We start from the raw sequence: 67,597 nt of genomic DNA, 5'->3' as shown, positions 1-67,597 counted from the left end.
ATGAGTAATTTAAATTTAAATTTAATAAAAGACAAACCGTTTGGGCTAGTCATATGAGAGATACATAGTTGGACTCAGTTGTTTAGATAAAACTACATATGATGTCAACAAGAGTAATTTGAAAGATGATTTAGAATATCGACCTGTCATCTGTGTAGCACTAATTTTGATGAATAACACTTACTAATAAAAGTTATAGTAACTAAGACCAAACTCTTCTGGGCAGCTTTATGAGAGTTGAGAATTTGAATTTATTGGTCAGGTCAATTTGATGGATGATAATGATTTGAACAATAGGGTTCAAAATGCTCAAGGTATTATGTGTCTTTTATTTTTCTTGTAAGGATACTCTTTCAACTATTTATAGGCTTTAAATGAATTCCAGTTATCGCTGTTAGGTAGAGTCTGCTGGTCACATTTACCAGAGTTTTCAGGTCCTGTCCAGATGAATTTGTATAATTAAAAAATGATAAACCACCCTTCTCATTGTGAATCAGTAGCGTGTGAAGTGCAGTAAAAGTCAAGGGAGTGACTCTCCAGCTGAATTTTTGTTTGTTTTGTTTGAACAGAGTGATAAATTAGCCTGCACCACCCAGAGTAAATTTCAAATCTGTGCATATTTGCAATGTTTATCAAAGTATGTGTACAGTGAACCCATAAACATTGCAAGCAACACAAAAGAATGTGTAATACTTAGAGATTTCACGTAACAAAATTTATAGTGATGGCTCTAAATCTCCTGGTGTATAATTTTCAGCAATTTCAACTATTAAAACAAATCAATTATTCTTCATAACACTGTTTGCATTGTTGTCAGCAGTCAGATCTGTTAAAAACATGCACTACAGAAATTTGTAATTATCAGTGAATTGAAAAGCTTGAGAATCCTTTCAAAATTATCTTGAAGGTCTTTTGTCCTACAGATTTCCATTCAACAAATATTAAGAAGCCATTAATAATGGTGAAATGGGTTGGATCCCTGCACATGGAGGTACTACAGGAAATTAAGATCCTGCCCTTATAAAACAGTTGAAGCTTTTACTACTCTGACCATATTGAGTATTAATTTTTTGTCTGATCTTTAGCCATTTCTAACACCCATTGTCTTGATCAATAGCAAACTTTATAGAAAATAAGTCTGATAACCATGTAAAATAGTTTAAACCCACTGTTGGATTATGGTGTTCATGTAAATTACGCATTTAAGTTGTTTTTTTTTTTTTTTTTTTTCAAGTAGGTCACATTCACTTAACGCCAATATTTGAGTAATCCGCATGACTCAGTATTCCAACAACAAAAGTCTGTGGCAAGTGACACCAGCTGTTTATGGTCAAAGTAATGTCTTCCTTTTAGTTTTCCTTTTAAATTTAATTTTGATATGCTGGACATGGACATGGTGTCTTTTTGAAGGTGGTTGCATATATGTTATTGTAAAATATTAAAAAATGAAAGATGATGATAACAGAACCACAAAGGGTTAAATGAACTTTAGGATCCACAACATTATCAGCTGTCCAGTCAGTAAATTTTTAAGGAGTTGTAATAGATTGAGTAAGATTAATATATTTATGAAAAACAAAGATGTCAGTGGTCTGGTTAAAATTTTCAAGTTTTTTGTAACAGAAAATGTGTTTACCATAACTTTAATTTCGGTGAAGCTAGGTTGTATTGTATTGAAACCACCTTTAGTAATTGCATAAGAAGATTACCAAATGACCACAGATGTACTTGTATGTTAAAACTTCACTTGCACCCATTGTTACCATGCAAACCTAGAACCCTGTGTTGAAAATGACAGTCTTATCTAGCATTCAAATATCAGTAGTACATGCTATTAACAACAATATGTCCAGAAAGAAAGTAAAAGGTTCATACCATTTGTTGTTCCTGGGTGTCCTTAAGAGTATGGGCATTGCTAGGTTTTATAATCAACCTTAGGAAATACTTTTTTAATATCTTTAGTTGTAATGATGATTTGATGTGTGGAAAAATGGTGAAATGGGTCCCCATGTTGAAAAATCATGTAGAGAAAAAAGGGCAATAAGTTTTGTTAGCAAAATAAATAGGTGGCCAAAGCTTCATAGCTAGGAACTAACATGTAAAAGCAAGCAGTATACATATGGTTTCAGTCACCCTTTGTGCTCCCTTGAATAAATTTTTTGAAGTCTCCTTCCAACATATCAAATTAATCTGTTAAGTAGGTCTTGACGTGCAAAATTACAGTAAAAAAAGGAAACATGCTGTAGTAGGAGGAAACCAAATGGTAGATCAATTTTTCTTTTCAGAACTTCTTTTGTAAAGTGCTGCCCACTTTTGTTAATGAAATCATGTTCAAATTTAATGAAGCTTCCATTTTCATGCTATGTCCAAAACAAAAAGTATGAGTAATTTTTTCATCTTCATTATTCATATAAAAAATAAATGCTGAACTTCCATTGTTTCAGTGATTTACGTGACAGTTTTACATAAAAGATCAAGTACCCAATTAATGAAGTATTTTTAAGAAATGTTTATGTTTGCCCTTGAAAATCTCATTTGTTGGTGTTTTGAGTTTTTTTTTTTTTTAACAAGTGTCCCATTATTGAAATATTTGCTGTTTACGAGAGTATGGGTTATCTCACTTTGTTTCCGGGATGACAAAATTTGTAGTTACTGTTTGTTTTGGTACTACATTTATGAAGCATTAATAAATGTCTTTGATCCAGATGTTGGATTTGAAAATTTTCTTGTAACAAAATTGAAAAATGTAACGGTCCACATTTTTTCCGTGAAAAATTTCATTGTATAATAGAATTGATTTTTTATTTCTTGGGTTATAATAATAACAATTATAATACAGTAATCATGGTTGTATAGAAAGTTGTAGGATTAAAGTTTATATAAAACATTTTGAATTATGCTAAATCTATTAGTGAATTTGGGAAGGTGATGAGGGGGAGATTACATTTTTGTTATGTGTATGAATAAGTCTTTTGTATGATGGAATTGGTTGACAAACTCTTGTTATGGAGAAATGGGTAATTTTTAATGAATCTGGAAGTATCATAGAATTGGAAGATAATCCATTTACAGAATGTGCTAATTTCTGTTAGTAAATCTTTTTAGTGAGTTCAAGTGCAGTGCAAAAAATTTATGATTTTGTTTATGTTGAGCACCTCCACTTTTGTGAAGATTGTCAAGATTGAGTACAGCTGAAATGTTTTGGATATGCAACCCGCAGCAATTGAGAAAGTGTTAGCTGAAAGTAATTTTGGACACAATAGTTTGCAGAAGGAAAATCCTATCCCAAGTGACAAGTAAGTGAACGAGTTTAAGTCCAGATATAGCTATCATTTTTTTTTTAGGTAGTTGTAGTATTTCGTGAACAATTTTATCATTGATTTGTAAATGTCCCGTTTTGTCTTTTTGTTTAGTTGTGTGTTCACTTTTTTGACCTCTTGCTTTTTAAACTGATGAATCAAATACTACAAGTAAATGCAGGTGACAATATGTTTAATGGGAGAAGTAGAATCTCAACCTTGAGAAATGTATATGGTTCTTGGGGTGATGCGATTGGTACCCTTTTTTTTTTTATCAGTTTAGGATGTTGAAGCATGTTCCTGTATTTCTTCTAGGGTCTCATGTCTTTATTGTCTTTTTGATAATTATCATCATTGTAAAAGTAAAGGGGTTTCGAAGTTCAGAGGTACTAAATACTACTTAATGAAATTTGCCTCTCAAGTTGACCTAATGATCACAGGTTGTGAATTGGCATGCCTGTTAATATGAACAACAAGTGTGTCCACCAAGTGGAGAAAGGAGACTGTTTTAGGTACTTTACTGGCACTTGAAGTCCTCAGTTGGAAGTAATGTTCCATAGAAATACAACTTTATTTTATAACTTTAGCCTAAGGGAATGTGCTGAACTAGAGGTTTGCAGTTTGAAGTGATACCTACTTATATCATGGCCAAATTTGGCTCATGGAACTTTTAATATTTTTATGCATAAACTGAAAACTTGGGAAAACTAGGCAGGGTAAAGATAAGACTGGTTTTGTAATGAAAATATTTTGAAATGGACTTTTTGGTATGATGAGTAATGAAAGTATCCTGGGATGCATGTACTGTGCATTTTAATGACTTTTACATTGTAATATGGTGAATTTGTTCTGTCTCCTTATGTCAAGTAGTTTACAGCAATCCATGTACATTATGTTTGTGACCTGTGATGTGATTAAGTATTTTTTGTTACAAAATATTTTTCTTTGCTCTCCAAAATAATAAAATGGAGTAGAAACTAGCAATTATTGTTTCACAGAACACATTGCTTTTCAAACATCAGTCTTGATATTCACATCACCTACAACATATCATAAATAGGAATTCTTTTGGAAGACTGGCCATTTTCTCTCTCTCTCTCTCTCTCTCTCTCTCTCTCATATGTATGCATAGATACACAGTTTCAAGGCTAAATGTATAGGGCGAAAGCCAGTATTTCCATCAAGTATTGTCAAATATTGTCAATATGACGAATCTGTTAGTGCGTTGAGAGTTTTGTTCTTATGTTGTGTTAATTGAGAAAAGACTGAAAACTTAGGGCTGAACTTTAGATAATGGTAAAGGCTTTTGTACCCTTTTTTTGGCACTGGCAAGATTTACAATTAAGGGGTTATTATTAACAAGTGTAAAATACTTGAGAGAGTGTCAGGGATAGCAATTAAATTGTTGGTGTGTTTTTTGCCATACCATACATTTCTTTTTGGAATATGTTTATGCACAGCTCTGAAGTATTGGTGGTTATTAATACAATTTGTCTGATTTTTGAAAAATCACAAAAAATGATAACAGGTAAATGCTCACTGAAAAGAAAGCTCAAGACTAAGTAATGTCATAATTTAACTCTGCTTTGTTGTAATTTGTAAGTAAAATACTTTAAGTCCCTTCTAAGTATTATGTCCATGATAAGTGATAAGTTATTGTAAAGTATTGCTGAAAATATTTTCTTTCATTTTTTTTTAGCACAAATTATTAAATGCCTTGCATGTATAAGCATTCAGTTAATTACATCATAAGAAAATTGTTTAATGGAATTATTTTTTTTTTTTTGAATGCTGCTACTTAGGTTATTTTATTCTTTCATGTCAATTGCACCTTTTATAAAGTACGAATATACTCTCTTTTAACATTTAAGGTATTAGAAAACTAGAGTACAGTATTTACCTTCAAAAGATGCATGGAGTATTCTTTTTGCTTTTTTCATTTCCAATAAATGGTTTACAGACAGGACTACAGGTCACTGTCAGTTTTGTTTATAAGAAGCTTGTGCAGTTTTTATGGTTTGTATTGCTTTACAGGGATTGTATTGATCGACTGACTTCTATATAATAGGCTTTTGTTAAAAGATAACATTAGCTAGTATACAACAGCTTGGATTCATCATATTCACAAATATCTCAGAGTGGTCGTTATGAAGCACAGCCCATCCCCTTTTGAAATGGAGAGTTTGTATAGTTTTTGATGTGCAACAGAGGAAGGGTATTTGAATGAGTTGAACAGGGTCTAAGGCATTAGTCATAGCTCCATTTCCTCATGTTAGTGTTTAAGATTTTAGATATCATTTAAGAACTGTGTAGTGAACTTTATAGTTTAGCTACTGCAGATTAGCTTGAGCTAAGTTGTTGACTAAATTACATTTTAAAAAATGGAATATTTGGTTATTAGGCTCACTTAATTGCATACAGATCTTGTTTAAAATTCCACATTATTTTTTGCTGTTTTTCATGTTGAAGCAAGTTTCCTTAATGCTTTTAAGCAACCAAAACTATCAGACCTCTAAGCATGTGAGGTTTAAGTAACCAAAACTGAACTAAGCTTGCAAGGTTTTGTTTAAAAAAAAAAAAATTGAGAGGGATACTATGTACCGTAATTGTGACTCCCAACTTTTACTGGTATCCTTGCAGCTATTTTAATTTATTTATGTATATGTGTAGCAAATGATTTATTTTATGAAATTATTTTTGTTACCTACTATGTTTTCACAAGGAACAAAGTTATGTAAGTGATTTAGTTACTTTATTGCAAATTTTATCTGACCAGTAAGGTAAGACAGAAATAAGAAAATTGCCGTGACTGCATGAAATAGATAAATTTTCCATACAGGTTTTTTGTAGACAAGTTACTTTCTTCGACCTTGAACACCCAGCAAACAGCAGTGTTGTTAACCAGGAATAATAGGTACATCCCACAATGCTATTGGAATAAGGTGGTGTTTAGTGAGGACTACATTATAAGCATTATTTGTTGACCATTCATTTGTGGTCATGGCACAAAATATGTGGAGTAGAGAAATGAAGTTGGTAAAGATTTAAGTTTGTAGTATTAATAGTGTTGGAGTTGTGGATGCATAAAGGGGTAGTTTGTAAAGTTTAAATGCCATTTGAAGTATTTCTGAGTAAAGCTACAAATTATAATTGACTGATTCAATTGGCCAGCCCTGTGAGGCTGTGATTTCTTGGCTTGGTTTAACTACTTACAATACATGATAGGATGGGTAAGTAGTGTGTCCTTCATTTCATTCCTTTTCTTAAAAATATGAGTCCAGTTGCATAACAGTACTGTCATCAGTCTTAGAATGGTGTTTATAACTTTCTGAATGTACCTCACTGTTATGGGTACTGGCATGGTTAGACTCCAGTGCTGAGAATAAACTTCTGTGATAATTCCTTTGTGCAAATAACAGAGGAGTGCAAAACATAGTGGAATTAGTTTACCAAGTATTAACTGTAGTTAAGGAACTAAAGGGAACCTATGATGACCCTTGCTCTGAATGGGTTGTGCTGCTTGGTTTTTATTGTATTGAGAGGCTGCAATAATACAAATGGCTTTTCTTGGTTTAAAGTACCCTTTTAACTCCGAGTTAGGCTGTTCTGTGTTTGAACCCATTACTGAAGGAGGACCTGGCCAATCATGGAAGTTAAGCACAGTATATTCACGTTAGAATTTGTGTTGATCGAATTTATCTGTAGTTCATGTACTTTCATGTTCACAGGTCAGATGTTTTACCAATGATATACCAGTTCTGTGGACCACTTACAATACAAAACAGTAGCTCTGCTCAAAATCTTCGAGCTGTATGAGATGGTATGAGTAATTGAGGATTCGGATTTCAATTGTCAGTGTTGCTTTGTTAGGCTATGGAATTTAGACAACCTGTGGTTGTTAGTTTGAGTCAAGAGTTAATCAGGCAGGTAATGAAGCACTTTTAACACATTTTTATGATAATACCATCATACTTATGGGACAAAATCAGCATTCTTTTTCTTTTTAATTGAAATAAAGGCACACTTTGAGACTTAAGATATAATTGGAGCTTTTATAATATTCAGTATTTTTGTGTGCACATAAATATGGCTGTAATGAAGGATTTAGAAGAGCACGGAACTGGTGAGAAATGTTCTGTGTCAACATAGTCAGTAATGTAGTATTGTAGTAGATATATTTTAGTGAGGGGACAGACTTTTCCCCAATGGACGAGTATTCTCAGAGTCACGGTGTTCTTCAATTTTTAGACAATATGTGGCTCTGATGCGCATAGTGCATAACATTACCAAGGGATATTTAGTACCAGGAAGACAGCAGGCTCTTGCAGTGTTTTTCTGAAGTAGTCTTTGCAAAGAAGCACCGAGGTAACTGGAGCAATATTTGTTGCACAATATGAAATGTGTATTTATGAAGACTTGTAGTTAAAGCTGAAAATTGGTGTTTTTTTTAATCATATAGTTACTCGGTATTTGTATTAGTAGAAATATATTGAAAAGATAGTATGTCCTATTCAGACCAAATATAATGTATTATTACACAAGGATTGTTTTACAGAGGTTTAAGTAATAATCAAAAATATGGTCGTAGAAGTTCTGCGTCAGCCCCCTGCTTTGCAGGTCCAGGCACCAAGAAATAAAGGGCACTTTTCTTCATCAGATGATATCATATACAGTGGTAATGAAGCTGCCTGTGTATTTTATCATTGAATTTTCATTATTTTTATTATAATTATTTATTTTCGTAAAAAATGTACAGTATGTAATATTTTCATTTGTCGTGAGCATGCAGGTATTACGTAAATGTCACCTGTATTTTCAGCCAATGTAATTTTGCTTCATGTCCATGAATTTTTTTTTCCTTTAGTCTTCCAACCTTTTATGTATGTACAGTATTTGCCTTCTTGATCTAGAGATATCTTCATTGATGGAGGTATTAGATTGTATGAGTTACATTGAAGTTATGAATAATGTTAATTTTTTTATGGGCACATCCAGTACAGTATGTTTTTCTATTTTGTCCATTTTCTTCTGCCAGAGCAATACAAAAATGGCCTTTATAATTGTTTCTCATTCTCGTCCTTTTATTTCTATAGCCTCAAATGCAGATTTTTAAGGGCAACTCCAGTGTTTTGACCAGGCCTGTGAGTGCATTTTAATTTCAGTGTGCTCTTGGTTACAATACATTATGATCAGTTTGTCATTGCATAATAATTGTTGGTTTAAGGGATTTTCAGTGACTAAAATTGATTAGGAGAGTAAATGCAGAAATGAGGGAAGAGGATTGTAGCTTCAGAAGTTATAAAACATTTGTTACCAGGGTATATACTAACCTTAAAGTCTAGTAAATACCCAGAGTTATATATTCAGAGGTCAGTAGGAAAGGATAGCAACAACCTGGATGAATTGGCAGGAGATTACAGCTAAGATTTCTATGTGTAACACTCATACTGTACTATGTACAGAAGAGACATTGGTACTTGCAAAGAAAATTAAGATATTAAATGTGAGGACAAAATGGTAAAATTAATGGGTGATGTACTCAGGAAAGATTTTACAAATAAAGTAGTTGAGAGATGAGATCCCTTAATAGGCCTGCTTACTGCTCATCATTGTATAACTACCATTTCTGCTTATTTTCTGACTGCCTTAACTGCTAATCTCTAGTGTCAGTTATTGTGATGTGCATGTACTGTCTTTCAGGCTCTGGACACCTCAGTTTCTTGATCAAAGAACTTCTTTGCATACTTGAGTAAACCTCAGCAAACAGCAGGTGAAGTTCATTAACTTGTAGGATGAATAACAGTGAAAGCATTTTCCAGGAATATCTGCATTGAAATGCACATCTCAAAGATTAAGGTGAGAGGGGAGCTTTTATAGCAGACAGAAGAGTAGATATGGTAGTAGCTGGACTCTGAGACCAGCAAGGAAGCCCAGAAAGACAATTAGGCCATAGATGAAAACCAACTAGATGAAATTCGGGTAAGAAGTGCATCAAGCACATTAGAAATGCTATTGAAAATTTTGAAATCTAAAAGGTCAGTTTAAAAATCTGATGTAATATGGTATCTGAACAATGTTTCTTGACTGAAAATATTGCACAGTGGATTTACATATTAATTACATAAAGATTAGAGCAATATAGTTGGAAAGTTGACTGGTAAAAGCTCAAAAGGTAAGCACAAAAAGAAAATTTCAAATATTGAAAAACTGAAAGGGTAACTTGAAAATCGATAAAATATATGGAAGTCAACGAGCTACTAATACTGTTATTAAAATGTGCAAGCAATTTTATGATGTCAATAAATCAGTACAGCAAGCTTCCACCAAACAAATACCCAAATGTAAAACAATAATAAATCAAGAAAACCATAAATGTTTGAGGGTCCTTCCAAAAAATCTCAGCCTTTCTAAGATAGGAAGGAATGAGGTAGGACTTTTTTTGGGGTTGGGGGTTGGTGGTTGACTTCATAGTCTGTAACCATATCCCGTTTATGATTGTACACAAGAACTTGTCACACTACTACTACGCAGGTGGTACCGCTTTTGAAAGCTGGTAAATTCAAGGAACCTCTGGAAATGGATAAAGCATAATTCATTTGAAGAGAGCGATTTTGCCGAAGCTTGCATTTTCACCCTAATCTATCAGAGGTTGGGCTAGTTGTGTAGTTCGGTACTTAAATAAATTATTCAGCTTTATTATAACTGGTCCTCCCCTCCCCACATTTGCTATAGTAAGCAGCATCACATAAACGATACTCTAAGCATCCATTTGCTAATGGAGTACAGTATCTGGTGATTTTACAATTCCTAAAAGTCCACCAGTGCAAACATACGCAAAGTGTTGAAGGCTGGCAATATCTAAGAAAAAAGATGTATACATAAAGGAAAAACCCATGACTTTTAACCATCTAGTCAGTGAAAAAAAATTACTTGTATCGCTAGCAGACACACTGGGCTACCACACAGCTTTTGGTACCCAAGCTACGGCACAGGGAAGTGGCCCATGCTACGCCACATTTGGCTAACGGATTCCCGGATATATAAAAATAAAAGACGTTTGCCACGCACGGCTTGCTTGATTATCATGCTCTCTCTCTCTCAGAATTGTTCTCAACGGTGCGTGATAAAGGGAGACCGCATCAACAAAAATCATGAGTAACTTTCCTGCAGTGTAAAGTATTATGGAATTCTCTCCGTAGGGTGTTAGTACCGTCAATGCACCTCAAAGGGTACACTGTATGCATTACTTGAGGTTCTTTGCAGCGTCCCTTCGACCCCTAGCTGCGATCTCTCTCATTCCTTTTACTGTACCTCCGTTCACACTATCTTTCTTCCATCTTACTTTCCACCCTCTCAAACAATTGTTTCATAGCGCAACTGCGAGGTTTTCTTCTTGTTACACCTTTCCAACCTTACTGTTATTCGGTTTCAGCGCTGAACGACCTCATATGCCCCAGTGCTTGGCCTTTGACCTAAGTTCCATATTCTGTTCTATACTATTATGGAATTCCTCGTTTTTACCCAAATTTCCCCCTGATATTAGACGTATAATACCTACCAGTACTTTGTTAGATAACTAGGTTTCTATTTGGGACTTAATACTTGAGACAATAGGTCAGAGGGCCACCTTGTTAAATAGTGAACAATTTAGCAGAGGACTCGATACACCACTTACTATTATACTAAGACCGGCCTCTCCTTAATAGCAACGTCAATACTAATGCTAATAAGACTGTCCTAGTTTAACTCTTTTCAAGTAAAGTCATAGAAGGCTTTTGTCAAAGGGCAGCATGACGTTTTGACAGAATTTGGAGTAAAAAAAAAAAAAAGTGAATATGAGGGTGTTTTCAGAACAGGTAGCACACGCTTACTGAGTCTGAGTCCAGACTCCAGAGCGACTACAGTAAAGATGACGACCTAGCAGGATATCTTCCAACGAATCGGGAAATAAAGATCACGTTCTTCTGCATATTTTAAGTAATGTAGGAAAGAAAGAAGGAACACAAAGGTCAGCAGCGCGAGCACAAACCATTCAGTTATAGGCCTTGTTTTATGATGATTTAACGTCTTAGATTTGCTAGTATCTTTTCACCAGAGCGAAGTTTGTGTAAGCGATGAGGAATGATGCAATAACAATGTGCTTAAAAATTCAACCGTATTTCAGTTAAAACCATATAATTGTAATTTGTAATGGACAATTTAGTGTTAAAAGAGCACGGAAATACATGGTTGGGATTCCTGATACCGATGATAGTGAAATTAAAGTTTATGTAAGAATTTCTTAAAAAGAAAAAAAGAGCGGCCGAACACATCCATTTACATCTCTATGGTTTTTACCGTCATATTTCCATAATACTAATATTGCCGTTTCTGATACATGATAGACACCTGAATTTCGGAATGCCGAAAACGACTTCATTTCGGATTTACCATAAGCTCTATGATTCCCAATTTGGTATTTGGCACCTTATGCACAACGTTGTGCACTTGTAACTTCTCAAGTTCAAGCGAAGATGCAACTCATTATTACTCTAAAACAATTCTCATTGTATTTTGATAATTTGTTTACAGTTTATATATTTATTAATTTGTTTATATATATTTTTTGGTTTTTAATAACTGCTCTCTTCTTTCTATGTTTCCCATTATCTTCTGTTACTTCTTTGAAATGAAAGCCATATTCTCTGGACGCTTGAATCTCAAGCCAGCGGCCCCATAGGAATTGGGTTCATCTAAATAATAATAATAATAATAATAATAATAATAATAATAATAATAATAATAATAATAATAATAATTATAATAAAAGTAAAACTGTAGGCAACTACCTCGGCCTTGGTCCCGCTAGCCGGCGACCGTAATATTTACCGCCTTTTGCTCATGATTTTGTTTATGCTTATGTCTTTCGTTTGTTTTTATGATATTTAAAGCCTTTCGTTCATGTCTTTATGTTCATCCCTATGGGGCTGGTACGAGACACGGCGCCCATCTTGCAAGTAAACTGATAGTTATTAGTTGCCGAACCAGAGGGGCGCGGTAGTTGTCTTCAATTTTACCAATAATAATAATAATAATAATAATAATAATAATAATAATAATAATAATAATAATAATAATAATAATAAAATACACCATCCAAATTTCTGCAAACAAATTTTAAACCAGGAACTCAATCTAGGACTTTCATATGAGATCAGTGGTTCCCAGATGTAAACAACGTTGTAAATAACGGCAGCCGCCGCATCGCGTTGGTCTGTTGTTCATGTGTTGCAAGAGTTAAATCTCCCGCCACGTGATTCCCGTCCAGTCCTTATAAATCCTGGATACCGACTCGCACAAACAATTCACGGGAAAGGAAAATAAAAAGAAATTTAAGCCGCATTTCACATCCCGGAGTAATTTAAAGGCCAATTGAAAGGGTTAAGGTAAGGAATTAAGTTATTATATGCCAGACTTTGTTTCTTTTCTCTTTCGGGTTTGCGTAGCGTATGATAGGCCTATGCAAGGCGATGTTTATTAGGGTAGTACTTTTATTCCATCTTTAAGCTAGCAAGAGTAAGATTATCTGTATTAGGCCTATACATCTTGTAACGTAACGTGGTGTAGGGTAGGTTTTCAAAAGTATGCAGATTGTGTGACTTTTTCCCCTGTGGCTTGTTCGAGACATAGCCTAGGCCTATGTTCGGGTGTTAGCCCGGTAATTTTACAAGACTACCTTATGCACATAGGTTCAAAACTTGGGTTTAAATCTGCCTAACAATGGCGGTTTCCATGGAAAATACAACCAGAGCCTGGAATGTAAGGTCATGCTGGAAAGCCATTGAACTTGGGGTAGTGTGCAGAACTGTAGGATTGGATCTTACACCATCCTACCTCTTAGTGGAAGCTTAGGCCTAGTCCATGTTTCTGACGTTTGGTGTTACTTTGGGGTGTCTAGAGGGGGCAGAGCCCCCAACCCCCTGCCAGGTAAGGGTGCAGTGCTGAAGTGGGGTTAGGAAGGTAAGGTGTGGTTAGGTCAGTACACAGCATTCTAGGAAAGATTAGGATTGATTTCGTCTGCGGAACTTTTCCTGCTGCATTAGGCACCTACACTTGCTTTTGGAGTGGATGCAGAGTAAAGAGATGGGTAGGCATGAGAAATATGACTAAAAATGAACCAAATATGACCTCCCCTAGAATGCTGTGTCCTGACCTAACCAGACCTTACCTTCCTAAACTGGCCAAGGGCCTTGACCCCACCTTTACCCCTCAAGGTAATGCTGAATATTGGAAACAGATCAGCGGGACTAAATTTCTCTTTGGACATCCTACGACATAACTAAAAGAGCCTTAACCTAACCTTTCCTAGTGTCGTGCCTTGACCTTACCAGACCTCATCTTACCAACCTGATTTAGGGAGCTGTTCCCTGACCTGGCCAGTGGGGCACCTATCCCCCAAATATTTGGTTGGGACAGTTAAATGCTTTCGGGATGCAGCGATTAATGGCTGAAGAGCAGGTGAACATGTTTAATTATTTCAGGAAATGGAAGAATTTTACATGAAACACCATTCATATACTGTATATACCATTTCTGAACAACACAAAGTTTCTGTGGCATCAAATTTGTTACGTGCTGTAACAATAAACAAACATTCATGTCACATGCTCCCACTTTGGAAGATTGAACAGGAAAGAACAGCTGCATCAGGATTGGGGCGTGGGTATGAATCATACCACTTTGATTTGTTCTGACTGGTTGGATATGAAAAAATCAGTAGGCTTAGGGTGTGGCTTAGGTTAACTGGGGCAGATAATTGGCTGGGTTTAAATTACCCACTACCTGAATTTGGGCCGACACACAACTGTCAACTTAACCCTTAAGGTACAGGCTAAATATATATCAAGCACACCTCAGGACCGGCGGACTTAATGGTTGGCCAATTTAAGAAAAAAAAACATATCAGTAGAAAGAGGAAGATATGCAAATGCATATGGTGTAAGAAAAAAAAAAGTCAAAAATTTTTTCCTTACCTTACATGGGAAGTTGAAAGTCAGTATTTACAACCCTGTGTGAGGCCTCTTTTACAGGGGGGTTGGGGGGGCTAGTGTCCTATCATCTGTTCAATTGATGGTGCAGGTTCACAGGTTTGCAGCAGTACACTCAGCACAGTGGTCAATCAGATGCATACCACTGGCGGTGCGGGTGCTTGGGTTTGCAGTAGCACACTCATCACAGTAGTTAACCAGACACACTCCAGGATGATGGGGGAGTGCCTGCAGTTTATTTGGCCGAGGCTGTCATCTGCCAGTTTTCTAGTCGGGACCCACCACCAGGTGGCAGCAGGTTCCGACTAGGAAGCTGGCGGACCAATGCAAACAAGATGGCAATGGGTCGGAAGCTAAGGTTTACCATCGTTTTCATAACAGACCTAACCTTTCCCATAGTGCCAGGTCCTGACCTAACCAGATGTTACCTAACCTAACCTAACATAGGGCAGCATGTCCTAACCTGGTCGGGGGGGGCCTGGACCCCCCCAGAAAGCCAGCTAACACAATTCGACCAAAATGCCAGGTCTTGACCTAACCAGAACGAACCAACCTAACCTTACACAAGATGGCGTGCCCTGGTCTGGCTGGGGGGCGACCCCCCCAAAAAGCCAGTAAAATGCGTAACCATAAATTGATAAGAAACTGCACTGACCTTAGTCAAAGTTGGAATCATCGGAAAATTCGGCCGGCTTGATTCTTCTTCTCTTTTGGGCTGGGACGGCTGGTTTTGGTGTGATCTGGACGACTGGAACAGGTGGAATTGACGAATCTGTTTGTATGGCGGCGTCTCGGGATTATCGGGTTTCGGTGAAATTAGGCCGCATCTTGGTGGGTGGTGAATCAACTCTACTTAAAGGATATGTACGTTTAATTAATTCCAAAAAAGCTTTGAAAGGGCAATCAACATTTGAAAGGTAACGTTTCTTAATACGATACATCAAAAAATAAGAATTATACAAATTTTTTACTGTACCGCTTTTAGGCAAAACATTACGCTTCAACACCCACCAAGTAGATTCTATTGTGTATGTGTATATGCTTGTGTCGTCTGGATCAACAAAGTGTAATGAGTGATTAATGTTACGGTGTGTTTTGAAATGTTGGCTTAAAGTGTGGTATGATTTCCAAGAGTCTGAAATTACAATGGAGTCAGGGTGGATGTTTTCTATTAATATTGGGAGGAATGTTTCTGTAGTTCTATCGGCAACAACTTGTAAAAACTTGTCCTTTGTTTCGCGGTCAATCCCGCCAAGAACCCAACAACCCTCGACACGTCTACCCTTGTGAAATTTTCACTTTCCGAATTTGAATTCGTCAGTTTCCACAACGTGTCCTGACCCGCCGATTTTCCGGTTGTCCTGCACCAAAATGTCTATACAAACTTCCCGGCGGAAATTGTACCAGTCCACTATGGTGTTAGGTGACCCGATTTTCAGAGTCATCTGCATGTATTTCTGGGGAAGTTCATGAATCCAGCTGTGAATGAGAATTAAAATGGTCCCAAACGAAAGGTGTGAACGCGAGGAGAATGAGCCACTCTGAATGGATGTGTGTTTCCTGCAGTGGCGTGCGTTACAATGCCACTGGAAACTGTCGCCATGCTTGACCAGTCCAACAGTTCCTTCTTTGCAGTGGCCACAAAGACCACTGAAGTCACCAATAAGGCCACTCTTCATTAAAAACACTATTAATGATCTTTCACCATTACACAGCACTGCTAAATTGAGTATTGTCACTGGATTGGTGGCGGCAAATTGCATTTGAGAGGGATGCGCGGACAGCACGGACGACATCTTGGCAAACTGGCAAGAGACCGGGTCAGATCTGGGGGCACGTGGGGTCACGAGCAGGGTCGGGTTGCGGAACTACTTACCTTGGCGGAGTGATTGTAGTCAGGGCAGAAGGTGTTATGAGGCCTGGCCAGCTAAACTGTAAACTACCCTGTCGTTTCGCATCCATGATTCAAACCTTGTGCTTACATCATCCTGCATATTTGCCTGATTCGCTGGGAGATCAACATACCTCCAAGCTAGGTTCCGATAAGTTGTGTTTGGTTCCTGCTTAGTCAAGAAGCAGTGTCTAGGAGCTCCATTTCTTTTGACTTGATGTAGTTACACTCCTCTTGTGAGGAGTGAGGGTTGTAAGCAATAGCTGCTGCTGCTGTAATTACCAGTTGATCCACAACCTGAAGGGAGTATTATGTGGATCATAAGACAGTTTCAGGTAGTACCATGATTACACTATCCTTCTCCAGAGACTTTTCGTTCTTAGGAACATTGACCAGGACTTGGGACTTAACCACAGTTCTTTTTAGACTTTCAGGAATCTCAAGATCCAAGATAGACACTCCTTGGTGTGATAGCAACGACACCACAGTAGTGCCATGGTCAACAAAAGGTCCTAGTGTCCTTTCCCCTGCTCTATTGCAGTGCAAGTACATGAGCAGACAGAAGAACATTCAGTGCAGGGTCTGGCGCCAGTCCCTCTTTAGCTTGGCGCCTGTCTCTTCTAAGAACATACTGATGTTCATTTGTGAGCCAATTTCCAATGGAATGCCTGGCTCTGGTCTTCAAGTGACCAACACTAGTTTCTGATCACTGGGTGTCTGTTCCACCTTCACCTAAAAGTTCCAGACGAGCCAAGTTGCTCCTTTTGTGACGTCAGTTAGTGTCTCGGAGCACTGTCCTTTGCGGACAGGGACTTTTTTGTATGAATTTATGAGCTTGTTGAAGAAAGCTATCACCTCTGCAGGGAGTTAGGAGTGACTTTGGTTTTAAGGGAGCAAGACAAGTGTTCTTCGTCTTTTCCTCTCTCTGTGCTTAGACAGACTTAGTCTTCCTGGTTGAAGTTCATGTCAAGTTTTTAAGTAAAAGTCTTTCTTGACTGACATCAGGAGCAGGCGCTGACAAGATAGGAAACACTCAAGTGTTACGGAGAGACATAGCTTCGGCTGGTCTCTTAGTCCTGTCTTATGCAGATAAGGACGGTTGAGTTGGTTTTTTGAGTTTTCCACTCCTTTGTTGGGATTGCAAGAAGGGAGTTTTGGGGCTCTTGTTTTCCTACTGGGAGAAACACAGTAGCTATCAGCCCTCTTTTCTTCACCTTCAGCCGTCAACCAAGAGAATCACAGCTACTTTCAGATGCCATATATCTAATCCTCGATCCATTTTTCCTTTGGAATGACAATATTTTCCCTCCTGAGTGTTCACAAGCACCAATTGGCTCCCAAGTGCCAGTGGGCTCATAAGTGCACTTTGGGATCTCCCTCTCCCATGGATCCGAGCTCCCAGTGGCTCATAAGCCTGCTGCAGGTTCAGTTCGCACTGAAGCTCCAGACATCCCGTTGGCTCCCAGCTCTCCAGCATTGGGACACGAGTCTGAGACTGCAGATTCAGACGTCCCTATTGCTGCAGGTCAACCTGTTTTGTCGTCTTGTGTGTCACAGATCCCCAAGGTTGGATCCTCTTGACCTGTCGCTGATCGTGCGGAGTCTGCAAGTACATCAGCACTCCAAGACTTCTTTGCTTCCCATTCACCAATGTTTGGACAGCATCCTGGAACTGTTGAAGAACCCTCGTCTTTGAAACCAGAAGAACCACAGCAAGATTTGGCTCTTTCCGCTGTATCTTCAGTGAGGGGGAACCTGAACCAGAACACCCTTCATCAGCTTACGACTCATTATTGAACTATTTTCTGTGCTGCTTCCCAACATATTTCTCCACCATGGCCCCTTCTTCCTTGGGATCAACGTTCGTGTTACGTCAGTCCTTGAGTACCACTAGACTCCTGTAGATGGCCCTCTCTATTTCATCCAAGAAAGCGTTGTCAGGGATCGGCTCTTGGCTGTCTGAGAAGAGGGAGTTGGGCAAAGCTATATTTTGTTCTCCTCCTTTTTGGTTTTCCAAAAGGAGGTATGTATTTTATACAATCGGGGAAGCTCCTTCCTTGGGAGTTTCCACTATATTTGTACATGCAGACTGGCTCTGAGTCCTGTTGTGTGCGGACAAGGTGATTCGAGATGGGGCACAGGAGTTCACTGCTCTTTTTTCGTCATGTATCTGAAGAAGAGAGACATGTGGTGTTCTTTCACCACAAAAGAAGTGACACCGTCCCAGAGATCTGCTGTTCTTTTCGCTCATCTGTACAGTACCAGCCTTTTTCCTCAAACGACATTAGAGCGGGTAGCTATGGAATTGCAAAAGGCTACTCATGACTCGCTTGCGCAGTTGTCCAAGCAAACAATGGAGTCTAACTGAACACCTGCTGTTTCATTTAATCCTCAGCCTCTCTCTCCTCTCCAGCCACAGCCATTTCAAGGTAACAGAGGAAGAGCTTCCTTGTGCCTATGCACAAATCCCAGATCAGTTCGCCCTGTCAGCAAGAAGTCCTCTTCTAGACCATGTAGCAAGTGAGACTTCATTCCTCGGTCTACCTGTGGGTGTCAGACTCCCACACTTCTGGAGACAGTGAGGGGCCAAATTGATAGAACCATGGGTACTATGGGTTCTCAAGGAAGGATATGCAATTCCCTTCAAAGAAAGTACACCTTTGTTGCATGTGCCCATCACCTTCAAGGCGCACTCGGTAGGCTCCGAGTTTTTTTTCGGCCCTCCCAAAGGAAGTCACAGCTCTTCTTCAAAAGAGAGCTATAGAAGAAGTAGAAGACTTGTCATCAGAGGGGTTTTGCAATCACCTCTTTGTAGTCCCCAAAACCTCTGGGGGTTAGAGGCCGGTCCTGGATGTAAGCTTTCTGAATGTCTTCGTCCAAACCACGAAGCTCAGGATGCAGACGAACAGCTCAGTTCTTGCTGCAATTTCCCAAGAAGATTGGATGGTCTCGATAGACATGAGAGACGCTTACTTTCATACCCCAGTACACCAGGAAATTCCTGAGATTCCTCTCAGTACAAAGTTTTCCAATATCAGCCCCTATGCTTCGGGTTGTCAACAGCCCTTCAAGTCCTCATCAGGGCTAATGGGCGTGAAAGTTTGCTACATCTGAATGACTGGCTCCTGTGTTCATCATCCCAGAAGAAGTGCATGGAGGACCCTCTCAGAACCCTTCAGTTAGTCAGTTAGTCCAGGAGTTGGGCAGGGAAAGTTCCAACGAGTCCCTTTGTCAGATGATAGTCTATTTCGGGATGAAGATAGACTCGGGTTTTTTGGGGGTTTTTCAGTAAAGAGAATACTATCATGCACCCAAAGAAGTTCGTCATTTTCTGAGTCTTCAGACCTGCTCAGCCAATGACTGGATAAGCCTGCTATGGACTCTCTCCTCCATAGAGATGTTCGTTCCTTTGGGGATACTACATGCGAGGCCTTTGCAGTTCTTTCTGAAGGCCAGTTAGAACAAGAAGAATCTTTCAGATTCCTTCATATTTCCCATCACACAGGAAATAAAAATCATCTTCAGTGGTGGCTTGTAGAAGGAAGGTTCCACTCAGAAATCCCTATCTCATCTGAACCTGAACCTCTCATTGTTCTCCGACACATCTGACCTAGGTTGGGAAGTGACACTAGGATGATTGGAAGTGTCAGGAAAGTGGTCCCTTCAAGAGAGGAAACTGCACATAAATCTGCAGGAGTTGAAAGCAGTTCACCTGGCTCTTCAACATTTTGCTGCAGTAACTCGAGACTCAGTGATTGCAGTTCATTCCAACAACACTACGGCCCTGTCACTGTGCGAGTTAGCCAAGGATCTCTTTCTTTGGACGCACAACAACAATACACAGATTCTCACCTGCTGTGTTCAGGGCAAGTTAAGCGTATTAGCAGACGAATTGAGCCATTGCAAACAGGTTCTACCCATGGAATGGTCACTGAATCCACGTGTGCACCAACCTGTTGAAACGGTGGCGAACACAGTTGATAGACTTGTTTGCAACATCCAGGAACCATCGCCTCCCCCTGTATTGCTCTCTGGTGCCAGACCCTCGGACTTGGGCAACGGAGGCGATACTTCAGGATTGGTGACACCTGAAAATGTGTGCCTTCCCTTCATTCAGTCTAGTAAGAGACATGAGCAACATATGTAAGACTTCTCATCACACATCGTTGATCCTAGTAGCTCCCTTTTGGCCTCAAAAGGAGTGGTTTCCAGACATTCTGGAACTTCTGTCAGACTTTCTGTGGCTCCTCCCACAGAGGAAAGATCCCAGTCAATCTCACTTCAACAGATTATCATCAGGGTTCATTCACTCTTGCTCTGACAGGCTTTAAACTGTCAGGAAGCTTGTTAGAGCAAAAGGATTTTCAAGAAAAGTTGCAAGTGCTATCGCAAAATGTAGATGCAACTCTTCTCCAAAGCGCTGCCTGGCTAATTGGGTAGTTTTTAGGAGATGGGGTAAAGAACGTAGCATCTCGTCTTCTACCTCTGTAGCCCAACTAGCTGAATTTTTACTGTACCCAGGATCTTCGAGAGGCCTTTCGATGTCTACCATCAAGGGTTACAGATCCATGCTGAACTCAGTATTCAAGCATAGAGGTGTGAACATTTCCTGAGACCCAGACATTTCAGGCTTAGTCACGTCTTTTGACACCAGGAAACGGAAGTCGCAGCAGCCAGTGTCTTGGAATCTAGACGTAGTCCTACATTGGTTGTCAGGCCTGCCTTTTGAACCTATGCAGATGTCCTCCTTTTCTTAATCACTTTAGCCACAGTGAAAAGAGTCTGTTAGTTACAAGCCCTGGACGAACAAGTTGCTTTTTCGCAAAGACAGCTATTTGCTCATATACCTTAGGCTTCTTAGCCAAAAACGAGTACCTGTCTAACCCTTGGCCTAATTTTTTTTCTGTCCAGAGTCTTGTAGAACTGGTAGGACCGTTGGTACAAGAGAGAGTATTATGCCCAGTGAGATCATTAAGATTTTACATCTAGAGACCCAAGAATATCAGAGGGGATTCTCGTAACTTCTGGTGTTCTGTCAAGAACCCTTTATGTCCTCTCTCCAAGAATGCTATCTCTTTCTTTTTGAGGGACATTATTGTAGAGTCTCACTTGGGAATTCAGGAGAATAATTTACCGTTGTTAAAGGTAAAAGCACATGAAGTATGGGCAGTAGCCACTTCGTTGGCTTTTTAACGCAATCTCTCTCTAACTACCATAATCCAATCGACCTATTGGAAGTGTCGCTCGGTCTTCGCCAACTATTATCTACGTGATGTTGAAACTGTGTTCGAGGATTACAGTACACTGGGTCCGTTCTCCACGGCTGGTGTGGTACTAGGAAATGAGGGGTAGGAGTGATCCTCCTATTTCTCTGTCTCCTACCCTTGATTAAGGTTGTTGGGTTTTTGGGAAGCTAGGGTTACTTAGTACCTGGAGTACCCTCCAATCTTCGTTTTTAATGGTTGGGTAATATATGTTTTTTAAATGGTGTACAGGCAATATAATTTTATGTCGTGTGTTAGTCAATGTCTATTTTGCACCCGGGGCGAGGACAATTGTTGTGTTTAAGCTTTCTTGAGTCATAGAAGCACTCCCTGACCACAAAGCTCCCACTGAAGTAGGGACAATCATGACACTACCGATCATGTCCCTACGGGTCAAGATGAGCAACAACCAAGAGTCAGTATCTTTCTGCTCTTGCTCCCTCCTCAGATAAGGTTACCCACTTGCATTACCACAAGACTAGCTTTTCTTTTCTATTTCAAATGCGTTTCTTTATAATGTTTTTGGAGTAGCACATGTCCATTCTTCCCACCTCCTATCAATGTGGGATTCAGCTAGGTAATTACTTGGTAAATGTCATATACAGTATAAAAATTACATTTTTCTAATAAAATAAGGTTTTATATATACCAAGTAATTACATGAACAAGCCTGTCCCTCCTCCCCACACATGGACACAGAGCATAAACGAACTGAGCTCTTTAGCTACGTTGTACCTATTCTTCCCTGAAAGTGGGCGGGGTACTTGCCTGCACCAAAACAAAAGAGCGCTACCACGAATTTTTAATTCTTAAGTTGCCTTTTAAAGTAGAAACCACAGCTATGTAATTGCTTGGTAATATATAAAAACCTTATTTTATTCTAAAAATGTCATTTTTGTAATAAAACTATTAAAATACTCAGGTACCCAGGTAGGGCTCGAGTTACGATAATTTGCCTTACGATAATTCAATTTTGCGATGGGGTAAGCAATTAATACCGATACGACAACATTTATAAAATATTTTTAAATTTTGCGCTGGCACAGGCAGCAGTGAGAGAGACCAAATTACAATAGACCAACTTCTTTTCCTCCAGCTCTTTATCCCATCTTCTAGTTAAAAAAGTAAAAGAGAATGATAAAAGTATTGTTAGTAACGTTATACTCTTGCGTAAATGCTTACAGCTGAACAAGAAACTGTTGCTTTGCTTATAACCGAATCGGAAAACAACAGCTGTTCTGCTGGTATTTCAACCATTGTATGACAGTAAACAGTTACCATAGTTATGTTACAAATGACGTTAAGTAGAATAGGACTGATATATTTTTACATTATACCCTTATTCGGTATGGATAAAAGATTGGCAAGGAAATATACTGCTAAATTTAAGCTGCAAGTTGTAGCTGAAGCTGAGAAAACAATGTTGAAGCTGCTAATGACTATAAATTATCATGCATCAGCAGCATGGATGAAACTCGGCTGTAATTAAAATTGGAGGGAAAGTATTTTAATCAAAACTAAAGAGCATGAAAGAACATATATTACTGCAAGTTTTACGCTGATAAACAAAAAATACGTAAAGCTTATATTATGATGAAATCAGGTGAAAATAGCAAACGGAATCTTGAATTTTTTTTTTTTACACAAAACAAACATGCCACCAAACTGCCAACATCTATTAACAAAATAGCTGAATTAATTTCACAAGACGTATTTAAGTTATATTTTAACTTAAAAACACTTTGTAATAATCTTGCCCCATATAAACAAAAAACACTTCGTAATAACCTTGCCCCATATAAACAAAGTATCTAGAGAATCATTTACGCTAACTAGAATCAAGAAAAGTGCTCTGAACTGAGTTAAATACGGCAAAATAAACTTATGGCATAATCGATTTCCAAACCAATACATTGATCGCTGTGATCGCAATTTCTAATACAGGCTATCCCGGTTATCGGTGGCCTTGGTTATCGGCAATCCGGTTTTACGGCGCTTGTCCAGCGACGACGGTAACCGGATTTTCGACAACGATTCCCGGTTATTGGCGCTGGTCCCCGCTGATCCCCAGTCATCAATGCCAATAACTGGGATACCGGCGCCGATAACTGAGGATCAGTGCCATTATCGCCGATTTTCGGTTGTCGGCAGTTTTCTCTTATCGTCACGCTGTCAGGAACGGGACCCCGCCGATAACTGGGGACTGCCTGTACAAAACCAATATAAGAATATATACAGTATTATAGGATACAGTGAATTAAAGCATAACATTTTTAAAAGATCTATGAAAAAGATGCATATTTGTTATATTGATGTTTGTATAATACGATATGTAAATATAGCGTACAGTATAATGTATACGATATAATTTACCATAGTGTAGGCTAAGCTAATTCTTGTTTGTTATTCAATTTCTCTGTGTATTGAATTATCGTAAGTCACTGCATGAACCTCCAGAATTAGCTGATAATAATTACTGTACTGTGTATATATAGAGTATACTTTGTAGTGTAGGGTAGGCTACCATATATGTATACATGTACTGAATACCCTAGTGTAGGCTAGGCTATATTCGAGATACATTTTTTCCAGCAAACAATGGTTTTTTTGGAACCTAATCCCATCGTAAGTAGGATAATACCTGTACAGTATAAGCATTTTTAGTTTTTTTGTGTGTGTGAACTTCAAAATATTCAGTTCTAAGTGTTTTTAGAAGGGTTCTAAGTATTCGCAGATTTTACCTGTTCATGGCGGGGTGTGTGGTATGCATCCCCTGTGAATACATGGGGTTTACTATATGTTTTTATGTATGTATGTATGTACAGTATGTTTGTATGTTCCAGCATAACTCTGAAAGAGCAATTTCAACCAAACTTGGTATACATATGACTTATTATCTGGAAAAGAATACTTTGGGTGAAAGTCATCACTAGCACCAAAGGGGTTGGGATGGAAGGGCTTCCCTGAAACGGGCTGGTTCTGCCAGTGAAACAGGGCTGGTTATACCTGTAGACTTAGTAACTTTACGAATTTATCATACCTAATTTATGTATACATATGACTTATTATCTGGAAAAGAATACTGTAGGGTTTAAGACATCAGTGGCACCAAAGGGGGTGGGGTTTGGGAAGGGGTGACAGACTGAGAGGGAGAGGAAGTGAGAGAGAGAGAGAGAGAAAGTTTATTGGTTGTCATTCAGACCTATCCTAGGCAGTGCTGGGTTGGTCAGCTAGTACATTATATGAGGCTGTCTCTGTGTTACTGTATTTAGAAAACGCTCATTATTTTCTTTTCTTACAGAACCAGGAAAATGGTGAAAGCAAAGCCTGTAAGTGTTGAAGAATCAGAAGTTAAGGTGAATGGGGATATACCTCACAGAAATCAGCCCAAAGGCAGAGGTCGTAAAAGGGCAATTGAGGGTGACATTAAAGAAGCGAAGAAGCCCAGAGGTTGGTAATAAAACATTATGTACAAAGATTTATCATGATTATTTGGGATGTGTTCATAGTTCCATGTTTGTGTCAAGTAATTCTTCCTAATTTTGCTCAAGCTATGCAGCACTTGAAACATGTTTATCATTATAATGTATACATAATGAATCAATGATACGTAGTAGTATGCATTTATAGCTTTAGAAAATAGTTAATTTTGTAAGCAGAAGTAAGCTTGAAAAGCACTGAAGGTTTTTATATATACATAAGATTTGGAGAGCTAAGTAAGGAATGGTTTTTTGCTCATGCATTGTTTCTATATTAAATAATGTTGTAGAGTACATGGGATTTTTTAAAGAGATTAAGCATATGCTTCATATAAACAGGAAGAATAATGGAAATGATGTGCACTTAGCAAATATGCACTATCCTTACCAAAAAAGGGTTTTTATATAAGTAACTTAACAAGTAACTACATAGATATTAGTTTCATTTAACCATGGCAGTTCTAAATTTGAAATTCACGGTAACGCTCTTTTTGTTTTAGTGTAGGTAACTAGACCCTGCCCACTACCGGGGAAGAATAGGTACAACAGTGCTGAAGAACCCAATTCATTTTCGTTGGTCAACAACTGTATGCGGTTGGTTGAGTAGCTCTAATTTGAATTTCACTGGGTGGTTGTATCTTTCGCCTTTGGTGAAGTATTCATTTGTGTTGGCAGCGTGCTATTTATTAGCTTAGCTAGTTTATTATTCAGACTTGTGACTTATTATGTCAGATTCTAGCGTGTCTAGTATTAGGTATTGTAGCAAAGGCTCTAATACTAGACTTACTTCTGCTGAGTATGACATGCACACTTTGTGTTGCCATTGTAGAGGGCAAATTTGCTTGTTTGAATTTAAATGTGACGAATGCAAAGACTGGGATCAGGGTAAATGGAAAGTTTTGGAAGCACATCTAGATAGACTCCAGAAGAGACAGACAGAGATAGGCGGCTGCTAGAGCCAAGGCTAAAGGTTTAGCTAGTCAGGTTTCTACTCCGAAATCGGATATTGCTTCTCAGCCTGCGCCTTCTACACCTCTGCCTGTGTTCTCCCCGATCACCAGCTCCTACTTTTCCTCAAATTCCGTTACCTGGCTCCCATTCTTCTGAACCTGATGCCATCACCAGCCTAGAAGCTAGAATTGACCAAAAGTTTGGTCTGCTTATTAATACTTAAGCCCAAATTGGGCCTTTGGTTAAGGCCCTTACGGATCAGGTAAGCGTAATTAGTGTTGGTGCAAGTGGAGGAGGTAGCTACTCGTCCCACTGATGCTCCTAGACAAAGGTCAATGTTAGACTCCCTCAAACCTGGGAGGAAGCAAACCGAAAGTCCAAGGGAGGTCGGTGGGGTTTGTCCATGGGTAGTTGCCCCCTCAGCCTAGCCTGTTGATCAAACCCAGGACTCGGTGGATCACCATTGGAAAGGCGTTCATACAGATGTGCATGTGCTGTTGTCCAGTGATCTGGACACCAGTGCGGACAGGGGGCGTAAACATTTTTTAAAAGTGTCAAGGCCATTGAAACGGCATGCTCCTTCCGCTGAGTGTGCTTCCCCGCCCCCACATAAGGTTCCCTGGGAACAAGAGCACAGTCCTCTTCCCTCCTGCAGTTTTTGGGTTGGTCCTGAGCAGGTTGTGCATAACACTTTGGTGAAGGAGAGCCAGTCTTTGACGCGTCATTCCTCATCCAAGTTGTTCGAGCGTCCAGTGTCTGCACTTGCAGTGTCAAAGTGATGTGTCCAAATTCCCAGTGTCTGAACACCTAACTTCCAGTCCCGATTGGCTTGTGCATGACACTTCATTGATGGTGAGCCAGTCTTTGACATGGCATTCCTCATCCAAGTTGTCTGAGCTTCCAGCGGCCCAGCGCCTGGTTTCTGAACATGTAGTGTCCAACCGTTCTGTGTCTGAGCGCCCAGTGTCCAAGCGATTGGGTTATGAGCACCCTGTCTGAGCGCCCAACTGCCGAGCGGTGCCTAGTGACCGTATGCCCAGTTTCTGAGTGCCATGTGCCAGAATTCTTGCCTTTGGTACGCTTGAGGCCAGAAGCCAAACGTTTGGCGCCAACATCTGCTGTCATGGATACTCCATTGGAACCTGTCCAATGACAGTTGGATAACATCCTTGGACTTTTACAAAAGCAACCTGCTGCTACACAGGATCAGGTTGACTTAGCTCCTTCTCCCATTACATCCAGTGAGGAAGCTGACGAAGAAGCCATCGATCAAGAACATCCTACATCAGTGTATTTGGTGCTCTTGAGGTACTTCCTTTTCTGCTATCCAACTTTCTTCTCAAAAGGGCCCTGACGTCACCTGGTTTGGCCTTCATGATGAGACAGCCAGTAGAGGCCTCTGGGCTACTGGAAGATGGTCCTCGCCATATCCTCTAGGAAGGTGTTAGCGAGCATTGACAGTTGGTTAGCAGGAAAGAGGAAGCTTGGTAAAGCAGTTTTCAGTGCACCTCCCTCCCATCTGTCGCCAAGGTGGTACTCATCCTACTCTGGGGAATCGCCTTTACTGGGAGTTTGTGCCTCCTCCCGAGGGGACTTCTCCAACCTTGTGGATGCTTTGGGGAGATCGGCTCTTAACTCCGCTAAGATTATGTTCACATCTTTGGAATTAGACTGTTTTGTGAAAGACGTTTTCAAAGTCTGAAGTATTCAGCTTCCTAGACTGGACAATCGGGGCATTGGCCAAGAAATAGAAGACTGTAGTACACTTCAAGAGAACTTTGCTGTGGACTGGCTGGGAGTACTGTGGTGTACCTTTACCTCCAAAGGCGTTGCTCCCTCTCAAAGACCGGCTCTCCTGTTTGCACCTTTAGATTGTCCAGCTTTATTCCCAAGAGCTGCTATAAAACAGGTCGTGTCGGACTTACAGAAGTCGACACAGACACAGGACCTTTTGATGCAGTTAACAAGGCGTGCCAAGGAACCAACCCATGGCACTTTGATCTCGTTCAGCAGGAGAACTGTTTCCCTGTTGCAACAGCAACCCCATCGATGCGGAAGAACCAAATTCCAGTCCTGCCCACACTCGAATCTGTGATCAGTCCGGCCAACCAAGAAGTCATCCTCCAAACCGGCCTCTCACAAGTGAGGTTCCAGTCCTCCATGTCCCCGTAGGAGCCAGGCTTCTCCAGTTTTAGGACAAATGGGAAGCCAGGAACGCAGAACCCTGGGTTGAAAAAGTTCCACAGGAGGCCTATGCCATTCTGTTCAGTGAAAAACCTACCTCCTTTGTCCTTTGACATCTTCACCCACCAGCTAAACAGCCTACTTGGAAGGTTTGGAGAGGTTTTTGGCTCTAAAGGAAGAAGTATCGTTGCTACTCAGGAAAAGAGCTGTGGAGTTGGTTGAAGACGTAAGCACAGGGATTTTAGAACCGTCTGTTCATTGTCCCCAAAGCATTGGGAGGTTGGAGACCAGTCCTAGACATCAGTGCACTGAACTTTTTTGTGCAGACCACCAAGTTCAAAATGGAAACGAACCGATCATTCCTGTCAGCCATTCATCAGGGAGACTGGATGGTACAACATGGAGGATGCTCACTTCCATGTCCCAGTACATCCGGACTCAAGGGAGTGCTTGCGGTTCATGTTCCAGGGCAGCGTCCTTCAGTTCAGGGCTCTCTGTTTCGGCCTCTCTACAGCTCCGCAAGTATTCACCCATGTTCTCGCCCCTTAGCGAGATGGCTCCATCTCATGAGGATCAACGTCTGTTTATATCTGGACAACTGGCTACTACGCTCCCCATCAAAGAAAAGATGCACAGAGGACCTTCAAAAGACTCTACTACAGTACTGGGCCAAGAGTTGGGTCTTTTAATCAATGTTCAGAAATCCCAATTTACTGCGACACAGTTGATTCTCTATTTGGGGATGAGGATCAATGCTTTGACTTTTCGGGCTTTTCCGTCCCACAAAAAGATTCAAGACTGCATGAAGAAAGTAAGAAACTTCATATCTCGCCCTTCATGCACAGCCAATGAGTGGATGAGTCTGCTAGGCATTCTTTTCCATTGAGAAGTTTGTGCCTTTAGGAAGGTTACACAGGAGTCCCACAATTCTTCCTAAAAGCTAGTTGTCAGAGGAAAACTCTCCCAGACTCCTTCACTTTCTGTATCATTCCCGAGATCAAGGAGGATCTTCAGTGGTGGCTTGCAGAGGAGAGGTTGTTATTAGGAAAGTCATTGCACCTACTGAGCCCTGACGTAACTTTGTACTCAGACATGTTCAGTCTGGGTTGGGGGGCACTTTTGAACGACATGGAAATATCCGGGAAATGGTCGCCAGAAGAGAAGAAATTACATTTAAATGTAAGGGAACTGAAGGCAATTCACTTGGCCTTTCAGCATTTTGAGATGGAGACTTGCGGCAAGACAATCACAGTCCACTCTGACAACACGACCGCATTGGCTTATATAAAAAATCAGGGAGGGACTCATTCCTTCTCCCTTTACAAAGTGGCCAAGGATCTTCTTCTCTGGGCAGAGACAATGACTTGCTTCATCCAGGGAAAGCTAATGTTCTTGCGGACTAGTTAAGTCGTGCAAACTGGCCCTTCCAACGGAATTGACGCTGAATCCACAGGTGCGCACTGACCTGTGGAAACAGTGAGGAAAACTGTTGGTAGACCTGTTTGCGATGTCAAGGAACCATTGCCTCCCCGTCTACTGTTCTCCAGCCCCTGACCCTCGGGCATGGGCAATGGATGCCGTGCTCCAGGACTTGTTGGGCTTGGATGTCTATGTCTTCCCACCGTTCTGCATGGTGAGGGAAGTCCTAAACAAGTTGATGACCCACACCAATGTGTCCATGACTCTTGTAGCTCCGTTTTGGCCACAGAAGAAGTGGTTCCTGGGCCTTCTCAGCCTCTTAATAGACTTCCCCAGACTTTTACCTCAGAAGAGAAGTCTTCTAAAGCACCCTCATTTCCATCTCTTCCATCTAGGCTTATCCGCTCTTGCTCTGAGAGGCTTCAGACTGTCAGGGAGCTTGTCAGAGCGAAGGGCTTTTCAAGAAAAATTGCAGAAGCATTCGCCAAGTGAAGACGTCAGTCTTCCGCTAATGTCTACCAGGCGAAGTGGATAGTCTTTTGTAACTGGTGCCAAAGACATGGCGTATTATCTTCCAAAACCTGTGTAGTACAGATCGCTGACTTTTTAACATTTCTGAGGTCCTCTCGAGGCTTGGCTACATCTACAGTCAGAGGTTATAGATCTATGCTAAACTGTTTAGATGTAGAGTCTTGATTTGTCTGCTAATCAAGGCAAAAACGATCTAATTAAGTCCCAGACACTTCCAACCAAGAGAAGTCTATGTCAGTCGCTTGGAATCTAGATGTCGTCCTCAGATGGCTCTCTGGCTCTGCATGTGAGACCCTTCCTGTCTTATCGCTGAGAAATTTAACCAGAAAGACTCTTTTTAGTTGCTTTAGCTACGGCAAAGAGGATCAGCAAATTACACTCCCTCAGTAAGCAAGTGGGTTTTTCGCAAGATGCGGTCTGCTCATTCACACTTCGATTCCTGGCAAAGAACGAAACCCTGTCCAACCCTTGGCCTCATTCGTTTACGATCAAGAGTTTGTTAGATATCCTTTGGCCAGCAGACCAGGAGAGAACTCTTTGCCCAGTTAGAGCTCTTAAGTACTACTTAGATAGGACCAAAGGGATTAGAGGTCCCCCTCAGAATCTGTGGTGCTTGGTAAAAAACCCCCTCACGCCAGCTAAGAACACCTTGGCCTTCTTTTTAAAGAGTGTTATTTCCGAGTCACACTCGAAGATTCAAGAAGACGATCTCTCTATTTTTAAAGTGAAAGCCCATGAGATTAGAGCAGTTGCCACTTCGTTGGCTTTTAAGAAGAACTTGTCTCTCTCCACGATTCTCTAAACAACTTACTGAAATTCAAAATCAGTGTTTGCCTCCCATTTTTTGTGCGATGTGGAGGCAGTCTATAATAATTACAGTATGTTAGGCCCATTGGCCATGGGTGGCATGGTACTGGGGGAAGAAGGATAGGGGATATACCTTCCAATCCTCTACCTCCTTGCCTTGTTAAAGGATGCTGTGGTTGGCATGGTATTGGGGGAAGAAGGATAGGGGATATACCTTTCAATCCTCTATCTCCTTGCCTTGTTAAAGGATGCTGAGTTTTGGAATGCCTGGTGGTGCCGTGTACCAGGAGTACCCACCAGTCGTTGGTTTTTAATGGTTGTGTGATGGTTTTAATATCGTGTGGTAACATTTCTGGTTGTATTCATTATTCTGCTCCCAGGACAAGGGCAATTAATTTGGAAGGCCTTGTCAGTCTTCGGAGTACTCTTTGACAGCAAGTTCTCCCACTGAAGTAGAGACGACTCTTGGCTTTACTGCGTCGTCACTACAGGTTGAGATGAGTGCCAACCAGAGGCAGTATCTTCCTGCTGCAGCTTTCTCACCAGAACTCTCTCACTGGGTAAGGTTACAGCAAGCATTACACCAATGCTAGCTACCTTTCTATTTCAAATTCATCTCCTTTAATGAGTGTTTGTGGATGGAAAATGTCCATGCTTCCCACCTCCAGTCAATGTGAGATTCAGCTATGTAGTTACTTGGTAAGTTACTTGTATAAAAATGACATTTTTATGATAAAATAAAGTATTATATTTACTTCACAAGTAACTACATGATCAAAGCCCTCCCACCTCCCCTCTCATGGACATGGGGCCCAAACGAATTGGGCTCTTCAGCACTGTTGTACCTATTCTTTCCCGGTAGTGGGCGGGGTCTAGTTACCTACACTAAAACAGTATTGCATTACCATGAATTTCAAATTTAGAACTGCCACAGTCAAGTGAAACTAATAGCTATGTAGTTACTTGGTAAGTGTATATAAAACTATTTTATCATAAAAGTGTAATTTCTATCGAAGGATATATTATTTTTGTATTAATCCACAAATAAAATTTTGCCTCTTATCCTTGGATAAGGAAATACCCGTTACGCTGCATTCACACTGCATTGCACCATTGAAAACAGAGAGATCCCTATTGCACATGCCCAGATCTGCATATATGCTCCCTTTACTTAGTTTTTTGCTAGAAATCCTCAGTCAGATTGTGGCGAAGGGAAGGAGGAAGACAAGGGCAAACAAACCAAAGAGAATTGTGATAAACACGGTTATTTTCCTTTATTAAAGCTCTTTTAAGTTGGATATGGTTTTGAATAGCATTGTCAAGAATGATATGAAAAGTTTAGTTTGTTGAAAGATGTAAGCAACTTTCTCAATGTTTTTTGTACATTTTTTTTGTTCAGGTTTTAAGACTAGGTCAGTAATTTGTTTGCTTTTTCAGTTGTTATACCAGCCTTTCTATTTTAAGGAGGAAGGGAGATGGTCCCTTTGAAAGTTAAATAAATTTCATTTTCTTGATTTTTGGGTTTTACTAAATCTTGTATGCATAGAAAATGTCTATTTTATAGTAGCAGTCTTCTTCCATTGGTCAAAACTTCCCACCTAATGAGTGAGTCTCCATATAAAAGATAAAGGCTTATATCCTCAAAGAAATATATTGCAGTTAGAGTATCCTTGGCATTTCTCATAGAATTAGAAACATGAAATCTTTTTATTATAATGCAGTCAGTGACCATCCCTGCATAATTCCCTGTTTGCCAATGGTAAAGTTAGGTGAACCTTCAGTTAAATGGGTGGTATATCCAGAAAAAATGCAGATTATCTTCAGCTTTTGATTTCCCAGTAGGAATAGTAATGAGCTAAAAACCCATATATCCATCTTATCTTAAATTTTAACACTGATAATATTATATTTCTTTTGCACAGTAACTTTGGAAGCTCCCAAAATTAATGGAGGTGTGGTTTTAACTGTTGGGATGGGTGATATCGGTCAGCTGGGCCTTGGGGATGGTGTTGAAGAAAAAACTCGGCCTGCTCTTGTACCAGATCTTGAAGACATTGTAGCCATAGCTGCCGGGGGACTACATACTGTTTGCCTGGATAAGTCAGGAAAGGTATGTTAATATAGTTTTTACACTGTAGGCATTTTACTTGAAGTTCTTTGCAGCATCCCTTCAGCCCCTAGCTGTAACCTCTTTCATTCCTTTTACTGTACCTCCACTCATAGTCTCTTTCTTCCATTCTTACTTTCCACCCTCCCCCAACAATTGTTTCATAGTGCAACTGCGAGGTTTTCCTCCTGTTACACATTTCAAACCTTTTTACTGTCAATTTCCTTTCAGTGCTGAATGACCTTATAAGTCTCAGTGCTTGGCCTCTGGCCCAAATTCTATATTCTATTCTATTCTCTATGTATTTTTGTAGTTGATTTTGAAACAGTAAAATTATTATGAAAACTTTCCCACTTTTAAAGTGGAAAGTGCTGTCTAGATATGACTGATATGTTCATATATCCTAACATCAGAGTATCTGCTAGAAATTTAGTTGGCTACCTTGTATCTCACATGCCAGCTTTGCTCTTGTACAGTAGTATGATAATTTATCATGAATTTATTATATGTGATACACTGTGTTGACAAAACATTTTGGACTAACCCTGTTGATGAATTTTAACTTGGTGCATTTGGTTAATCCATTGATTAATGGTAAGTTATGTAAAATATAAAACATCCATAATGTATTAGATGGTACTTCCTGTTGTGATTTCTGTAGCCATGATTAGCATTGGACATCACTTACATCTTTAATCACAGATGTGATATGTAAACTGAAGATATTTGGTAGACTAGTAACTTTGAGTTTAGGAATACGGTACCTCCCAGAGAGAAGTATTACCGTTAGTACACCTCACAGGGTGCACTGTAGACATTACTTAAGGTTCTTTGCTGCGTTCCTTTGGCCCTTAGCTGTAACCCTTTTCATTTCTCTTACTCTAGCTCCATTCATAATGTCTTCTTCCTCCATTCATAATGTCTTCCATCTTACTTCCCACCCTCTCCTAACAGTTGCTTCATAGCGCAGGTGTGGGGTTTTCCTCCTGTTACCATTTTAAGACCCTTTTACTCAAATTTACCTTTCAGCACTGAATGACCTCATAGGTCCCAGCACTTAGTCTGTGAACTAAATTTTATATTCCTTTTTGTATAGGAGAGTACCAGTTTGTAACTGTAAGGAATGCTGTTGTCAAAGGAAGAATAACTGTTGTGTGTTCTTTCTTAAATGCAATTATTCTATTCAGTGGTCATTAGACAAAATACTCTGCCTGGTGTGTAGTGATGCTATATTATTGCTCAAACTTGTATTGGTGAGCAAGTCTACAAGACCATTAATTATAAAGGTGGACCTACTTGAAAATCTTTTATTGACAAAAGAAATTTAACAATGTCTTTATTAATATTTGTATTATTTTTTCAGGTTCACACATGGGGTTGTAATGATGAAGGAGCTTTGGGAAGACAAACCACATCAGAGGAAGAAAATTTTGTCAGTGGTACTGTTCAGATTGATGGTACAGTTGTTCAAATTACAGCAGGCGATTGCTGCACTGCTGCTGTAACAGATGATGGTCGTTTGTTTGCCTGGGGTTGCTTTAGGGTAATGACATTTTTATTTCAGTAGTATTAAGTTTCACTGTATCTTGTTTAATGAGTTAAGTTTGAGAGAATTTCTTGTAGATTTGTTTAAGTTTTAAGAAATTCACAGAGGTATGTGAGATTTATAGAGTCCTCTTCCCTATGGATGGTGTCTTTCAGAGAATACAGTAAATCCATGGACTATTATGTAATGTGTTTGGAGAAATTCTCTAATATGTAGGTATCAGCCCATAAGAAAACATTCCTGAAGCTGTTATAGTTCAGAGCACTTTCTTAAGGACAAAGAAATTGCTGTGGTTACCCTTTGTATAATGTAGATCTGAAAAAAGCTAATGAACATTTTGAAATTCAGATGTTTATGATTGGTCAGACATTTATAGGATTAAATTTGTATATTTTTTGTAACTTTCAAGCTCTTACTTTAGTATTCCAATATTCTAAGGTGTCATTTAAGCAAACACTAAATATTCAGATGTGTTTTTGGAGGTCCTGTATTAGTGTACAGTAATATAATGTTGCCATAATGCCTTTTCTTAAAACTTGACTGATACCTGCCAGTAGAATTTTATACTCCAACAACATAATGCAATTTGGTGATTTCATATGTCCTGATATATTTTCAGGATAATAGTGGTCCATTAGGATTCATAGAAGAAGGTAATATACAGAAGACTCCAAGACAAATTTTAAGTGATATTCCTGTCACAAGAATTGCAGCAGGAAATAACCATTTAGCTATACTCACCTATAATGGCCAGATTTACACTTGTGGATGTGGAGAGTCAGGACAACTGGGCAGGATTGCTGAAGTGTTTGCACATCGTAATTCTAGAAACAGGAAAGGAATAGGTAAGTTGTCTTTATAGCATACAGTCATACCCTGAACTTATGCGAGGTTAGGTTCCAGAACCCCTTGCACAAGGTGAATTTTCGCGTAAGTTTGGCACGGTCTCAAAAAATGCTAATAAATGCTTATTTCTAAAGTTTAAACACAAAATATAACCCTAATCATGCTCCCAAATTGCTAAGTTAACTTTTAAATGAAATTAAAGTTACTGTAATTTCATTTAAAAGATAGCTTAATACATTACCCTTAAAAAAAGAAATAAATGGTTGACATAAAAATAGAGTTGGAAAAGAATTTCTCTCTCTCTCCCCTTCTGACCAATCTATTTTTAGAAGTCTCAACTTTATTTTAATAACTTCCTTATTCTACGTCTCTTTCTCTTTGTTCTGAAATGCTTTTTCATGAACAAACAGTGTTTTTTACTTTGACTAATACAACTCTTAGTTATTATGTCTCCATGTTTTAGAACGTATTTGCCACACTAGCGCATTTACACTTCGTAGACGGTACAGGTAAAATTAGATCAATTTAAACTATCTTCTGTACAGGTAAAGACGCACAGAAAAATAATTTGTAAAAATGTGTGAGCGCTAACTGTGAAAAAGAGAGAGATAAGGGTTGTCCTTACTTAAGAGAGTGAAATTATTTATCAGTTATTGTGGAGACTGAGAGAATAACATGAGAGAGAGAGAGAGAGATATTGTCCTTACTTGAAATATCAAGTTAAATTATTTTTGGATTATTACAGAGACAGAGAGAATAACATGAGAGAGAGAGAGAGAGAGAGGGAAGTTATTCTTATTAGGTATCAAAAGATAGAAATTCAGTATTAAACTAACTTTTAAGTGAAATTAAAGTTACTGTAATTTCATTTAAAAGTTAGCTTAATACATTACCCTTAAAAAAAGAAATAAATGGTTAATGTAAGGAAATAGGAGAATGTGACGATCAGTATACTATTTCTCTCTCCCCCCATTCCACCGATCTATTTCTAGACATCTTCTCAACCTCGTTTTTAAAAACCTCTTTATTCTGTCTCTTTCTCTTTGTTCTGAAATGCTCTATATCTCTATGTTTTAGAACGGCGCATTTACAGTTTGTAAACAGTACAGGTAAAATTAGATCAATTTAAAATTATCTACTATACACTTAAAGACATACAGAGGAACAGTAATACGTAGTAGGTTGTGCTAACTACGAACGAGAGAGAGAGAGAGAGTTACAAGAAACCTTTGACCACTAATCAGCAACACTACCCCTTCTTGTCATGCTAAAGTGACATGTCTGACAGCTTTGCCTTCGAGCTTCTTACAGAAGATGAGGGAAAAATATCTGTTTGTTTAAAATACGCATCACATATGAATTTTGTAATTACAGTTATATTATTATTATTGTTATTATTATTATTATTATTATTATTATTATTTAATCTTATTACTCTTAATATTTGAAAATTAGTACTTATTATTAAGTAAGAAATTTATTTATCATACAAAACAAATAAACATATACATGTACCATAAAATTTCTCTCATCACAGTAAGAGAGAGAGAGAGAGAGAGAGAAATTATTACTTTTGTTGTTTAATGTTATTTAATTTAATCATAAAAGCTTGAAAACTTATAAATTACATAAAAAATTAAACACTTTTGCAGGGTTTCTCACTATTCACAAATGTTCGTGAGTCTGTGAAAAACTTGTGTATGATAAATAGTTAGGTTCCACTGAAAAGTCTGTGTGTCTGTGAATTCGCACAACTCGAATCGCGGAAGTTCAGGGTATTACTGTATTAACATTTTGACTGAGGCACGCATTATAAAGAGGCACTTATATGATTTGTTTCTTATGCAGATTTTATCTTGTTTTTTCACCAGCTCCCACATCTTGTGGCTGTGGAAATATTAATGCAGTGAGGAAACTGTGCAGTATATTGTTTGTTGTACTTTACATTGCAAAAAGCACTAACAGGAGTATAAGTTTTCATTGGCTCAGAAATTCATCTTACTGCACTTCTTCACTTAAAAAGTTCTCTTATAGATTTTAAGTGAACTTTTTTTGCCAGTTATCATTTCTTATGGTTGCTTGGAGGTGCCACACATTTGTAAACTTGACAGGATCAGATACAGATGTCCTGTTGAAAATAAGCAAATCCTTAGTATTCATCATCTTAGTTATCTTCTCTTTTTCATTATGACATCCTTCAAGAAGTGGATTTTTCAGGGTTATTCACCTCTAAATTTTTGTGAATGTATGTGTCTTCTACGAGTATATGTTGGATTCGCAGTTACAAATTTAATAGTTTCGGTATAATTTTTGGGTGTTGGCTCTGGAGATATGATCCAGTTTTTGAATGAGTTTGATCACATATCTCAATCCCAGTAGCTCTCAGATGGATCGTTACAGAACTAGCTTGGGTGCAGAAGGGACACTGCCCCACTAAGAACACAGTACTATCCTTTGTTCAGCTTAAGGCCTACTACGGTTGATACCTTTGTAAAGGGCTTGTTTTACCTTCATTTTTCAAAATGTTACATTTACATTCATAGGAATACACAGCATTTATTATTTTTTTAGCGTTACATGTGATGTAATTGTGAATCAGATGTAGAACACAGGATTAATTCAAAGAATTTGTGTATAAATAAGGGTGAAAATTAGAGCAGGACAAAGTTGAAGAACTTCGATAGCTAGATGGATGGATGCCAGATTTATACTATTCAGAGAACCATAAGCACTGCTTTCAAGAGTGCTGCATAAGACTTAATGTAGATAGTACTTAATCTCTATGGCCCAGACATGATAGGGTCAGTGTTTCAGTTCAAGTAACCAGCTTCCAGTACTACATGTTTGTTGTACATATTTCTGTAGATATATTTTCTGTGATCAGAGGCTGAAGGTAAAATACTGTTCTTCCTTTATTTCAGCCACTCTTCTAGAACCTCAACCAATTAAAGTGTACAGCCATCGTAAGCGTGTAGTGTTTGATGATGTTTGGGCTGGAGGGCTTGCAACCTTTGCCAGAGCCAAGGATACTGGAGATATTTATGCCTTTGGTCTCAACAATTATAATCAGCTTGGTAAGAGTAAATCTGTTTTGTTTAATTCTATTTTGTCTGCATTTTGTTATTGTATAAAAAGTATTCTTTTTTGAGGTACTGTTAAGGGTTTTTCACACATGGTGATTTTTGTTTGAAGGCTGTACTTTGAATATAAAAAGTGGTTGCTTATCTTCTGAAATTGTTCTCTGTAAATATTATCAAAAGTTGTTGTAAGCAAACAGAGCTTATGGTGACTTAAAGGAAGTGAAAAAACAGCAGAAGAAAAATAGTTAGTAAGGGGGCCATGTGGATGCTGTGCTAAAGTTGTTTTGGGTGAACTTAGAACTACCAAATGTAACAAGCATCATAAGATATGCTGAGGATTACAACATTACTTGGAGTAAGAACGATGGGCAGTTCTCATAAGAATAGAACATTTTTGTTATCTAAGAGACAGTGGACTGTGAACCAGGTACTGGTAAAGCAATTAGAAAAAGGTAATAACACTGGATGAAGTGGAAAGGAATTGCCAGACTACTGGTAAATGTAAATATCCCATTAGTAGAGAGGCTTGTCATCCTCTTATGTAGTAGAAACATGGGCACTGAATAAAAAAAAAGTGTGATTATTGAATGCCAAGATTCCTGGCCAGAGCATAGTGGGAGATCATATTTTGAATGTGGAGTGGCAGAAAGATACAGTGTCCATCAGTTGAAAAACAGGTGCGAGATAGTTTGGTTGTGATGAAAGGGCTGAGGATTACTTAGTAGTGGTAGATAAGGAAATGACTGGTAGAAGAAATGTAGGAAGGTCTAGGAAACCATGGAAAATGGGCAGAGATGAAAAATTACACCAGATTTAGGCAGTAACCACACAAAATGTCCACAAGGTGGACATTTAAGAATTTTAATGATGACCGTGGTTGAACGAGAAAATGTATATTAATTTTTTGGTGGTATGTTGTTTGTAGTTATATTTTTTGCTGGACATAGAACAGATCTCGTTCCAAAGTCAGTTCGGCATATGTTTCGCACATGGGAGATAAGTTAGAATAACCCATAAAATATAATGGTAACATTGAATACACATATATTATGTTCTTAGGAGGAGCAATCGCTGTTCATTTTATCGTACAGTAATATTGGAACGGGACTTTAAAACTTTCAGTCATTTGGTGCTTCACTACAAATAAATGGCTACATAAATTTATATGTTATTTTTGAATTTTAGGTGATGAGGATACAAACATGAGATTCCAACCTGCACTTTTAAAGAACTTCAAGGGTAAATCATGGCGTCAAATTGCTGGTGGACAACATCACAGGTAATCCTTAATCTAAAAACAGTATATTTTTGTGTTTAGATTGCTGTTATATATTATCATTTTATAGTGCACAGTACTCTTTTCATGATAATTTTTGAAGACAGAAATGTAAGACTTCATGACAACCCATCCATCATATATATGCCTATATTTGTGTTGTCAAATTACCTGCGACTTGCAGACTGTACTCTTGACTGACAGAATGAGAATGGTAGTTAAATGTTGCAGGCATCACCTGTAACCCACAAGTATGTATCACTCACTTGCCTCATACCTTTTGAATGCTGAACTGTTAACAACGATGTCCAGAATTCTTGGGGGCCCTTTGGAGAATCTTTATTCTAACCAGTTTTCCATTATTTCATTATTCAAGAGCTAATTGGTCTATGTTTTCTTGTTGTTTTTTCACTTCTTTAAACCAGAGTAAATGCTGAAATTGTAATGTCTGATGGTACTTTCATTGCCAATGTGCCTGCTTGTCAGCTTCATGGTGGCAAGTAGCTGTAATCAATTGCCATAAACAGTGTTTTTTTAGGGTTTTGCTCCTTTCTATTGTTAGCAGTATTCATGTTTGTTCCAATATTTTCAAGTATTGTGTAAACATGAACCTCTACAGTTTTCGATGTCATCTAATTATTGGTGAGTGTTTATGCTGACTAACTGACGAGTTATCTCAGAGGTAGGTTTTCATTTGCACTAACCTCCTCAAGCAATGTATAAATCATTTGTCCTCGCTGCTTTGCAATGAATTTTTGATTTTTATATAAGTAACTTATCAAGTAATTAATAGCTATAATTTCCACTCAAATGGCAGCGTAGATTCAAAATTTCGCTGGTAGCGCTTCAATATAGTTTGTGTAGGTGATCAGCCCGTCCCACTAACAGAATATTGGAACGACCTAGCAGACAATCCTCATTTGTTTCCTGCCATCTGTGGTGGCAACACCTGGTCTGGCGGCAGTTTCATTCATTATTTTCTGCTTATTTTACCAGATTCCACCGGAGGATTCTTTAAACTAACCAATATATGCATCACTGATGCATATATTGTAGCCTTCAAGCTGAAATCTTTTAGGAAGAGTTTTTTTATTTTGCTTTTTACGTTGATTCAGAGACATCAATGAGCCGCCGGTTGACGATGCCATTTGCATTTATGGTTTGTTTACCAGTTAGGCTACTGGCGATGCAGATAAAAGAGTTGCCTTAAAAGTTATTCTCGGATTTTATGACATCACATCATAAAAGTAAATTGCTGTGTGTTACGCCTTTTCATTAGGCCATAACTTTTGGAATTTATGGATTGTTTACCGGCCATAAACTACTATCGAGGTGCCAATAATAGTTTTGCCTCAAAAGTAAGTCTCAGAAGAATTGAAAGGTGTTAAGGCAGAAAGTAGTAAGGAGAGAAAAGGCAGAAAGTAGTAAGGAGAGAACTGGGTGCTTTGTTGTCTGCTATGAGTATTTGCAAGAGACGTTCTCAGCAGCCAAGAACCAGTTCCATATTTTTTGGTATGATTTAGAGATTTCATCCTGGCACCAGCTCATGCTACGAGTGTCCAGAAGTGTCCACAGCTCCTGAGCTGCACTTCTCCCGAACTCCCAGCTCACTGACACCAATCTTGGGCGCCAACTTCAACCCCCCAGCACCCATTCTCATGCACTCGGCGCCAGCGGTGGCCACCCTGGCGCCAATTCGCTCTTTCTACTAGCCTTCTTGTCCACTGGCTCCCTTGCTTCCTCTCCATACCTTTGCCAGTCTTGGGTCTTGGTTAACATCTGTTAACCTTGTAATAGTGAAGTGTAGTACAGTGGAGGAGGTGGCTACTCATCCTCTGATGCTCCTAGACAAAGGTCCGTCAAACTCTCCTAAACCTGGGAGGAGGCATACTGGAAGTCCAAGGGAGGTCGGGGGATTCTACATGGGTAGTTGCCCCCTTCGTTCGAGCATGTTGCGGTCCCAGGTATCGACAGACAGCCACTGGAAAGGTGTCTTGCTAGATGTGCAGTGGAGGAGGTGGCTACCCAACCCTATCGGATCTCTTAAACCCAGTCTCTGTCAGACTCCCCTAAACCTGGGAGGAGGCATACTGTTGGTCCGTGGGAGTCCAAAAGGGTTTGCCTCTGAATAATTGCCCCTCAGTCAAGCCTGCTGTCCGCAGGTTGCGACGATAAGCCATTGAAAAGGTGTCCATAGTGATGTGCATTCATTGTCCTAGTGATATGGATAGTGCGAACAGATACGGATCCCAGTGTAGACAGGAGGCACCGTTGATTTTTGGGGGGATCCCAGAGTCTCAGATCCGTGGGATCCAAGTGCCCAGCGGGTGCCCAGTGCATGGCGCCCAGCGGGTGCCCAGTGGTGTCCGAGCGCCCAGCAGCCACCCGCCATTAGTATCCGAGCCCCCAGCAGGTGCCCAGTGGTGCCCAAACCCCCAGCGGGCTCCCAGTAGTGTCCAAGCACCCAGGGTGCGCCCAGTGGTGTCTGAGCGCCCAGCACGCATCCAGTGGTGTCCGACCCCCCAGAAACACTCAGCCATTAGTGTCTGAGCACCCAACAGGCGCCTAGTAGTGTTCGAGCGCCCAGCGGGTGACCAGTAGTATCCGAGTGCCCATCTGGGTCCTTGTTCCTTCATTGGAGCCCATTCAGCACCAGGTTAGTAATTCGTTGGACCTGTTACACCATCCACCGAGCGTCCAGTGTCCGAGTGTCTAGTATCAGAGCGCCTAGTACCAGAGGCTTGGCCCTCTTTTAGTTCTTGGTGCCTGTCTTTCCTAAGAATACACTTGTTCTTTCTTGAGCGCCAGTCTAGTGGCCTGCATCCATTCCTGATTGCCAGGCACCAATTCTTTGTATCAGACTTCCACTTCGGAGCGACGTACAGTCCACTCACTAGCTTGTTGTAGAAGCTCCCACACTTTCTTTTCTAAGCAGGAGCTCTGGCTAAGCAGACAGTGACTCCCAAGTGTTTACCAAGAGTTATTGCCTTGGATTGCTTCCGTGTCCTGTCATGTGCAGACATGGACAGTTATGGTTTTTAGAAATTTCTGCTCCTAGAAGGAGATTTCTGGTGTTCTCTTCCACTGTAAGAGTCACACAGTTGCATGGGCCACTGCTCCCAAACGACACCGTTCCGACACCAGTTTAAGAGCACTCAACATTATTTTCTTGTGCTTAGCTCCTGACGATGAGCTGCATGACTGCAGTTCCTCTTTTCTCTCGTAAAAATTAGATGAAGTTCAAGGAGGAGACGATCCTAACAGTTCTATCATCCATTCTCCAGGATATTTGGATGGGAGCTTGGATATGCAGGAAGCATTCTTGCATATATCTGTCGGACTCCAGAGAGCTTTTTAGTTCCGTCTCTAGGGACAGGACTACCCAATCTGGAGTCTGTGCTTTGGCCTCTCTGTGACACTTCAGGCCCTCGCCCGAGTTCTAGCTCTTCTTGCATTTGACTTCCCCTTTTGTCTGGGACCTCAGTCTTTACATATCGACTGACTTCTTCATTTCCTTCAAAGAAAAGAGGCTTGAAGGATCTTGACAGTAATCTTACTGGGACAGGGAAACAAAGTCGGACACCTCTGTGTTGTTTCTTACCCCAGGTATTTTAGTCGGACCTTCAGTAAGAGGTGTCCGAACATGACTTGTGCAAGGGAATCCCTTCTTCTGCTAAGCCTAGTTCTAGTCTTCTTCTCAGCCCCTCAGATCTAGGTCAAGGGAGCCCACTTGAGGAACCGGGAAGATTTCTGGGACTCGGTCCCCAAGAAGAACGGAACCTTCACTTCTACTTTGGAGAGCTAAAGCAATTCGCTTACGGCTCCAGTACAGCTCGTCCCTAGCTCACATCTAGACTATGGTAGTCCATTTGGATAAGACCTAAGTCCTAATGCTTCTACTGAAGCAGGGAAGCTGGATCTAGCATTCCCTCTGACCAAACAGCAGAGTTCTTCCTGTGTTGACAGATATATCAAGTCTTCTAGTCGCTCGATTTATTCAGGGAACTAAGTTTTGAAGGACGTACTGGGCTGTCAAAAGCATGCCCTTCCCATCATGGCTGTTCGATCCCCGGGGTTGTGGGGATCTGTTTATTGTGTGAAGCAAGCCAATCTTGGACCTGTTTGCCTCTTCAAGGAACCTTTGCCTTAGCCCAGTTAGAGCATGGGCAACAGGCACCATGCTATAGCCAGTCCTTTTCGGACCTCCTCACCTTCCGCCCTTTAACATGGTCAAGGAAGCACTAAGCAGTCTCAGGCTCAATTTCTGGTTACACTCTTAGCCTGTTCTGGCCCATGTAATGGCTCCCAAACCTACTGCTGTTGTTGGTGGACTCTCCAACTTCCTTCCCCCAAACTGTGTCTTCTCGTACAACCTAGCTTCAGAGATACCACCAAGGGTGGTCTACTCTTGCCCAAACTGTCCAGTCTTCCGAAGAGCTGTCAAGATGTGTTGCAGAGATTATTACGTACAAGATTCAAAAGTCACCCTCTTCCTCCATCTACCAGGCTTAGTGGTCGTCTTCCAAAGCTGGTGTCTCGGACTCTACGCCTCCTCTTTTAAGACATCTCTGACCCTGCTGTGGATTACCTCTTTGTTTCTGAGAAGATCTAGAATCTCTCGCTTTCCTTGAAGAGATACTGATTTATGCTTTAAGCTCAGAGACCTGGAACTTTCTTGTCAGTGACCTCTCAAACCCTTTACATGCCCAGCTATGGAGCAAGAGATGCGGTTTGCTCGTTTTCCTTTGAATTTTAGCTAAGAACGAGACTCCGTCCAAGACCTGGAGCCATTCTTTCTCCCTTAGAGCTTAACAGACATCCTTGGCTTCCAAGGGCTCCGTCCAGCTCCCGAATTCCTAATTCGCCTGGCACCAGCGCATGCCCCAAGCACCCAGGAGTGCTCCCCAACTCTGAGGGAAAAGATTGAGCTGTCTAGTTGGAGCTCTTAGGTTTTATCTGAGCAGGACTTGATAATCAAGAGGGCCTTACTTATCCTTTGATGTTTTGTCAAGAACCCCCTTGCCCTCTGACTAAAATCACATTGTCCTTCATTCTAAGGAGATTTTATTTCCGAAACACTCAAATTCAGGAGAACGTTTTGCCTTCTTTTAGTGAAAGCCAGAGAAGAACCCTAAAAGGGCTGAGAGCTCTGGTTAAACAAATGATTTATAACTAACTAGAGCAGTCTCTAATTCATTAGCTTTCAGGCACAATACGTCCCTTGCTTTCCTTCTGCATCGACCTACTAGAAGTATAATCGTCCCTTGTGTCTGTCTCACTATCTTAGGAAGTGGAACCTGGCGCCAGTTATAGAGCCTCCAGAACCTCGAGCTGCCAGCTCTCCTGGCGCTCAACTCGTCTGGCGCCAGCTACAAGTCTGGCCTCCCAGCAGTAGAGCTCCCAGCGCCCAGAACTTCGGGTTCCCCTGGTGCTCAGCTTGCCGGGTGCCAGCTACAGTCTGGCGCCAACTTTAGAGCTTACGGTGCCCCAGCCAGAGAAGAACCCTAAAAGGGCTGAGAGCTCTGGTTAAACAAATGATTTATAACTAACTAGAGTTTACAGTGTCTGCGAACTCCTAGCAGCTTGATTGTCGCCCAGCTCACCTGGCACCAGCGGTATTTGTTACCAATTCACGAGATTCCACGACTCACCTGACGCCAACTCCAGACTGGCATCAGCTAGATACCGTTTAAAATTCTGCAATACCACAGGATAGTGACTGGCATGGTATGGGAGGAGGAAGCATAGGATTTCTCCTATTTCTTCACCTTCTAGTGAGGTATAGAGTCTTTAGGAGCCAGGGGTACAAAGTACCTGGAGTACCCACACTCTCAGTGGATGGGTTGTGGTGTTTTAGTGTAGGTGACAGTGTTTCTGGTTGTTTTTTATGTTGGTACTGTGCCCAGGGCAAGAACACCTTTTAAAGTTTTACTAGCAGTCGGATAACTCCTTAGCTGCATAACTTCCGCTGACACTTTGGTAGCCATCGGAGTACTCCTTAACTACAAAGCTCCCACTTAAGTAGAGGCGACCCTTGGCTTTACCGCCATGCCACTACAGGTTAAGTTGAGCGACAACCAGTTGCAGTTTTATACTGCAGGCTCTGTTAATTGATAAGGAACAACAAGCATTCTATTCATTGCTAGCAACTTTTCTATTTTAGATTCATTATATAACTTAATGTTTTGGAGTAGAATACTATGTCCATGTATCCCACCTCCTGTCAATGTGGGATTCAGCTATGTAATTACTTGGTAAGTTACTTATATAAAAATGACATTTTTATAATAAAGTATTATACTTACTAAGTAATTACAGAATTGGAGCCCACCCTCCTCCCCTCTAATAAAACAAATGAGGATTATCTGCTAGGTCATTCCAATATTCTGTTAGTGGGACGGGCTGATCACCTATACAAACTATATTGCTGCTGTTCAAGTGGAAACTATAGCTATGTAATTACTTGGTAAGTATATATAAAACTTTATTATAAAAATTTCATATTTTTTACTGTATGAACAATGCATTTTGTTGTTAATTAGTCTATCTTTTTAATCTCTAGGTAGGCAAATATAATTACCAATATAATTTTACTAATTTTAATGGCTTTCCTGTTTTATCAGTCATGTCTGTTGGCTGCCTGCAGTTAGCTTCTAATAATTTACCTTTTTAATTGGCCTAGACATAGCAGGGCCCCAGTTATAAGTATTTGCCCTCTCATTAGGGACCAACTCAATTTACAGTGCATGGGAAGATCTGTAGCCAGCCATGTTGTGGGTTCAGTAACCTGTCAGTTTTTAGAGATAAGTTAGGTTGTCATGACAAAGACCCCTTTGTTCCATCACGATATACAAACCATCAGTCCTTTACATTAGGAATTACTTATGGCGAAGCTGGACATGGCCATTAAACTCTTGAACAAGGTGGTTAGGCAGTAACTACCATCAGGTAGGCAGGAGTACCTGCCTGCTCGGATGGAAACATTCCAGTTTGCTTTTGGCCATCATGCTTTGCAGACGTGTTTTCAGATCTCTTTGCCTGACTGTCGTTAAGCTCTTTATTATCCCGGTGGGATCTTTCTGTATTTTTGTGTATATATTGTGTGTTTTTGATATACAAACCCAAGATTTGTTATAGCCTTGCGTAAGCCGTTGTTCCCCTGTGTCTGTGTCTTGGGTTTGACGGCCAAGGGCATATTTAGAGGGGTGTAACTGAGTGGTAATGGTTCTCTTCCAGTAGCCCTTTATTTAGATACTGAAGGCGTTCCCCCATACGTTCGGAGATATTAGTTTGGGACGTAATATCTTCGCTCCCCTACATTGATGGGGACGTAAGAGTTCGCTCCCCTTCTTGGGCTCCCGCCCTCCGTGTACAAGGGCATAACTACTTCCTTTCTACTTGTGCTGAGTGTTGTTTTTGCCGCCTGTGCTATAGAGAGTTGCAGGGGGGAGGGAGGTTGCGGGTGTCGTTGGTAAGTTTCGCTTCTACGGGGCCCTTAGTGGTCTCCCCTCCTTCCTTCTCTCTCCCTGTAGGTATTATCTTGCCTTCGGTAGAGATCTCTCTCCTTCGCCCTTTTCGCTCGCTTGTCGGGCAAAGACCGTTGGGGGGGTGGCGGGGCGCGGGCCGTTGGGCGACCTCTTCTAAGGGGCCTCCTCTCGCTGCATAGGGCAGTTCCCCTCGGAGCGAGAGGAGTCTCCCTCTACTAATCGTCTTTGCTTTTTCATTCAGGTTGACAGTGAGCATTGCAGGCACAGCAGTAGTTGGCTGGATATCTCAGTTGGGATATCTTTGCATGAAGGAATCCCGGTGTTCATTCAGTGTTGCTTCGGGATTGACCACAGTACCTGGTTGGAATGGCATAGTTCCGCGTCGGGATTGTTCCGACTCTGCTGCCAATGTGGATCGATTGCTGTCATTGCTGACCTTCATGTATGCTGTGGCACTGCCTCTGGCATATCTGTAGTCCATCTGCTCCTGTTGTGTCCTGTATTATGCTCCTGTTGACTCGACGACAGTCTCTGGGCAGCTCTTCCTGGTCTCCTGCCGCAACCGTCCTGATCGTTCCTGTTGCTGCTGGTGACTTTCATGTGACGCTCCTGGCCGTTGCTGTAACTCCTGCTTTCTGAACCGCTTCCGTAGCTCCTGCATCGGCTGTCCTGATCATGCCTGCTGCTTCTCCTGGTGGTGGTGTCCTGGGCCACTTCCATTGTGATCCTGCCTAGCTGCCCTGGAGTTTAAGATGTTTCGTGTCCACCATCCTGTAGAAGATGTCAGAGTGAAGGTGAAGGAAGTTACCCTGTGCAAGTAGCCGCCATCTTCAACTTTTCTTCAATTTCGTCTTCTGCTGCCTCTTCCCTTCCTCTGCCGAGGTTCAAGAGGGTCCCTGGAACCGGATAGACCTCCATCGGCCGAAGGAGAGGAAGGCTGTTTCTTTCCCTTGATGCCCTTGTGGACATCTAGGGGCTGCCTTCTTCTGAGGAGGCAGTGGGTCTCTTGTTGGCTCTTCCCGACCTTTGGGTTAGGGAACCGATTCACATAACCCTGGGTTTTGTGTTTCGGGAGCCACGGGCGCGCAGACCTCGGTTTGCGATCCTGTTCCCAGTCCTAGAGGTTCCGCCTCTTAAGACAGGTGCTGCTTCAGACGCTCGTTTGCGAGCTGCCTCGTGCTCAAGATTCTGTGGAATATCGAGTATCCTGATCTGGTCTGGAGAGTACTCTCCCCGGCCCAGTTCGGGAGCTGTGCGAGAGAAAGGGCTAAGGCACCCAGGTGTCCCAGCTCTTCCTGCCAGCACTACAAGTGCTCCCTGAGTGCTTACCAGTGCTCAGTCGGGTTCCAAGCCTGGTGTCTCGATCCTATCGGTTAGAAAACCAGAAGAAGCAGGGAAGAGATTCCCTTTGGGAGTCCTGCAGGACTTCTAAGGGACTGACTTTCTTCTGGGAGTTAAGTTTCTCTCGTTGGCTCTTCCTGCCCTCGGGTGGGAACCGATTCGCATTCTCCTATGGGGTCTCACATTTTGGGGGCCGCGAACACGGCCTCTCGAGGCCATACCCTCATTGCTAGTCTTAGAAGTCTGTGTCTAAGACTGGTTCTGTGCCTGGCTCTTTTTGATTTCTTTGGAAACCGAAAGCAGCTGCTCCCGATTTTTGGGAGTCTCGCAGGTCACGTGAATTCTGTGAATCACGGGCTGTCTCCTGACGAGAGGCACGAAATGAGAGAAGTGCCAAGACGCCAGGTGTCTCGACACTGCCGCCGACTGCTTTGGTTGCTTGGCTGGGTTTCATCCTTGTGTCTTGAACCTTAGGGTTTGAGCATACAGGATAGCAGACACAGAATTCAATTGGCTCGGCTCGCCGGCCCCGCCCAGCCCCTGGTTGCGTTTGCAAGACTGACTCGGCTCAGCTCACCCTGCCTGCCTCCCAGTTCACTGCTTACCCCCCAGTCTGGATCACGTTCGCATGATCGGCTTGGTTCAGTGTGACTCGGCTCAGCCCCACTCGGTTTTTCCGAATTGGGTTCTCAGCTCTGTTTGAATGAACTTTCTGCTCTTCCCAGGAAAGCGCTTTGCCACGGCACAAGCGCTCTTCTTCCCCTGTGTGGCAATAATCTCCTTTTGTTGATTATTGCTCACAGTCCGCCTGTCCTGCTGGTCTTACTGGCAGGACAGGTAGGGGTACTCTTTCTCCTCACCTGTTCTCTTTTCCTCTTGGTTCCAAGAGGCGTGAGATGGACAGAGAGAGCTCTGACGAATTTGTCCTTCGGAGTTCGGCTGCCTGGCGTGCTTTGGGTGTTGGTCCCCCGATTGTCTCGCAGTACAACCAGGTAGCCTAGGAGGGTTTCTTGGGATCTGTCAAGGTCTCCCTCCAAGGAGAGAGGCACAGGAATTTCATGCTTTGGAAGCAGCGAGGGTCTTCCTCTTCAAGTTGCGATCACCTTCGTTTTTTGAGAACTTCGTACTGATTCGTCAGCGCGAGGATTCCCGGGACAGGACTGCGGCTCCCCCAATGAATAATCTTCATCACTTGCAACCCTGCAGTTCCTGAGGGGCCGAGAGTTTCAGGGGCCGCCGCATTCCTTGCTTGCGAGAGCATTCCCAACCAGATGAATACTTTTCTTCGGACAAGGAGTTCATTCAAGTCAAGACACCAAGCTCCTCCCATGCCTTGACAGAGTAAGAATTCTCCTTGCCTCGGAGGGTCTTGCCGACTGCAGGTTGTTCTGACTCTGCCTCACCCAGACTGGGTTATCTCTCTGCTTCTCCTTGCTGTGATGGGTATTCTCTTTCGCAACAAGAGGTGTCAATCTTGGAGAGCGCCTGCTGGTTTCCTCCAGGCAGTCTCCTGGTGGATCCACGATCTGTCACTTTTAAGCTTTCTCTCCTCAGATACGACCATTCCTGGAAAGAACCCTTCCTTCTGGAGACTGGGCCTGTCCGGGGGTGGGTCTTCCTATACCAGACAGCAATCTGTGGGCAATTCTGGTGCTAAGAAGAAGGACTTTGTCCTAATTCGGATCTCTGGTTTCATAAATCTTGAGTTGGCTCGACCCTTAGGAACGAACCTTTACTTGGTTCTGTCTTTCTCTTTCAGAAATTTGCCAGATACCCAAATGCCAGCCTGGCTAGAGCTACTGGTCTCGGTACCCTGTCATCTTGCAGAAGCTTCCCCATGGTGGAGAATGGAGTTCTGCTTCCATTCCTCAGAGAGGAAAGAGTTAGGCTAATGCTTAATTGAAGGAACCTTCGAATATGCTTGCATATTCCCCTCACATCGTGCGTCTACTTCCGGATTCAACGATCTAGGAATAGGTGCACACCGGTAAGACTTTGTCTTGAAGGTGTGTGACCGAGACGATTAGTACCTTCTCAGCGACACCCTGGACTCAGGGCAGCCTTTTGGCCTTCTGAGAATTCAGGATGAGTTTTGCAATACTCAGTGTTTTCGTGGAACAACAAAACCACAGTAGTGGCATTCATCGGCAAACAAGGGAATCGTTTTTTCCTCCTGTTTCATTTGTTGACATTTGCTGGTACTCAAATGTTCTATAGCGCACTTGATAGCTCAGTTAGCCAGATGCATTCCCGTGGGGATGTATTGGTAGGTGAGCTTGGCCTCGGGTTTGAGTGATCAGAATGGAATGTACTCTTCACTCTTTTCTTCACGAAGATTCATGAAGAGACTGCTCGACTGAGAGATCTCTACTGTCTTTCTGTTGCCACCGTCTTTCTGTTGCCTCCCTGCACAACAAAGTCAGTAGTTTTCTCACTCTTTCGTACCAGTTTCAGGGGCCGCTACAGTCTTTGTGGGAAAAATTGATATCTAAGTTTTTCCCTCCATATTTGTTTGTTTCACTAGGGGTTCAGAAGCATTGCTCATCCCGAGTTACAGACAAATGCTGGAAGACTTTGCCGTTTCCCTGAACTGATAGCTCTGCTTCTGAGGCATCGAGAAGAGTTCTACTTGACCCAGCCTCCCGTAGCAGCTACACGAAGCGGTTCTTCAGGCAGTACATCCCCTCCCTGCAAGCATAAGCTATCTCGCCAAGTGGCAACGGATGTAGCTGGATATCTCTTGAAGTCCTCTGCTACAATGTCCCAGGGACTGGATCTGTCTTCGCTGGTGGGTGTCGTTGGCGGAACTTCTTCTCGGATCAGAGTCGCTCTTCAAGTGTGGACTTCCTCGTCTTCTCCTCAGAGGGTTGCTTCTCTCCCCTTCATTTATGAAGAACGTAGGCCCTTGCAACCTAGTCTTCTATGTGGAGTAGCCTTCTTCTCCTCAGTCGTGATTTAGCTATGGATGAGAAGCTTCTTCGGTCTTGCTGTCCCTGGGAGCTGTTCCATGGGTGGCATGTGACTCATTTAGGGTTCCTGTCCTGCGTTCTGCACGCCCCCTTACGAGAGTCGTCGGATAAGATGGAAGAACAGGTGAAGGAGATCAATACCGTGACTCCTTCTTTGATGTTGTAAGTGGACTCTGAATCCATCGTCATCTGTTGTCGGGTTCGAGTCCTTCTTGTCCCCATCCTTCTTGGACTGTATTGATGATCCATATCAGCCATTACTTTGCCTTATTAGGGAGCTGTGGTACTTTCCGAAAAGACTCGACAGTCCTAACCTGGATGTCATCGACGTTTTTGCTAGTACTATCTCTCCCAAGGAAGAAGTGTCTAAGGACACATCTTTCTCCTGGCTTTGTGAGGCGATTGAGAGAGTTACTCGGCAGCTGGCGACAACGATACCAGCACTTTTCATCCGAGAGCTCACAAAGTCAATGGCTTGGTCCATCCTTTGCATTCTGGAAGTTTCTGTTGGTCTGGAAGCAAGATGTGGTCTCATAGACCACACACTTGTCTTCCTGTGGTCTTGCCAACAGGACTTTTATTCTTGGAACCCTTTTTCCTTGGCCCTGTGGTGGCTGCTCAACAAGTGGTTTCTTACCCGGCTCCCTCAAGAGGACTGGCAGCATCTCGCCTAAAGTGTTGGTTCTAGAAGTGAGAAGGATGCCGAGAGTGACGGCCCTCTCTTCCTCCTCCTTCTCGTCCTCCTACTTATCCTCCTTCGGGATGAGAATAGAACTTGAACCAACACTTTCTGGATCTGGCGTCTGATGCGGTAAGACTACACATCGAGCACCCGTTCTATTTTTCCTTTAGAATCATAGAAGCAATTCCACTCCTTCCTCTAGCAAGGGGAGGAAGGAGAGACTGGCAATAAGGGAAACCCTATCTTGGGTTTTCCTTACTGCCTCCAACTCTGCGATTCTTCTAGCCTATTTCATATGAGTTACATTTAAAGTAAATTGTATTTTTCCTAACTATATAAATCTGAGGTCCTTTACATTACATTTTATGCCCTCCTCATGCCACCCCTCAATCTGAACCTGGACTGAAAGGCAAACTGGAATGTTTACGTCTGGGCAGGCGGGTATTCCCGCTTACCTGACGGTAGTTATTTCCTAACCACCTTGTTCAAGAGTTTAAACGGCTGTGTCCAGCTTCGCCAAAGTTTTATCCCTAATTAAAGGACCTCAGGTTTGTATAGTTAGGAAAAATACAATTTACTTTCAAAAATTGTGATTTTGCACAAAGTTTAGATTTGCCCAGAATAGTGACTTACTCATTACCTTAGTTTCTACTGTATTTTTGTTTATAAAAGTAAATTGCATTCTTTATAGAAAAGCTTCAGAAATGACAAGTTCAGATAGGTGTACCTCTTCAGTCACCTTTGTCAGAAGTGGACCTTCTCTTCCTCTTCAGTAGTAGAACAACCTTTTCTCTGTCACTTAGGCCTTTCCTGGAACGCATTGGGTCCTGATGCCACTTTCCCTCATGTGAAAAGGTTGATTGTGTGAGCTTCCTTCCGGGGCTTTCCTCTTTCTTTACTATTCTTTCCTTCCTGTACTTTCCTCATGGAGCAAGTGATAATACCATCTCCCTATTCCTAGTTGGATCAGCGTTCAATCCCTAAATCTGATGGTTTGGAAGGCATGTGCATGTTTCTCTTTTCAATCCTGAGTTTTCTTTAAGGGGGCCACCGACCTCCGAATTTCGAGGAATTATCGAATTCTAGTTGTTAACAGTTTTCAAGTGTTTTTTTTTAAATAAACATATCCTAAAGTGATGATGCTAAAAAAATTGTTTTAGATTGGTTTATTGACAATTTTTTCATTGCTTGTATGACACTGTGAACCACAAATTGTAAAAGAGACTTGTAAGAAATGTCTGTATGAATAATTCAGGATAGGATCAAGTAAGTTATACATTGTTTTAGACTGTTTTATGGGTAAATAAACATATCTAGAAACGTTATTGCTAAAAAAAATGTTTACATTGGTTCATGGACAATTTTGTTCGTCGCTTGCATAGCACTGTGAACGACACATTGTAAAAAATGTAAAAGGGTCTATGAATGATTCTTGATTGGATCAAGTTTGAGTTATTCATTGTTTTGGACTGTTTTACTTCTAAGTAAACATATCTTGAAACATTGCAAAAAAAAAATTTAGGTTGGTTCATGGACAATTTTTGTTCATCGCTTGTTTAGCACCGTGAATGACAAATTGTAAAAATGCATGTACAGTAAACCCCCATATTCGCGATCTCACGATTCGGGGACTCACGTATTCATGGATTTCTCTTTGGAACATATCTACCCATTATTGTTCGCTGAAAATTTGCCCATTCGCTGTATTTTTCACTGAGAAATATTAGCTAAATACTGTATTTTCCTCTCATTTTCATGACTAAATGCACTTTTTGTGATAAAGCTATTAAAATACTTAGGTAATGCTCAAATTACGGTAATTCACCTTGTGATAATTTGATTTTACAATGGGGTAGGCAATTAATACTGATACGACAATATTATTTATAAAATGTTTTTAAATTTCACATGGGCGCAGGCAGCAGCGTAATCAGGCAGTGAGAGAGAACAAATTACAATAGACAACTTTTCCTCCATCTCTTTATCCCATCTTCTAGTTGAAAAAGTAAAAGAGAATGATAGAAGTATTGTTAGTAACGTCATACTCTTGCGTAAATGCGTACAGTTATAAACAACCGACCAAGAAACTGTTGTATGGCAATAAACAATTACCGTAGGTTATGGCACAAATGTCGTTAAGTAGACCAGGACTGGTATATTTTTACATTATACCCTTATTCAGTATGGATAAAAGATCGTCAAGGAAATATACTGCTAAATTTGAGCTGCAAGTTGTAGCTGAAGTTGAGAAAACGACGCACAAGCTGTTAATGACTACTGTAAATTATCGTGCATCGGCAACACGGATGAAACTCGATCGTAATTAAAATGGGAGAGAAGTATTTTAATCAAAACTACTGCACATGAAAGAACACATCACTGTTATTTTTACGTTGATAAACGATAAATTCGTAAAGCTGTTATTATGATGAAATCAAGTGAAAATAGCGAACAGAATTTTAAATTTTTTTTACATAAAACAAACGGCCATCGTCATCTATTAACGAAAATAATAGAAAAATTAATTTCACAATGAGATGTATTTTAGTTACATTTCGACTTAAAAACACTTCGTATAATGAAAAATAACCTTGCCCCTTATAAATAAAGTATCTAGACTAGAGATTCATTTATGCTAACTAGAAGCAAGAAAAGTGCTCAGAACCGAGTTAAATGAAAAAAAAAAAAAAAAGAACTGAGTTAAATGCGGCAAAATAAACACAGCATAAACATTTCCAAACCAAAACATTGATCTCTATGATCGCAATTTATAATACAAAAGCAATATAAGAATATATATACAATATGTTTGGATACAGTGAATTTAGGCATAACATTTTAAAAGATCCACGGAAAAGATGCATATTCATTATTTTGATGTTTGTATAATAATATATGTGAATATAGAGTAGAGTATAATGTAGGCTATGCTACCGTGTATGTATACAGTATACCATAGTGTAGGCTAAGCTAATTCTTGTTTGTTATTCAATTTCTCTTTGTATTGAATTATCATAAGTCACTTTGCATGAACCTCCAGAATTAGCTGATATTAAAAATTACTATACCGTGTATGTAAAGAGTATATTTTATAGTGTAGGCTAGGCTACCATATATGTATACATGGTACTGAATACCCTAGTGTAGGCTAGGCTATGTTTGAGATATGTTTTGGTATTTCTTACGTTTTTTCTAACAAACAACTTTTTTTTTTTTTTTTTTTTTTTTTTTTTTTTTTTTTGAACCTAACTCCATCGTAAGTAGGATAATACCTGTATAAAGATTTTTAGTATGTTTGTGTGTGTTTGAACTATCAAAATAGGCGGTTCTAAGTGTTTTTAGAAGGGTTCTAAGTATTCGCTGGTTGTAGCTATTCGCGTGGCGTCTTGGGAGTGGCAGCGTGTGGTATGCATCCCCCGTGAATACAGGAGGTTTACTGTAAATCAATTATGAAAAAATTTATTCAGAAATAATTGTCGTCCACTAAAATGCCCTATTTTCTCTGCGGGACGTGTCAGAGAAGACGTGTTATAATGATACAGGGATAATTTGCTCTAGATGTCCAGTTTCTCTGAGGATTTTTGAGTCCAAAATTATTTTTCTTTTGCTGTTTTCTCAAAACTTACTTTTTTCAAAACTAAATGCATATTTCTCCAAGAAGACAACCAAATTCAGTGAAACTTTTACAGAGTATAGTATAACAACTGTATGTATATTTATTTTGTTGTCAGAAAAATCCCTTTTTTGTACAACTTTTAATTTTACATTTTGATTTTGAAAAGTGACGTCATGATTTGTTTCAACTGCAAAACAAATGAACTTAGAGGTTGAATTTCTAAATTTCCCCACGAGGGAATTTTCATTATTAGTTGTAGAATAAATGGTAAAAATTTTGAGCAGATGCCTTCAATCATAAGGTAGAAAGAGTCATTTACTTTACAATGGGGCCTTAAAGGGATGTTGAAGAAGAAGGGCAAGTGAAATTGATTCTTCTCTCTTGAACTCCTGCCTTGTCAAGTTTGGTCACAGTTCTGCTTCATCACTCCTTTAGCTAAGCCTGCTGTTTCGTGGTGGCAGTGACTCCCCCAAAAATCTCATAGCCTCTTTTTCTAACTAAAAGAAACATGAGGGTGAGTTAGTAATACAGTACATACCAGTGGTTACATGTGCATGAGTTGTTGAATTACTGTTCTTCTGTCTGTGAGGTGGAAAGACTGAGTCTAGGGATTTTTGAGAGAGCAAATCTTGGCAAATGGTTTACTGATGGGTTTGTTGGAAAACACTAGTTTTGTATTATGTAAACTTGGTGTTTTATGAAGTATTTTAATGAAATTAGATGCTTTAAATCTGTTATGCTGTTTCAGCCTTGCTCTCACTGAGGATGGTGTTGCACATTGTATGGGGAGGAGAGAATATGGACGTCTAGGAATGGGTGACATAAAAGAAGATATTATAAAACCCACCCCCATAACTACATTACAAGATAAGAAGGCCATAAGCATTTCTGCTGGAGAATGTGTATCACTTGTTGTTATGGAATCAGGTAAGTGTAGTATTTAGGTCAGTTTGTATTTGTTGTATTGAAGGTGACTGCTTATATATTAAGTCTGTAATGTTACACATATTGAAAAATACTGATGAGTCATGTTTTCCAGGTTTTTTTATAATTTGTACGGATTTATTTTTCAAATTAAGGAAGAACAGATATAAATGTGAAAAGAATCATACTGCACTGCATTAACAGTAAGAAAACATTGAATTAGAATAAGGAGTAAATTAAATAATGTACTTTAAGAATTGTTTCATGGGCGAAGTAAGTGGCTGGACCAATGTTTACTACTGTGTTTAGAAATCTGCCATAAAGTGTTATAGATTTTTGTTTTTATATGAATGCTTAGGTATATGAGAAATATATCAAAGAGCAAGTAGGAAAGAGAGGGAATTAGTGAACTGTGTTATGACAGATGGGTAGGTCTTCATGGCTCCAGTAATTTACAAATGAAGTGATGAAAAGATGTGCACATTGAATGGAAAGTACACAGTCTTAAAGTTAGAGATGGTTTGGAAATTAATGAGGAACTGTTGGTCAGAAAAGCATAATAATAATAATAATAATAATAATAATAATAATAGTAATGTACTTTTGGTATAGGCCCTCTTTCAAACATGTTTTGTTAAATATGATGGCAGCCTTGGTTGCATTAATGTTGTAGATTATTCGTTCAACTCTTCTAATTAGCCTTTTTTCTTCTTCAGCAACAGAATTAAGTAAAATGCCAAAGTTCATTGTAGGGGTTTTATTTATAAAAAGTATCAAAAGTCGGAGGCAGTGGAAGTTCCGAGGGCGGGGTCCAAAAACGAGTGTAGGGGTCGTCAGTGCTTCTGGGATCGTGGGTATCGCGACATGTTTCGGAAGGCCTTCTTCCTTCTTCAGGCGGGAGCTGAATGAAGTGGTGGCTGTGGTCTCTCTTTTTTATATCAGCAGTTGGCAGGGGCGCTGGTCACGGTCTGCTTTTTTATTGGTCGAGAGAGCATTGATTTTTGGTTGGCCAAGAGAGCGCTGACGTCACTGGGCATGATCTTCTCCCATTGGTTGGCATTTTCTCGGCCTTAATCACAGAGCGTAGTGGTTGCTCTGCGATGCCCTATGGTTCGTAAGACGTGCCCTGTGGAGGATTACATTTATAGCTTCATTAAGATTATGTCCTCCATCAGGGGGTTCGTCAGGAGGGTCTTGTTCGTTGCTGCTGCTCTCAATGTCCTGCTGGGATGTTCCGATAGTTATGTTTTCAGGGGTGCTGTGATAGGACGTCGTGTTGCTGTCGGAAACAGATAGGTTTCCTGGGTAGTGTTGATGGTAGGTTTTTCTGCTCCTGTATGCAGTGCCTCTAATATCTGTAGTCTTTGGTGGTCAGGGCTTGAAGCAATTGATAATATCTATTTGTGGCGTCTCTACTTTGAAAATGGCAATTGATAATATCCGTTTGAAAGACGCATGATGGTCATTCCGGAGGTCACGAAGGTTGTGACTGCTCGTCTTCTTGCTGGCATAGTAGATAATCAATTCTTTCATGGTTGAAAATGGCCCCTTCTTGGGTGTGACAGGAAACTGCGTCTTGGATGTCCATTGTTAACAATGTTTGAAGACGCATAGTAATAGATCAAGCCCCTGACCAATGAAAGGTTTGGAGAAATGACAAGAACGGAAGATATTAAATCATTCTACAGAGGAGGTTCTGCATAAAGATGATGAAAAAGCCTGAAAAGCATCATCATGAAGCCCGTCGCCTCCAGCGACCTGACGAAAAATGTGCAATTGATTATCTACTATGCCAGCAAGAAACCTATCTGGTGCTTCCCTGCAACCTGACAATGACCACCATGCGTCTTTCGAAACGGATTTCCTGTCATGCCCAAGAGGGGCCATATTCAACCATGCTAGAGACACTCACAACCTTCTTGTCTGGCATAGTAATAGATCAAGCCCTGACCACGAAGACTTATTAGAGTCTGCATACAGGAAGAAAAACATCAACACTTTTGTTAAATATCACAGTGCCCCCTGAAAACATAACTATTGACATCCCAGTAGGGCGTTGAGAGTAGCAGCAACGAACAAGACCCTCTGGTTGATGGAGGACATAATCTTAATGAAGCTTAAATGTAATCCTCCTGAGGGCACGTCTAACGAACCATAGGGCATCGTTGAGCAACCACTATGCTCTGAGATTAAGGCAGAAACTGCCAACCAATAAGTCTTGTACTTTTGCTCAATGCTCTCGACCGATCAAAAAGCAGACCGTGACCAGCGCCCTGCCAACTGCTGATATAAAAAGAGAGACCACAGCCACCACTTCATTCAGCTCCGCCTGAAGAAGGAAGAAGGCCTTCCAAACATGTCGCGAGGCGATCCCAGAAGCACTGACACACTCATATTTTTTGAACTTTTATAAAAAAAACATGAACTTTGAAAATTCTGTTGCTGAAAAGAAAAAGGCTAATTAGAAGAGTTGAATGAACAATCTACAAGATTAATGTAACCAAGGTTGCCATCATATTTAACAAATAATAATAATAATAATAAAATTGGGTTAGGTAAAACTTCACTTGGTCCAGGAGATGCTGTAATGGGATTGGTGCCATCCACTGAGACAGACTAGATAGATACAGTACAATAAACAAAATTTAGGTACACAAACAATTATGTTTTGGATAAGCAAATTGCTGCTATTTCTCAGTCAGGTAATCAGATTGGACATGGCTTGCCAAATAGGGATTTTTAAGTTGTTTAGGCAGTTTCCGACGAACATCAGCTTAGCAGAATGGTAGTGAGTTGTACCCATTTTGTTGCGGATGACTTGAGTTGTGCTGCATTAAAGGATTCAAGGGGTTATACTTAAATTTAAGGATTTTAGTCCTTTGGCTTCCATGTATTTGAGCCCATTTTATACCAAAAATTGGAGTTGCTCCTCTTCAGAGGATCAGTGTTATTCTACTTATTCTACTGAGATAGATAAGAGCAACGTTGTCACTTAGGATCTAGTTGAACAAGGGAACAGTGATCAGTCTAGCACCAGGTGTTCAAGAAGGCCATCTGTTCTATTAGAAGAAAACAAGGATTTGAATTGCTAGGACTGTGTTGATTGTTCTGAATTACTTAAGTGTTTCAAGTTTGGCTTGATTTCAAATCCTGAAAATTCCTGGTTTCAGTGGCATAAAAAGGGGGCCAAATCAGAACTGGATTTTCTCTCCCAGACTCTCCAGAATAACTTTTATTGTTACAAGTTCCTGTAGAAAAAATCAGAGATGCCTTTGGTTCTTGGTTAACTGTTTCTGTGATTTAGACATTAAGAACAAAACTCCTCTAATGCCACTAAAAAGACTTCAGTTCTGACTAGGATGAGGTCTGCATGCTGAAACCTTTCTACCTCTCAAAAGATCATATGGCAGAGGAAGTTGAGGCTATATTTATTGAGATGCTGTAAGGGATTTATGACATCCTTAACATGCATAGGTATCAAAAACAGTCTTCTGGTAAGACAAAACATTCTACAGTGACATGCCCTGTGCTGAGGCAGCACGGATGCAATGGCAGGCAAAGGATCATGTCAAGACTGTGTTAAGCCCCTGTTCTCTCATCAGGTTTTCACCTTCCCTAATGGGAAGTTGAGAAGATTTTATGGTATAACAAACTTTTCCTCAGCTGCCGTTGTGCACTAATGTTCCCCCCTCTCTAAGGGTCATGACCATTAGTTTTTCCTTCCTCTTCTGGGTGTATTCACTCTTTTTGAACTGGACACTAGAGAGATACTTGAAGGAGCCTCTTGTCATTTCTAACTGGCAAGAGTAGCCATTGGGAGCAACGGGTACTTACCTGTCCCAGGGAGAGACTGAAGTCAGAGAAAATAGCCAAGGCTTAAAATTATTTTGACTTTGGAAATGTTATTGATCTTTGATTTGAAATGTTATTGATCTTAGATTTTAGAATGTTCAGGAACCTTTCAGCCCCTTGGAAGTCATCTTTAGAGCAGTGGTGATATTCTCTGTCCAGTAGAAGACTTATGGTTGTACCTTTGCTAAATGGGGAACTCTTAGAGAAGGTGCAACGGTGCTATATCAGTCTGCTGGACATATAGCAGAGCCTGTTGGCTTGTGACCCACTTTCTGTTTGTAGAAAATGAAATATAAAATTAAGATAAAGTTTATCGAGAATAAAGCAATGCTTTATGTGAGTACCCAAATTTCAGTCAATAGGGAATGTCACGTATTTGGCACAAATTCCATGAAGAAATTTTGTCAGAATCTTCAACATTTTCAGTGTATCCAATTATAAACTTACAAAGTTGTAACTTGTTAAGTACAGTCTTAATATATTATAAGAACAAACCCTTTGGACTAGTCCTGTAAGAGCCAAGACTTTTTTTAGCTCAGTGGTCTGGTTAAAGTACTTTATATAACAACTACGTACATTCTTTCCTATGTTCATATTTTTTTCTAGGTGATGTCTATGGTTTTGGCATGGGCACTAACAATCAACTTGCCCAAGGAGATGATGATGATCAACTAGAGCCAGTGAAGCTAGGAGGAAAGCAATTAGCTGAAAGAAAAGTGGTTGCAGCTCAAGCTGGAGGACAGCATACAGTACTGTTAGCTGTTCAAAAATAATGATTAGGGTTTTAGGAAATTATAATTTTGTGATAGTTTGCTTGAATATTTTGAGTATGGATTTGTTGAGATTTTCATGTTCATGGAATGAAAGTCAACTTTTGGGATGTAAGTTTTAATTTTAGACGTGTGCACAGCAAATACAAGAGGAGACTTGCATTTTTTATGTTGCTGCACTGCTGTAAGAATTGGTTTTAGTTTTGTATAAACAGAATTTTGCCTGTAATGTGGCATCGATCAGATGTACTGAACATCATATTTCATAGGAAGGATTAAAGTAATCTTTATTTGCTGTTCATGATTATAATTATCACCGTTAGTTTAGTTAATCGAGAATTTTTGTATGTTTTGTGGAAAACTTCTAGTTGGTTTTGCATTTTCCTATTTTTTCAGACCAAACATGTGTTATAAGTTATTGTTGATTACTTCACTGAGAGTTCTCTTAATTCATGTATGGACTATGAATACTATTATTAAAAATTACAATGCATCAAGTATTCCATGGACAGTTAGAAAGGGGCAAATTCAGCTAGTGTGCCATGGACATTTTAGAACCAGATGATGATTTCAAGGTTCTTGAAAAGATTCTTTGAATCTTTTCCTCTTCATTCTAATACCTGCTAATTTTTAAGGGGATTTCATGCATGTTTATTTATTCACAGAGTGACTGCTATCTTGCACTTAAAGTGTCCTAGTTAAGGTACCCGTCAATTAAATCTGAGAAACTTGATGAAATTAAATTTTGGATTTAATTCTGATTTATATTAGGAAGTAACTGAGGACATTTGTCGTGCATGTGTTTGCTTGATTTTTGCATAAATAATTGTGATTTATCATCACGAAGTATTTCTTGGTACACAGAAAATTGATATTCACAGTGATCGCCCTTACCTGTTGGTGGTAAATACAGGATTATTGCTTATGTTGTTCGATTCAGGGTTTATGATGCAAGTTATTGTAATTTTGATTGTTAGGAGGTGAACCTTAGTATAGGGCAAACTGGTTCAGGTTTACTTGAGTTGTGCGTGTGTGTTTTATGCAATTAGAAATATGTAAAATTTCTCTGTGGCTTTATAATTATTAAAAATGATGATGTTGGTTTTGGTGGCAGTAATAATTAATGAGAAATTTGGTAGCTAGCTTGAGACACTCCAAGTCCCTTTGTAATAAGACATATGAAGTAAGATAGTAGGGAATCATATGAGTACCAGTCAGATTGAATTATTAAGCAGTAATTTTACCTTTAGGCCTTGAGGTATCCCAATATAGAACCCATATGTCAAAGAGAATACCCTTCATTGTCAAATGTGTCCTGCTCATAAATTAATTGTGATCATTGGCATTTTTGTTCAGTATGGTAGAGCACACAAGACTTTCTTCAAATATTAGCATTTGTTATTTATTGTTTTGCTTTTAACATTGATTTTAATTCTTTTATTTTTTATGAAATAATGGCCGTTAGTACTGAGTATAGAATGATTGGGATTAGATTATAAGCGGTTTGCTGTATGGTTTAGTTTATAAAGCTAATTAAGGTTAATTCTTTAAGGTGAAATTACATTAATACTATATTTTCATGTTTTTATAAAAATTTTGAATATAATTTGATGTGCTTTCTTCATAAATTGTGAAAAAAAGTTTTAAGAAGCTATTGAGACTTTTTTTTGTATTCCCATCTAATCAGGTGTTAAATACTACATTCTGTGTAGTTTTGATCTCAAGATATGTCAGAAAATGAAAGGGTAATGCTAGAAGCCATAGTGGTTTCTGTTGTAAAGAAGTATTTTCAGCATATAAGAAAATTCAAGTACTAGGAAATTTAGGTTTGGTTTTTAGATAGATGCTGGTTCCCTCCCTGTTTATACAATCTTTCTACAAATGCTTGATGAAATTTTTTAGAATATAGAAGATTTTGAGTGTTGGAATGTACTAGTTCCTTGTTTTTCAATACTGTGGTCAATGCCGTGAAGTTGAAATGCACTGTTCTAGGTTAGCTTGTAAGATTCAGTCTGTTGACCTTCAAACTTAGGTGTTACTTTTCAGTTGAAATGTTGTTTTGCAATTTCCATATCATTGTTAAAAACCTATTGAAATATGATGTTTATATATATTGCCTATTGTAATGGTGCAGATTATGATTTTAAATTGCTTACTAAGAAAGAAAACTTACAGCAAAGTCTTCTCTTCGCCATTTGGTATCATAAAGTCTGGATGACATGTGATAATAAGTCTAAAGGAACTATGTAATAGTTTTAGTCATGTTTTTCATAAAGTATCCTTCAATGTTTGAGCATGTACATACTGCCTTTTTATTTATATCATATTTTTGTGTGTAAAGCTCCAGTGTATATGGATTTCTAGCAAATTATAATAAATTATTAGTTTGCTTTTTGTTTCATGCACAATCCTAGAGATGTTTTAGTACCTATACCTAATGTAGGTAAATACTAGATGCAAGTAAGGTATTGAATTTAGGTACTTAAAAGTCAGTCAAATGAATGGTCTTTAAATGTTATACAGATGAATACTTTGTTGATTGTCAAGGTTTTGCAAGAGCTGTAAGGTTTGAAAATGGTAATTTTAGGTAAATTTTACTCATTGTTAAGAAGTGTCTTGTAACTGTGAAGGATTTTGAAAGAAAAATGTAACTGAAGAAACATGTTTAATTTTCCTTAGGATGAATATGCCTTGAAATTGGATCCAGAGAAGGATAACACTTCTCCTTTGTATTCTGGTAAGGTGAAAGCTTTGAAGTTTTAGGTCTTGTCACAGTTTAAAGTGAAATTTTTTGGGCTTGTTTTAGTTTTAAGTTCATAGCATTTTCTTTGTCAGAATTTTTGTCTATACCATATGTCATTATGGGACATTGTTTATAGAATACCTAATTGTGTTTTCTTTTACAGTATGGCAAGTGTTTTGTGATTTTGCCCTATATAGTTTTGTTTCCACTCATTATTAATGATGAAGTAGCTTATAGAGAGACAAGTTAATGTTTTTTAGAGAAGTCCATGAACTAATTCAGGTTTGATACTATTTACATTGTAGTTTACTAGCTATTAATGTTACATTTTTAATCTATACCACCCTTTGATGTGTGCTGTTTTGCTCAGACCAAATATATTGTCATTGATGATGCCGAATGAGTAAAATTTTGACTACTTGTAGATACGTATATTTAATGAGAAGTATTGACACAACCTAAGTTATTGCTTATGTGAACTGTAATACTATTTAGTGATCTTACCTATTATTGCTTTAAGAATAAAGTTTATTTGTATGCCTATCTGATCTTAGTTTCTGTGTGTTTTAGGTTATTTGGATCCTCTATGACACAGTGCCTAAGATAATTTAAACTTAAAGGACTTCACTTTACCAAACCAAAGTTTTTCCCCCTTACATGATCTAGAAGGTAAGTTATTTTTTTACGTACTCAGCAAAGGTATGAATTATTTATTTTCAGTGACTGAGTGTATGCTGTACATTAGTTGTGTTTGGTTAGTGTATACAATATATTTCAATGTCATTACATAATTTCCAGATCCCCACATTTTTATTGTTTGATTCTGTATGTGTCTGATATTAGAATTAATTTTGTCATTGACTGTTGCTGTTCTTGGGATTGTTCCTTGTACAAATATACTGCTTACAGTGTACCTGCCATTGTGGCATATTGTAGACAGTACTAAAGGTTCTTTGCAGTGTCTCTCAGGCTTCAGCTGCAATCCCTTTGTGTCATACTTTGATCCACTCCCTAGGCCTCTTCTCACAGCTGTTTAACTTCTTTAACTACTGTGGTCCATTTTCTATTCCATATCCTCAGGATAAATTAGGTAAGTCTGGCAGTGTGACTTCGTGTTCTCTTTATACTACCTTATGTTGGTTATGACTGGGGCTTGTTATTTGTGTAACTTACGTTTTTGTTGTAAGTACTGTAGATGTTTACCCCAACCAAGAAAGTTGGAAGGAAGGTATGATGTCACCTGTGGCTATTTGTTTGTAGTCTGCATCTTATCATATATTAGGAAGTTAGGGTAAAATTCAGTCAAATTTTTTAGAACATAGAAGTACAACTTATTAATACACAGTTTTGCTGACAGATCTAAATCTCCATCTGGTGTAGGATTTGCTGCAGTATAATCTACACTGAAATAATCATGAATATATGTGGAATAGTGAACATGATAGTAACAAATTAAGCCCAATGTTAGAGCATGGAATTCATCATACCAAAAGGGCAGACACAAACAAGTGACTTTGATACGTCTTAGAATTGGTCATTTTCGTTTGACCCATGGATATTTGATGAAAAGTCCAAGTGATCCAATCCTTATATATACAGACTGTAGAATAATATTAAGTTAAGGAATTTTTAAGTCTCCACCATTTTCACTTAACCCCTTTACAAGATTTACTTAAAAGCTGTAATCTGATAACATCTAAACTTTATTTAAACCTCATTATTATTAAAGACAAATTTCTGGAGCTCCTTAATACAATATTAGTAGTAACCTTGGCTCCTTAATAAGTGCATTAAGGTTTCAGGCAAGTGACTCACCAACTAAAAGAGCTTTATACATCACACTTCCTCCAGTACTGTAATCTATCCCTATGTGTATATTCACTACCTATCTAAAAATTGTGCACATACCCTTGAACTTCTAAAGCTAAACACAATAGAATGCATAAGATGTTAAGGCCTACAATGTGCAGTTTATATGGATGGTTTCAAATCCTCATTTATTGTAGGATTTACTGGAATATCCTCTAATGGAATAAACCAGTAATGTATCTGTTTTCATGGCAGAATTATCTGTAACATGATCAATACAGAAGATCATTGAAAACATGCCACACGGAAATTGGCAGTTTTCAGTTATGAAATGCTATTGAAGCCCTTCCAAATTATCCCAAAAATCCCTCAAAAATCAGTAAATTAAGTTTTCATTCCACAAGTTATGTGAAGCCAATTGTAAATATTGCATGTGTAGGTATGATAGACAGTGAAGATGCTGGTAAAGATGCAGTTACCATATGAATAGATCAGATATACCCATGAATTATTACTATATTGAAAATCCATCATTTTTAGTAAATGGCAGGTTTTGTTAAATAGTGAGTCTGACTAACAAATTAAAATATAAACCATCTGTGGGATTGTGGTTGGGTTCATTCTAAGAAGAAAGCCACACAGAAGTAATATATTGGCTGCGAATCTGGTCTTGACGTCATCTTTATGCACCTTCGTAGTGGAAATCACCAGATAGTATTCTCTAAATGGTCTTGACTTCTCAGTTTGTAAGATTGTTCACTTTTGTGCCTGTCCTAAAGACTATATATGCACAATATTGTTCAACATGAAAGTTCCCAACTGTAGCTTAACCCTTAAACGCCTACTGGATGTATCATACGTCGACTAAAATTGTCTGTTGGGTGCCAAGTGGACGTACCGTACGTCGACTACAAAAAATTTCAACCTTTGGTCAACTTTGACTCGACCGAAATGGTCGAAAAACGCAATTGTAAGCTAAAACTCTTACATTCTAGTAATATTCAATCATTTACCTTCATTTTGCAACAAATTGGAAGTCTCTAGCACAATATTTCGATTTATGGTGAATTTTTGAAAAAAACTTTTTCCTTACGCCCGCGCGATAACTCGGCCGAAAATTCCAGAAATTCTTTCATCATTTTGTCGTAAGTTTTGCACTGTTTTATATTAGCTGTTACATAAAGTTTTATATATGAAAATGTGCGCAATTTCATGTAAAATACAGCAAAATACTACCCATGGTTGTAGCTTTTATCAGTTTTGAAATATTTTCATATAAACCACGATAACTGCCAAAATTTCAACCTTCGGTCAACTTTTGATTCGACCGAAATGGTAAAAAAATGCAATTGTAACCTAAAACTCTTACATTCTAGAAATATTCAATCATTTACCTTCATTTTGCAATAAATTGGAAGTCTCTAGCACAATATTTCGATTTATGGTGAATTTTTGAAAAAACTTTTTTCCTTACGTCCGCGCCAGAAATTCTTTCAATCATGTTGTCGTAATGTTTGCACCATTTTATATTAGTCGTTACATAAAGTTTTATATATGGAAATGTGCGCAATTTCATGTAGAATACAACAGAAAATAACCCATGGTTGTAGCTCTTATCAGTTTTGAAATATTTTCATATAAATCACGATAACTGCCAAAATTTCAACCTTCTGTCAACTTTAACTCGACCGAAATGG

General features: G+C 39.7%; 1 protein-coding gene across 1 annotated transcript; it reads left to right on the top strand.

Moving 5' to 3' along the window:
- Positions 1-12,484: 12,484 nt before the first annotated feature.
- On the top strand, positions 12,485-64,008 carry Rcc1 (Regulator of chromosome condensation 1). The gene is made up of 9 exons (XM_067115413.1): positions 12,485-12,724; positions 24,783-24,931; positions 32,775-32,962; positions 34,323-34,502; positions 35,125-35,350; positions 38,273-38,425; positions 39,617-39,710; positions 56,551-56,729; positions 61,185-64,008. Exons 2-9 carry the CDS (start codon positions 24,793-24,795, stop codon positions 61,349-61,351), a joined length of 1,326 nt encoding a protein of 441 aa, XP_066971514.1. The 5' UTR covers positions 12,485-12,724; positions 24,783-24,792; the 3' UTR covers positions 61,352-64,008.
- The last annotated feature ends 3,589 nt before the right edge of the window (positions 64,009-67,597 follow it).

The sequence above is a fragment of the Macrobrachium rosenbergii genome, chromosome 13 (genome assembly GCF_040412425.1).
Source record: "Macrobrachium rosenbergii isolate ZJJX-2024 chromosome 13, ASM4041242v1, whole genome shotgun sequence".
NCBI classification, from domain to species: domain Eukaryota; kingdom Metazoa; phylum Arthropoda; class Malacostraca; order Decapoda; family Palaemonidae; genus Macrobrachium; species Macrobrachium rosenbergii.
This window is presented reverse-complemented; position numbering and strand designations above follow the sequence as displayed.

What these genes read in the sequence shown, in the direction of transcription:
- Rcc1 (XM_067115413.1), top strand. Translation starts at nt 24,793, where the DNA reads ATGGTGAAAGCAAAGCCTGTAAGTGTTGAAGAATCAGAAGTTAAGGTG. An exon ending in GCCTGGATAAGTCAGGAAAG is followed by an intron (nt 32,963 to 34,322) that starts GTATGTTAATAT and finishes TTATTTTTTCAG; the next exon opens with GTTCACACATGGGGTTGTAA. An exon ending in TAGAAACAGGAAAGGAATAG is followed by an intron (nt 35,351 to 38,272) that starts GTAAGTTGTCTT and finishes CCTTTATTTCAG; the next exon opens with CCACTCTTCTAGAACCTCAA.